The 60,800-nt window shown below is 45.2% G+C and overlaps 1 protein-coding gene and 1 long non-coding RNA gene across 6 annotated transcripts in view; one reads left to right on the forward strand and one right to left on the reverse strand.

Annotated features, from left to right (window-relative positions):
- Positions 1-686: 686 nt before the first annotated feature.
- LOC126981405 (GATOR complex protein WDR59-like) lies at positions 687-29,801 on the forward strand. 5 transcript variants are annotated; one of them, XM_050832441.1, is made up of 25 exons: positions 687-792; positions 1,892-1,941; positions 2,418-2,556; positions 2,766-2,970; positions 3,921-4,111; positions 5,191-5,283; positions 5,494-5,751; positions 5,984-6,053; positions 6,602-6,709; positions 7,135-7,320; positions 7,533-7,654; positions 17,046-17,210; positions 17,951-18,046; positions 18,493-18,616; positions 19,118-19,350; positions 19,737-19,861; positions 20,843-20,924; positions 21,856-21,962; positions 22,818-22,941; positions 24,893-24,922; positions 27,796-27,872; positions 28,034-28,135; positions 28,414-28,510; positions 28,718-28,871; positions 29,526-29,801. In XM_050832441.1, the coding sequence occupies exons 1-25, from the start codon at positions 739-741 to the stop codon at positions 29,660-29,662; spliced, it is 3,129 nt and encodes a 1,042-aa protein (XP_050688398.1). In that variant the 5' UTR covers positions 687-738; the 3' UTR covers positions 29,663-29,801. The 5 variants fall into 5 exon arrangements, with proteins under 5 accessions (XP_050688398.1, XP_050688408.1, XP_050688381.1 ...); XM_050832451.1 differs by lacking the exon at positions 24,893-24,922; XM_050832424.1 differs by lacking the exons at positions 17,046-17,210; positions 17,951-18,046; positions 18,493-18,616; ... (9 more) ...; positions 28,718-28,871; positions 29,526-29,801 and adding an exon at positions 9,036-14,239.
- A 29,767-nt stretch (positions 29,802-59,568) lies between these two features.
- LOC127007738 (uncharacterized) overlaps positions 59,569-60,800 on the reverse strand; it is a 3,342-nt gene continuing 2,110 nt past the window's right edge. Inside the window, exon 2 of the long non-coding RNA XR_007760478.1 lies at positions 59,569-60,612. This is a non-coding gene — a long non-coding RNA (uncharacterized LOC127007738). The remainder of the gene's footprint in view (positions 60,613-60,800) is intronic.

The raw sequence follows: 60,800 nt of genomic DNA on the forward strand, positions 1-60,800 counted from the left end.
CATGTACTAATAATATCTCCTGCAGCATCATATAGTTTAGTCATAAGCACGTATAAATGTAACATATATATCTCCTGCGGCTGTGTTATATAGTCCAGACATAAAGTGCTTAATTGAGTCTAAGCAAAAATCTAGAAGAAAGTAGTAAAGCAAATATAAAAACCAAATGTAATAATTAATATTTGCATTAGTAAGCTATATCCATGTCATATATGTACTTGAGTCTAATATGTCTAAGAAAGTAGGAAAGCAAATAAAGGCCATGTAGGCTAATAATATCTCCTGCAGCATTAACAAGGTACTTAATTGAGTCTATATCTAAGAAATAGGAAAGCAAGTAAAAGCCATATAATAATATCTCCTGCAGTAGTAGTCCAGTCATATAAATGTTTGAGTCCCCCTTATTTCAAATCCCGTGAGAGATCAAGTAGGACAGTAGGAAAGCAAGTAAAAACCATGTAATAAAATCTCCCCAGCATTATAGTAGTCCAGTCATAAGTGCTTGAGTCCCCCTTATTTGAAATCCCGTGAGAGACCGAGTAAACAGCGGCGCCATGAAGAAGCGTTGACACAGAGACGTCATCAAACACCCTAACCGTCCCAGGCGTGCGGGCCAGAATCCTCCGCGCCAGCCATTTGCCGATGCTCACTTGTCTGACTTGATGCTTGCCAGGAATCGAACCCTGTCCAAGGAACGCCGCCGCCCGCCGCCCTGTCATCTATACTTTCAGCAGCGCCATGGCGGCTCGGTGGAGTAGCGAGAGTGTGGTGGCGGAACACAGGGAATTACAGGTACTGGCAGGCAGGGGCGGCGTGCAGGGGGCGGCGGCAAGGGGCGGGAGGGGTGCTGCCAGGGCGGAAAGGGCTGACAGTAGGGTTAGGGTAAAGGATACTCCATTTGTTAGGTCCAAGTGTCTCCTTTCCAACGGTGCCTCGGACTCTTCCTCTTCTCTTTTTTATTGCTGCCTTGTATTAGTGTGCCGCTGTTCTCGTCTCCTTAGCCGTGTTCTCCTTTTCCTTTGATTTCGTGGGGTTGTTCTTGTATTAGTAAGAGTTTCACGTGATTCTTCCTAGTTCATTAATTCATCCTTTTCAACAGTTCCAAATTCATGACTTCATTCTACGGCTGGTGAAAATATGGCCATTGTCGTGTAGGTTTTCCTGAGCAGCTCGGCTAATAGGTTGTAATACGTTGTAGACCTCCAGGCAGACTAAAGTAGACCAGGAGGGAGTGTGTGGAGGAAGACCTAGCCGCTCTGGGCGTGAAGCACTTGATGGAGACAGTGTTAGGATGGTCACCAAACGTCTTAACTCATAACGAAAATGCTTAAACGAACGAAAGATGAGAATGATGTATTCTATGGAAATTCTACACATTTTTACAAATTTGTTGAGTTTCAGGAATGAATGATGGAATATCTCTGAAGTTTACCTTTAGTGATAGTTGGAGTCATCAATTGCCATCCAGATAGGCAAGAATATTGAGCACATAGCACTTAAATCTCTTATCAGTAGAAAAGGTTACTGGAGTGAGTGAAATGGGTGCATTTCTGTAATAATTCACCAAATTGGTTTGGCTAGGTTACTTCCCTTAGGGATCATTGGGCAGTCAGGGTTGGTTAATTAGGAAGTATTATTTGGTAATTGTTAATTCCCTGCTAAAATTAAATTTCCTCAAGAAAAGAAGCATCTCCACTGGGGGAGGGGGGGGGGGAGGGAATAGAAGATGGATTTGGTCCTCTTATCTAGTTTTACGTAGAGTATAAAGTGCAAGTTTATTCCTAATGTACTCGTTTCAAGTGTTAGCACCACATTTCTTTGACTTTTGCAGCTGTTGCTTGAGATAAACCTCATCTTAAGTTAATGATGTGTATGATTTTGCGTGTTGCAGGCCAATGCCATGGCCCTGGACCGCCGGGGGGAGTTCACACTGCTGGCCGGGTGAGTGTGGGGATCAAGTTGTCATGAGATAGTTGTGTACATTTTTTTTTACAATTTGTTCAACTACAGCACTTTGTCCCTTTGTGTTTCCAGGACTGTGCTGATGGCTTCCCTTGCATTCTAAGTTTTCTGTAGTTTATGAGTGCACATATATATTTGGAAAGACATTTTCTCTTTGTAATTTTCTCTTACTGTAACACATAGTAAATCTTTAGGTGACATAGTTGTAGAAGTTGTGGTCTCTCTAGTTATTTTAGATGCCTCCAACAGTTATGTTTGACACTTTGTTGTGGCATCATAAAGTCAAAACATACCTATTGCATTACATTCTTCAAATATTTAAGATGTAAGATTGGTAATTGTCCAGGTTTTGTTAGCAAATATTTTTCCTTCTGATGATTTTTAGGTGCAGGGCATTAATGCTCCTGGAGATCCATCATATGTCTAGATTTTTCAATGGCTTGCTTTATCTACAGACGCCGTGCCCTGGCACTGATCCGACTGGACTCCCCCTCAGAAGTGGTCAAGAGGGTCAGCCGCACACAGCAGAAGTATGATGTCACCGCGGCGGAGTGGAACCCAACTCAGAGCCAGGGACACACCTTCGTTTTGGCAGTGAGTTGCTGGAAGTTGGTGCATTATGCAGGGCTAGGAGGAAGCACTGATCATAGTATTAAGATGATAGTATTAAGAATACCTAGAAGTAGTGCTTTGGCCCTATGGTAACCTACAAAAAATATGTAAAAATTGAAGTGCATCTTATATGCTTCTGTGTCTCATATGTCATCAAATACGGTACATCCTCATACTGATTTCATTCATAGTTTGGAGAGCGTGCTGAAATCTGCCAGTGGAATGAGGGCTCCCTGAATGGCATTAGTTCCTTGCGCGCCCACACCCGCACCATCACTGACCTCAACTGGCACCGCCTGGACCCCAACCTCCTGGCCACCTGCTCCATAGACACCTTTGTTCACATCTGGGACACCCGGGAGCCCCGCAAGCCTGTGGCCTCACTCTCCTCCATTGGTGGGTGGGACATGATTCTTATGATTGATGCATATTTGTCTTTTATGGTATGGTAGGACCCTGAATAGTACAATGATTTGATAGATATAAGAACACACTATTCAAATTCACACTTTGTAACCACAGTTCTTAATGACTGATACTGGTTTGTCCTTTAGTGTATGGTAGAACTGTGCAGTGTAGTTATTTGAACGATACATGAACTATCACTATTTGAATTCATGTTATGTAATGCTATGTAATCACAGTTCGTAATGATTGATACCGATTTGTCCTTTAGTGTATGGTAGGACCCTGAATAGTGCAGTTATTTGATAGCTACATGAACTCACACAATTTGAATTAACACTATGTAATGCTATGCAACTTGTGAGCTGTACTGTTTGATATATGCTCGTTTGATGCAATCTCTCCTCATATTTTACTCATTTGATCAGAGGGCTTCACAACAAGGAGATGCTTCTTCCTCCTCCGTTTTGCTACATCAGCCCAGCCGGTGCCACCCGACTGTCTTGTCAGTGCAAAGCACATCTACCACCTCACCCAACTTCTCTTTCACACTGAGTGCCCGAGTTTCAGCTTCATCTTTCACAACTAATATTTCTTTAGATAATTCTGGCTTAAATTCATCTAGTTTTTCCATAATGTTGGTTGCTAAAGATGCCTTGTGTAAGCATGGCAAACACAACCAGTTTATTTTGGGTATATTATCCTGTTTGACCCCTGTCAGATGAGCACACTTCACATGACACCACTTACGGCACAAACAGCATACAATCCACGCCTGAAAAGTCTTCACAGACGAAACACACGTCTCTCAAAGTCCTGCTCCTGCTGCTTGCCATTGTCGAATCAGCAGTTGCAGGAGTGCACAGACAACACCTCCATCCACTCCTACTGTCACTCACTCACTCTCAACAATAGTTTGCTGAGTCTGTCCTGTTCAACAGCTGGGGCATCGCAGGTCAAGTGGAACAAATTGAATCACAATTTGTTAGCCTCGGGCCACGACTGTGATGTGCGAGTGTGGGACAACCGCAAGCCAACCCAGCCCACGCAGTTCATTTCAGCCCACTTGTCCAAGATCCAGGGTCTTGACTGGTCGCCCAACCATGAGAGCCACCTTGTAACCTCATCCAATGTGAGTATCAGTATCGTAGTGCTAAAACAGTGCATTTTGTCCCCTGTTGCCCCACACGCTGCTCATCGTTACGAATATTACAAGCTCAGAGCTGTAACTTCATATCTCTTCTCTTACTAAATCAGCTTCCTCAAGGCTGGACGTTCTGTACCGTCTCCGCCAGTTCTTCTCCCCTGCACAGTTGCTATCCATTTACAGGGGCCTTGTCTGCCCTCGTATGGAGTATACATCCCTTGGATGGGGGGGCTCCACTCACACAGCTCTCTTGGACAAAGTGGAGTCTAAGGCTTTTCATCTCATCAGCTCCCCTGATAGTCTTCTACCTCTTAAATTTCGCTGCCATGTTGCCTCTCTTTCTATCTTATATCGATATTTTCATGCTGACTGCTCTTCTGAACTTGCTAACTGCATGCCTCCCCCCCTCCTGCGGCCTTGCCACACATGACTTTCTACTGAAGCTCATCCCTTTACTGTCCAAATCCCTTACGCAAGATAAGAGTTAACCAGTATCTTCACTCTTTCATCCCACATGCTGGTAAACTTTGGAACAATCTTCCTTTATCTGTATTTCCTCCTGCCTACGACTTGAACTCTTTCAAGAAGAGGGTATCAGGACACCTCTCCTCCCTAAATTAACCTATCTTTCGGCCACTCCTCTAACTCTTTTTAGGAGCAGTGAGTAGCAGGCTTTTTTTTTAACGTTTCCTTTTTTTTATGCCATTGAGCTGACTCCTCTGCTGAAAAAAAAAAAAAAAAGAAAAGCAGTGTGTCCTTCGTAGGGTGTGCTTGCTAATTTGTATTCAGTGTTCACATCAGGTTTTCCATTTTTTTCCCCTGTAATGAGGATGGATTGGAATAGTGCATACAAAATGTCAAACACCCTAAACCATTTTAGTTGAAGACTAATCCATGAAAGAAGGGGATCTTGTTTGATATGTTCGTGTTATTTGTAAACCTTGCATGAAGAATGAAGAACTCTACACACCATGCCAATGGGGACAGATTGGGGAGGTGGACCACATTAGCCCATGCATTATGGAAGTGCTTTTTGTTAACTGATCATTCTCCTTCCCCTGCAGGACTGCACAGTGAAGTTCTTTGACATACTGAACCCACGCAAGGCTGAGAACTTCATCAACACCCTGTCTCCTGTGTGGCGGGCCAGGTACACGGTGAGTACCTGCACTACACATTAACGCTTAAAAGTCCACTTTGCATACGTGTGGAAGAGTTGTTTTATTCTGGACAATTGTTGAAGGTCAAGTTTAGGGGTCAAGTATTGCATGAAGTTTCAAGAGGAAGCAAGACAGTGTAGACATGGATGAATAATTGGTTCACTGTGATGTGTGTATATAATGCCATGTAACTTTTCCTTGGTGCAGCCCTTCGGTGAGGGAGTGGTGACAGTGGTGGCGCCTCAGCTGCGTCGTGGAGAGAACCCTCTGCTGCTGTGGGCAGTGCGGGATGTCACAGCTCCTGTACATACTTTTGTGGGCCATTCAGACATGGTGCTGGAGTTTGAGTGGCGGCTGAGTGGCGGGGCGGGAGCAGTGGCGTCAGGGCCTGGGGAGCACCAGCTGGTGACCTGGGCGAGGGACCACAGCCTGCGCATCTGGAGGGTGGACCAGCACTTGCAGCGGGTGAGTGGGGGTACCATTTTCAGACGACCAAACAGTTCTAGTGTGGTGATTTGATAATTTCTATCACCTCATAAATATATTTCTTAACCAAGTGAAGTAAATTAAGCTTTCAAGAAATATTATCGTTGGTCTTATGGTCTTACCCTCCATTGCTGTCACATTATATTCTCCATCTTCTTGCACATGAAATTAGTTAACAAAGACTAACCTTGGTGTTCTGTGCTTGCTACAGCTGTGTGGAGAAGAGGCAGGACTGGGTGAAAGCACTGATAGTGAATTCAATTCAGAATCAGCAACACTTGGTGAGTATTACTGTGCATAAGGAACTCCACATCTTACTGTTATTGCTGCCTCTCATCTTGGTATCAATAAATATCGCTTGTTCTTTGATAATCTATTGTCTCAGTCTCTTACTTTTCAACAATAATACTTTAGGAAACTTTCACTTGGCCACCTCTTATACAAATTTTGTAGCTGTATAAGAATATAATTGCAAAATGTTTCCAAATAAATAGTGGAATTGAGTAGTAACAAGCAGCCTTGTTTAGGTCAATAATTTTAGTGGTGTCTGGTCTTGGAAGGTAGATGACAGAATACTTCAAAGTAAGATAGTTGTAGAGGCATCCTGTTATAAAGACATGAATTGCTTGTGTAGTATGTACAAGTAAAACAAATGGTGAGAGCAGTATGAATTCATATTCAAAGAAATGGCTGCTGAGTCTATAAGATAGAGTCTAGATAAAATTATATGGAACAGTTGTGTAATACAGAAAACAATAGGAACAAGACTGGGCTTGTGATGATGATGCAGATATTGATGCAAGGATGTGTAATGCCTTTGTCCTTCCAGTTGAGGGTGAAGCTGGAAGAGAGTCTGGCCTGATGAGAGAGGAGCAAGACACACACAGCCTCTCCGGAGGCAATGAAGATGATGCTGAATCCAACTCCCCCAGATATGGTGCTTATTTACTTAGGCTGGAGGGAGGGCCAGGCATGATTGTTCTAAGTTATAAGTGCTTACCCCCAAGACTATATCAGAGAATAAAGATAAACTTGTAATTGGGAGAGGTTAGTTTCTGGGATGTGCAAGAGACTGATTGACAGAAGTTGCTGTTCAGTCAGTGACAGTGACAGGCTATTGAAAGCAGCCTATGATCCTAGTGCAAGCTTGGAATAGATAGACTGTAGCCCGTAACAAGGGGAAAAAGGTCGCTTATATTAGAGTGTGTACAGTGTGTCTTGCTGTCTTTCATCTCCATTAGTTTTTCTGGCGTCACTAATGTTTCGTATGGCCTATCACTGCCTTCTGCACATTTTGTTAAGACTTCCTTACAATTCGTTAATCCTCGGCACTTCTCACAACCTGTTTGCCTTTGTCGACAGAAGGTGGTGCTCAACCCCCTGAGGCTTCAGAGAATGCAGTGCACAGGGCATCCCTGGAAAGCAGCTCTACCACCGAGGCGAGTGAGGTGACCGTCGCCCCTGCCTCAGTAGAAAAAACTGCTGGGGAAAATGTGTCGTCTGTCAGTTCTGTTGCTGGCACACCATCCTTGCCTGGTCTTGCCATTGGTAAGTGAATGCACAAAGGAGTGTGAAGAAATCCTAAAATGTTATGTACAGTACTCATATGAATTTTCAAACATTTTACTTTAATTTACTAAAGGTTGATAATTCTAGGAACTTATTTAGCTGCCATATCAGTTGAGTTTATTGAACATGATGTATGCACTATATTGTGGCTAGGGCTTGGGAATCCCTAACACATATGAGGACATTTGCAGCCAAGCCATTGCCAAGTCAAGCCTCCACTTTGCCTTCTGGCCAACCCATGAGTCTTCAGCAAGAGTTTTCTTTGCTCAACACATCACTAGACAGCAGTCAAGTCAACTCAGTGGAGGTGGTGGTAAGTAGTTGCTCAGAATGTTTGTTGGGGATTGGGTGAGGCAGTTGAGTTGTTGCCAATGCTTGGTTGTTTTGCGAAATACCGAGTGTGGTCTTTCATCTATTCCTCAATCCTATCAGACTATTGTCCTGGAGCTCTCCCTCCCACCTCTTCTATTTGACTCATTTTATCATTTACCTTCACAAATCCACCATTTTCCATTACTCCTGTGGCCTTACTGCTCACTTTTCTACTCACTCCCACTCTCGTGCTGTCCAAATCTCTTGTGCATAATTTAACCATTTTCATTCTGTTATCCCCATCACTGGTAAACTCTAGAAGATTTTTTTTTGTCTGTATTTCCTCTGTCCTATAACTTGAATGCCTTTAAAATGGAATATCAAGACACCTCTACAACCATATTTGAATATTCAATTTTGATCTGTCCACATATTGGAAGCATTGCCAGTGTGGACCTCTTTCTGTTTGTTTAGGGACTCCTGGATTAGGAACCTTTTGGTTTAATGATTGTTTTCAAAATCATTTTTCATGTGTAATTATCTTCACCAAATCTTTGAACCAGTGCATGGCTCCGTCACCCCTTCATATAAAGTAGCCTGTTCCTTTATTCTTCAGAAGTAATTTTCACAATTCCTTGGTGGAAAACAGCATCCTATTATTATTGTTTTTGAGTGAAATAGACATTTTACAGGCAATAAATGGTAAACATAGGTAAACAAACGAAGATGTTCCATTATCATGCCATCCCATGAATTCTGCAATCACTTTTTCTTTCTTGTTAAGGATTTCAATTATAAGAATTAGTTGCTTGTGAATTATGCTGTAAAACTGAAATATAATATATGGATAAATAACTTTCTGCAGTGAGGTAAATCCCATAAAAGTTTTGCTTGGGAGTTGATTAGCTGCTTCAGAATAATATTTTAGAATACTCTTGCTGTAGGGGTGTATGTTGTAGGTAAGGTTTTGAGGGAGTCTGTGGAATGGTGGGAGTCAAAGAGTGAAGAAAGGGCTGCATTACAAGCATCACAGATATTTCTGTTCATTGTTAATCTTACATGCTGTAAACCTGTGTTAGAGTGCATCACCATCTCTTGAAGTGTGTAACATGTTATTGTTTTATCAAAATTGTGTGCCCATTTCTAGTCATGTCAACAGCCTCTGTTTCACATGTGCACATGTTATCTGTGTAAATACTTCCAAAGACAATTGAAGTGTTGTTGAGTGCTGCAGCACTTGGTGTCTTTACAGTAGACTCTGGTTGGTGCACTCACTCTGAGATGTTGTTGTGGCCCTTGAATAGGTTCACTGTTCCTCTTTTGACTCCCTCACCGTAGTGTGTGAATGTTGAGACTAACCAGAGTCTACTGTAATGTTGCAGACCACAGGGAGAGAGGGCCAGCCAGGTGTAGGGGACCAACAGAAGATAATCACTATAAAGGAGGAAGTCACCGACGAGGAAGAAATCACTTTGGAGGTGGAGGGCATCGGCATCTACCCAGAGGAAATAAATATTAAGGAAGAAGTTTTGAGTGATGAGGAAGTAGTAGTCAGCTCCTTGGAGGATGCATTTCGTGTTGGCAAGATAATCCCTGAAAAGGGGGGAGATACAGTGAAGGTTCCTGTGCAGAGAGGAGGCGCCCCAAGGAAAGAATGTGTGCCGCCAACCAAAGACACTTCACACAGAGCCACTAAAAAAGGAGCCATGGTGATGAAAGTTGGCACTATTTATGAAGGCAACTCAAGGGAAAAAGTGATCACTATTGATGAAGACACCAAACACAAGGGAACTGTTTTTCAGGCACCCTCCCAGGAGAAAAAAATCACAGTGCCAAAGGGAGACACCATGAAAGAAGCAAACAGGCAACTGAAAGGAGCAAGTGGGGGAGACAGTGTGGAAAAAGGTGCTATTGTTCAGGTGGGTGACACTGTCCAGAAAGTCAGCACTGTGAAGAAAGCCACTGTCAGAGAAGGAAAAACTGCAAAAGAAGCCACAACCCAGGAAAAGGTTACCGCAGAAAAGAAAAGTGGTTTGGAAGGAGCCACCATGCAGAAGGAAGTTCTTTCTGCACCTGAAAAAGCCAGGGTGAAAGAAGACTCTGTACAGGAGAAAGAGAGGCCTGGTGTTGAGGAAGGGGACACAGAGATGCATATTGTGGAGGATGGGGACAATGTACATGAGGAAGATTCTGAGCCAAAGAGGCATGCTGCTGGGGAAAAGGACTCTGAGAAGGAGAGACAGACAATGGAGGAAAAGGAGACTGAGAAGGAGAGAGACACTGCGGAGGAAAGAGAGACTGGACAGGAGATACATATCGTGGACAAGAGAGATACTGCAGAGGAAAGAAAATCCAAGCCAAAGATACATGCTGAGAAGGAAAAAGAGGCTGAACAGAAGAGAGATGCAGTGGGGGAGAAAGATTCTGAGCAAGGGAGACACATAGCAGAGGAGAGAGGGACCAAACAGAGGAGAGACAGTGTGGAGGGAGCAGCTCAACAGGAGAGAGACACTAAGGAGGATAGAACTTCAGAACAGGAGAGGCAGCCTTCTCAAGATGATGATGTGCCACAAGGGGAATGGCATGTCCAGCATGGAGACATAGTGCAAGAGAAGAATGAGATCACCAGTGATTCTGGAGAGGGATCTTGCAGTGGTAAGAAGAGGAAAGCTCTTGTGGATGGCTCAGTAGGGCAAATGCATCCCCCAGCTGTAAAGAGGAAAAGTTCTGTTGCTGCTGCTTCTGCTGTGGGTAATGGAAATGGGGATGAAGGTGGTGGGAGGAAAGCTCCCAGGAGTATGCCAAAGATGCAACCACTTGCAAGCCCTGGGTTGCAGGAGAATAAAGAAATTAGAGTTCAGGATCCAAGCAGAAGTGTGTTTGACGAGCCTGACAGCACTTGCATCATTAAGATCCAGTGTGTGGGTGAGGACAGGGAAGGTGAGAAAATTACTGTAGTGGAGGCCTCAGACAGCAGCCCTGGCACCACACTATCCTTCCCCCAGAGAAAAGTCTTCAGGAGTCCCCAAGATAAGGACACATCCATGTCCAGCTTGGATCCAGAAGAGGATGACTTTATGAGGGGGGAAGCAGTGATTCATGTAGAGTGTGATCCTGAGCCGGAGATGCTGGATATTGAGCCCAAGGAGAGGGATGATGGTGTGGCTGTGTGTCAGGTGGTGACATCAGGCTCCTTTGTCATCAAGGGTGCTGCCTCCAGTTTAATGCAGGTGGAAGCCAGCGTGGTGCATTTGCCAGAGTCACTGACAAGCAATAACCAGAACCCTGAGGAGGTGTGGGGCACCCTGGCTCCCCAGTTGCTGGAAGGAGGCGTCATCGTGCATGGGGAAAACTTGGTGTTGGGAGTCCTGTCGCTGGTCACCATGGTGGAAGCTGTGGAGGTGGATGGGGAGGCACAAACACAGATCACCATCTCTCCTCTAGCTGAACCAGTGGAAGCCTATCACAAGCGTGGTGTCAACTTTATCCTTGTTACAAAAAATTCTGAGGCAATCCGTGGCTCTGGAGGCAGTCCAGAAGCCCATTCTAAGGAGAAAAATCAGGTGCGAAATGCGCCTAACAGTGATTCACCTGGCCAGTTCCAATGTGACAAGTGTGACAAGACCTACAGCGTTCGGTCGTCCCTAAACAGCCACCGGGTGACTCACAATGCAGAGAAATTATACAAATGTGATGAGTGTGACCGTGCCTTCCATTACAGTACTCCACTCATGATTCACAAACGTACTCACAGTGATGAGCGGCCGTACTGCTGCCAGACCTGCCATGCTTCCTTCAAGTCCATGACCAATTTGCGTTGTCACCAGCGTCAGCACTCAGGAGAGCGACCTATTTCATGCCCAGAGTGCAAACGGAGCTTCAGGGACTACACTTCCCTCAAGAGACACAGACAGAGGATGCACCAAACAGAAACATCTGATTCCTCTAATACTGCACCATCTGTTACTTCGCCACACAAGAGTGGGAAGGATGAGGAATCTGAGGATGGCCAGAACACTGACAGCAAGTCCCCAGATGCCCAAGACTCAAAGGACAGGTCATCCAGTGGACCTGGGAGTGTAGGACGTCTTTCAGACTACATACACAAATGTGGCCTGTGTCACATGACCTGCCACACTCGACCTCAGATGTTGACACACCTGCAGGTTCATGCAGCAGCTGAGCGGTTTCGATGCCGCTATTGTCCCAGCGCTTATACCTTCCGTTTTCTGTTGGCGCGTCATGTACGTGAAATGCACCCTGGTAGCCCGCAGTGGTTCTGCCAGCACTGTGACCGTATCTTTGATACGTGCCGCAAGATGAACAGCCACAGCTGTCGCAGTGTGAGAGGGAACTACTCGTGTCCCCACCAATGTGGTTTCACCACAGAGGTGCGACATAGAGTGTTTCGGCATGTGGCACGGTATCACCCTGAGGATGCTTCTCCCTACCACTGTGACTTCTGCTCAAACAGCTACCGAGACCCTGGCCGCCTGCGCTACCACCAGAAACGACAGCACCCTGAGAAGATGCCTGAGCTGGCTCCACCCCCGAAGGACACGTGGCGGGCATCGTCTGAAGCAGGGCCGGAGGACAAGGGTGCCGTGGACATGTCACAGGTGGAAGTGAGCGTGGTTGGTGAGGCCATTGAGTATTACCTCCCTGAAGATCTAAGGAATGACATGGCATTTAAGGAACGAGTAAAGTTCAAATGTTTCTACTGCGAGGCCAAGTTCCCAGTTAAGAATGCCATGACACGTCACGTGCTTCGAGCGCACCCTGGCCAGCGTGCATACAAGTGCCTCCGCTGCAATGTCTTCTTCAGGTCCAATACGGAATCCAAGAATCACAATCGCAAATACCACAAGTACCAGGACACGGGCGGCCGCGACCCCCACCGCAATGAGAAGGCCATGAGGAAGCGCGCAGAGCTGGTGGAGCAACAACTCCGTCAAGCTGCACCCGGCCTGCGCAGTGCGTTTAAGTTCCGTTGTCTGTATTGTCCCATGGCTTACCGCTGCAAGAGGCCGCTTGTTGCCCACTACCGCCGCTGGCACCCAGATCAGGAATGGGACCACTTGCCAGACCGTCCCCCGAGTACTCCACCTTCCTCCTCTTCTAAAAGACGCAGATTACTGTTCTTTGATTGCAAGTTTAATTCTGAGTGTGGACGCACTTTTGATGAGATTGATCTGCTGTTTGAGCACCTGCTTCATGCACATGAGGTTAGTGGTGAGGCTGCTCTCCCTTATGTGAAGGAACGGGTGGTGGTGGAAGGAGTGAGGCGTGGGCGGCTCCCCAAGAATGCTGTGTTGGTGCCTAGTGAGTCGCCGACTAGTGGAGGTTCACAGAAGAGGAGGATGTGGTGGAGAGGCAGAGCAAGGGTTAAGTCAGAGCCAGAAGACACAGAGGAAGAAGATGAATTTGATGAGGCAGAGTTTGAACTATCAGAAGGAGAAGATGAGGATGAAGAGATGGAAGGGGAAATTATCAAGATTAAGAAAGAGCATTCCTCAAGTCGAAGTCAAACACCTGAAGAGGGTCAAGAGAGTATGCCCATTGCTAAGAAGAGCATAAACTTGGAGAGCATTGACTCGGTGGGTGACGTGAAGAAGATGTTGTACCGCTGCAGGAGATGTGGAGTGTCCTGCAGCAGCAAGGTACAATACCGACAGCACACTGCTGGCCACATGCTGTCTGAGAAGGAGGAAGAGGATCAAGAGTCAAAAGACTTCAGTTCCCCAGAAAAGGTGCCAGTGCTTGGGGCATCTAAGAAAAAGGCAACAGAGCTGGATAAGAGTGAGGCTGAAAACCTGGATGAAGGGATCCTAGTCACCTCCCTGAAGGAAGAGGTGAATGATGAAGAGGAGGATGTCAAAGTGCTCACCCTCACTCCCAGTGCCTCAGGCATGCCTATGGTCAAGGTGGAGGCTTCTGCTATCCAGGGGAATAAAGGGAAGAATTCTAAGAAGAGAAAGGAAACAGAATTAGTATCCCAGCTCTCAACCCCCCCATCATCACCCCCACCATCTTCCTCTTCCTCACCTTCATCCTCACAGACTTCTGCACTTCAGTCTCCCTCACGTGGTGCCTCAAAAACCCAAGGAAAGGTGCAGGTTGTACAGAAAAAGGGCCGGCATCCTGGTGTGAAGCGCAAGGCTGTGGCAGGGCAGCAGAAGTCTTCATCAGGACAGCCAGAGACACCAAAACTGAAAGGGGTGGCAGAGAGGCGGGGAGGGACAAAGCAACAGGGACCAATTAGGAAGAGTAGGATGGTGGCGTCCAAGAAGCTGCAGTGTCCAGATTGTACCATGTCCTTCAAGACCCGGTCAGAAATGAGCTTCCACAGACGTCTTGATCATTGATGCTGAGTTTTTTTTTTCCCCTGAAGACTCACCTTGGACATGTCCATCAACAAGGACATTCTTCTTTGCTGCCTATGTTTTTTTCTTGAGTATGAAAGACTTGTTAAATAAGAAAAGGTATTACATACATAATGTAGTATCAACATTTTATTAAAAGTTTATAATTATAAGTGAGGATTTGCATACTCTGGCCACTCCATTATTGTTAAAGGTTATTCTTGAATATATATATATATATATATATATATATATATATATATATATATATATATATATATATATATATATATATATATCTATATATATATAAATTGTGCAAAGATTAAATTTGTAGATTGAAAGTTACAAGTTTGAAATTCATCCTTTTCACTGTTATGCACTGTCATATCTGTTGAAAAGACTTGAGAAATGAAGTGGTGAGATAGACAGTAAGGTGTACAGTTAGCAGAGAAAGGCTTGACAAGACCAAAGAGAGGCCTGTGTGGGCATGTGTGAAGGGAGGCCACTTAGTGAGGAGGTGCGAGAGGAGTGTGATGGAGTTGAGGACTTGCTTTTTTAATGAAAACAAAATTATGCAAAGCATTCATATTGATAGAATATTGCAGCAAATTAAAGAAGTGCAAATAAGTGTATCTAGACAAAAAAGTTCTGGATGCTGTATAGAAGACTGGGTACAGCTTTCTCATGAAGTGTTGACAGCCACTCCCTACTTTAGATAATGAAACACAGAGCTAAAGAAGGTTGACTGAAGTGATATCCATCTGTTCTTTAGGAACTACAGAGTTAATTGTTACATGCTCCCTAGTTTTGCTCACAATAATCATGATCATGCAGTCATTATGCTGCAAGGCCTCTTCGTGCTCAAACCTGTTACATTTATGATTTACTGTTGTTGAGCTTTGGTCTTGCCCGCCATGGAAATGACAATAGGCAGAGTAATATAATAAGTCATATTTTATTCTTTTACCAGTAAAGATAAGTAACCCTTACTGTGTTTTTTATTTTAAAATCTAGTTAATAAAGTATAGCCCTGTAAGACAACAACTCAACAAATATTAATAGGATCTGTAAGTTCTTTACAAGTTTTGAATGGTACAGGGCCATATAGGAAAGCTTGGAATGTGTGGTGAGGAGGAAGTTTGCAGTGGTTGGATGTCTGCTTCCTAGACTTTGAAAGCACATGATTGTTTATTTTCAGCCAATGTGCTGGCTGTGCCACCTTTGGGCTGCACATGGCCACTGGCTGGTGTGCTTTATTCTTGGCTTGGTATCAGAGTGTTGTATACAAGGTATATAATTACAAATTAATTAGAGAATATGTGGACCTCATCAGGTGCTTTACCATGCTACCTAAAGGAAATAAAGCCAAGCTCAGAGCTGAAGGAACAGGGTGTCAGTGTCATAGTTGGAGAGATAAAAGGTAAAGAAAATGGAGAAGGTTTTTCATACAGAAGGATGCCTTCAACATGCTGCTCCAACAAAGCCATGCAAGAGGATACCAAAAGTAAATTCTCCAACTTAGTTCCACAGATGCCTTGATACTTTCCTCTTGAAAGGGTAAGTCAGAGGAAGGAGGAAGTGTAGTATAAGCAAAGCTCTTCCAGAATTTTACTACCGAATGGGATGAAAGAGGGAAGATACTGCATAACTCTTGCATTTGTAAGTCAGGGCACCATAGAGATGAGCATTAAGTCAAAATTTTAGGCTGCATCCAGTTAGCAAATGCAGAAGACAGCATGAAATAGCAAAAGGAGCAATGATGTGGTAAAATCTGAGAGGTTTAACACAATTAGTAAGAGGAGGGGAGTTATATCATGGGGGAAACTTTCACTTCACAAAGCAAAGGAGGAATTCATCTGATTGAGAATAAGGGCCGTATTACTTAACATTTCGTTGCCCAAGTTTACACATTTGTCAAGGCTTTCGAAGGAGTTTTGGGCATTTCCAGGGGTAGTTTTATGACCCTGGTGGTAGTCTGATCCTTTTTCTGAACTGTCAACCTAAAGAAACACTCATTGGAACCTGATTGATCCCCTCATTGACCTTTAGAAATAGTTTCATGTGAGAAGCGAAAATGTCATAATACCGAGCTATGTGTACAAGAGCTGTATGAGTGAAACCCCACATTATGTATTCTCCCTTCAGGGGGAAAGAAATGGAAGAAAAATGTTTACCTCAAGGAAGCTGATTATGTAAAGGTTGTGATATGAAACTTCCAATTATGAGTGAAAGAGGGACTGCAAATATTGAATGTAGAAAAGGGGAACAGCTGAATGTTATGAAAATAAACACTGATTTAAGTTTTCTGAAAGGGTGAGCCTAAGTGACAGGTAAAGATTGGAGGTTTGAGGCATTTAAAGTCATAAGATTCATTTGGTCTATTCCCAAATAATAGAAAGGTCAAAAGCTGAGGGATGAAAGAGCTGAGGGTAATGTATAAAGTTTGGGGCTATAGATATCTAGGCCTCTGGAGGGAAGAGAAAAGGGGAAAAGGAAACTTGTGGCCATAAATGCTTCAAAAACTAAATTCCCCTGTTCATTATAACAACCTTGTAGACAACTATCTTTTTTCTTTGACTACAGATAAGTAAAGGGAAATGGAGAGAAAATACGAGTTCTGAGCCCTCAGCAAAATGAAGTGCGATGTGCTAGAGGTCACAGGTGTGCACTCTAGCACAGAATCCATTCATTGTATCATAGAAGACTTTGAACCTTTTGAATCACGTTGGGTAACAGTCTGAAAGCCATCAAAACTTCTATGTAGAGTTACCATGAATATGAGAAGTGTTATTTGTGATTTTCAGCAGTTGTACAAAACCTCAAAACACCTGTTCTTCCTTCCTTCCTTCTCCTCCTTCACCCGATGATAATATGGGAGAAAAACACCTTCACTCTCGTTCTTTTTCTGCTACAGTTAATGTTATTGTAAGAAATGTTAGAGTTGCACATCAGTGAAAAAAGAAAATGTGACGTGTACTGTGCATGAAGCAGATCGTTCAAGTGTTGCCTGTGATTCCTTATTTGCAGACAGAGATTGAGAAGCGTCTGTGCCAAGTGACTGCCAAGCATCGCAATCACACGGTCAGCCTCACCATAAGCTTCCCCGTCACGTATCCTCGGCAACACACGCCCGCCTTCAAGTTCTCATATGGCACCACCATTGACTACGCCTGCAAAGCTGATCTGCTCAAGGTTTGTACGTCCATTCTTGACAGGGGGTAAATAATAATGAAATAGGAATCTTCTTCGCCTTCATTTATATATATTCCATCTTCTTCCATTCCTGGGGTCGGATTTGTCATGATCCTTCTCCATCTTGCGCGATCCAGTCCTTGTCATTCCTCTATTTTTAACATTTTGTTATGCTGTTCCTCTCCATGTTCTCCTTGGTAAATAGGGGGCTTCGTGATGCAGTGTTTAGCACACTCGGCTCACAACCAAGAGAGCCTGGGTTCGATTCCCGGGCGGAGTGGAAAAATAGGGGCGGCTTTTCCGATACCCTACTACCCTGTCCACCCCCCTGATCGGGAGTTGTGTCCCGTCTCCTGGGATCTGTTCCCTTCTCCTATAATTCCTTCCCCCTCCTGTCTCTCTCCGGCATATGACCACAGATGTTGCGCCGACTAAACGAAATTTTCCAACTTTCCTTGGTAAATAATAATAATAATAATAATAATAATAGTAAGGACATTTTTGACAAGTTTGGTGAAGGTGGGGATATCCAGCATACCAGTACCATATGGGAAACACTCCACTATCCACCACAGAGGCAGAAAAAGACTTGGGAGTACATGTTACCAGGCGACTGGTGAAAGCCAAATCCGTGCCAATTGCAGTGGATGGGTTAACTGGAAAAAAAAAAAATAATAATAATAATAATTGTAATAAATAAATAAAAAAAAAAAAATTAATCTTTTACTATTCTCCCCCAGGTCCTGAAGAACACGGCGTCCCAGTACCAGCGGAAGCGCAAGCCATGCCTGGAGCCGTGCATTCGTGTGTTTGTGATGCAGCTCAAGGCCCTGTTGGTACGTGAGGGCCACATGGCTCCTTCGGGCTCCCTCACACCTTCTTCCGGGTAGTTCAACAAAATATGCAAAAACACATTTACGCATATTTGTACAATAGGCCCGCTGTTGAATGCAAGACAAGTACCAAAGATGCTAAATGGAGGTGCTGTTTCAATGGGATCTATCAGCCTGGGATTGGTGGAACTTTTATTTATTCATTACTTAGTTGATATATTTTTTTACCTATTTGTTTATTTATTTATTTATTTATTTATTTACTTTTTTGTGTGTGTGTTTTAAGGAAATGCTTAAGAAATATATACACTGAATGGAGTATCCGCTGTATCACATACTTATCCATTAAGGCAGAAATCTAACCCATGGAGAAGTAATGCTCATTTAAAAATCAACTTGTAGTGTGCAAAAGCAGTTCATTCTTAGGCTACTACACCTGTTCCCTCCAGGATGACGAGAGAATGAACTCCGTGGAGGTCCAGCTCGGCACAGGGTACGGCAAGGTGTACGGCAGCTACCAGGACCACAGCGTTCCCTTCCCCAGGACCTCCGGCGCCAGGTTCTCCAGCGCTGGTGAGTGCAGGCATCAGGGGTGAGAGGGGATAATGCTGTGCTATACTATACAGTTTCTGGAAAATAACAGAAAGAAAACTAAAACAAGAATTAACGTAAAAATAGCAATAGAAATGAGTGTAAGCGCAAACACAAGAGAAAGGAAACTAAAGCAAGAGTTGATGTGAAAAAACAGTCTAGAAATTAGTATAAGTGCAAACACATAAATCTAAGATGGAAAAGAAAGTGAAAAGGACTACATCATGGGGCCGCTGCATAGGCTATTCCCTAAAACTACTTTGGATTGGAATCGAATGCAATCATTATCTTCATGCTGTTCTTTATAGACCTTTAGACCTTAATGCTGTTGTTTAGCGACCTTAACACACTTAGATCTTAATATTGTTCTTTAGAGGCCTTAATACTGTTCTTGAGACCTTATTACTGTTCCATATAGACCTTAACACGTTTATAGCCCTCAGTACTATTCTTCAGACTCACCAGTGGTTGTTTTGTTGGCAGACACGCTGGTGTGCTTCGCTCGTCCAACATTCCTGAAGAAGGGTTCGCTGCGCACTGAGTCCTCCACGCCGCGCTCCCTCTCGGCCCTGGCTGCCTACATCACCAACGTCCTGCCGCAGATGTCCAGCACGGTGCCCACCTCACCCAAGTACAATTACAGCTACCCTCCCATCTCCCCGAGCCCCTCCGCAGAGCACAGCATCTCCATTTCCAACTACTATTACCAAGACAAGGTGAGAAGTGGGCTGTAGTGATGTGTGATATAGTTTTTGCAATTCTGTAGGAGAAAGTCTCAAAACAACAGCAAAACGGGTTATCCAGCATGAGTTTCCCCCTGATCGTGCCGGATAAACAAGGTTCTACTGTATCAAGATACCTCTGCAAATGACTCTGGTCTCTCTGTTTTGAACTATTCTACTCAATGCTATTTGCAGGAACGGTGGCATTGTAGGCTTTTTTGTTTTCTCTTTTTTTTTGTATGCCATTGAGCTGGCTCCTCCTTTTCTGTAAAATATAAAAATCAAATAGATAAGGCAGTGCCAATTAAGAGCAGGGGAAGACAGACTTGTAGGGTGTGTATGGTAAGGCTCATGTGTTGTTACACTTTGCCTTCCAACAGAAGGTGCAGAGCAAGCAAGGCAAGAGTGAGGACGAGAGCGGCCGTTCCTTCAGGGCTGGCAACGTCCTCATCTATGACGTCAACTCCCTGATGCCCTTCTCCAAGGATCTTGGTGCTACTTATGTGTGAGTCCGGGGCAGACCTGAGCCCCTCTTTCATAGTGCCGTATTACAAGTCGAATCCGAGAAGTTTCAGGTCCCTACAAAGTTATTCATCCCGAACTCTGTAGGGACCTGAAACTTCTCGGATTGGACTTGTAATGTGGCCCCTTTTCCCAGTCCTTAAGAACAGTGTTGTGGATGGAAACACACACAAAAGATGTTCATGTGATTTGTAAGTTTCTGTATGTAACAGTGGCACAAAAAACATGCTAACAAAAACAAGGTGATCTTTCAAAGGAGGGAGGTTGAAGCTACAGAGTTTGCAAAAGCATGAAGAGGTTGTTGGGTCATACTATGGGCTGTATTACTAAACATTTCGTCGCCAAAGTTCACATATTCGATAAGGCTTTCATAGGAGTTTTGGTCATTTCCAGAAGTAATTTTATGACCCTGGTGGTAGTCTGACCCTTCTGTACCATGAACCTAAAGAAACACTCATTAGGACCTAATTGATCCCCTCTTTGATCTTTAGAAATTAGTTGATGTGAGAAGCAAAAGTGTCTTATAATTCCGATCATATTTTAACGTTGGATGATACACTTGAGGGCCAAAATATTGACCCACCATACTCTAAATCTAGTGTAACCTGGTAAGCCCCTTCTGTGCAGCAAATCACATGGGAATAGCTGGAGAGTGGAGGATGAGGAAGGCAGAGGGTGGCTGGGGAATGAACTGTTGAGGGTGAAGAGAGGACATGACGCAGAGAGTGGCTTGAGTCATGAGTTGAGACTTTAGTTAGATGGACTGACGTGTTGGTTTGCTAACTGTACAAGAATGTGAAAAGAGTATACTATATGTTGTTATGTCCCGAGATGTCTATGGTGATAATGTAGCAGAGGAAAGAGTGACAGCATGTAGCTAAGAAATGTTGCTATGTTCTGTCTGTCTGCAGTGTAGTGTAGGGATAAGGACAGCATGTTGCTAAGATATGTTGCTATGTTCCAGACTGGACGAGGGTAATGTGGTCAGCACCTGCACGCACAACAGGGACGCGGCGGCAGCGGTGGGACGCAAGGATCTGGTGCAGGTGGGACAAACGTGTTGATATTCAAGTTGACGGATTCTTAACCTGGTAGCAGCGGGGATCATGTTTCTTAATGGTCCCTCCAAGCGAGAAAAATGAGAAAAAATCACCCCTCACACAAACCATTTCATAATATATATCAAAGCATTTGTGATCAGATTATGCATCATCTATTTTTTGGGGTAAATATCATGGCACAAATTTGGCCTGTCGCTGCTACACGGTGAAGCCACAAATTTGGCCCGTCGCTGCTACACGGTGAAGCCACAAATTTGGCCCGTCGCTGCTACACGGTGAAGCCACAAATTTGGCCCGTCGCTGCTACACGATGAAGCCACAAATTTGGCCCGTCGCTGCTACACGGTGAAGCCACAAATTTGACCCTTCGCTGCTACACGGTGAAGCTACAAATTTGGCCCTTCGCTGCTACCTGGTTAAGGGTTTTCAATGAATGGGACAAATGTGTTTATTGAATTTCAAGTTTATTTTTTTCTGCAACCTTCATCTGTGATTTAGGAGCGACATAGCTTTTTATTTATTCATAGCAGAGATGAGCCTGTATACTCTCATTTAAAATTACAGTGGTGTGACTTGATATGTTGTACTATATATATTTTTCTCTTTTTCTTTTTTTTTCTTGATTTTGTTCATTTATTATTATTTTTTTTTGTGTGTGTACTTGTATGGTGTGTGACTTTGTAAGGTATGCTATATATATAGTTTTCTCTATCTCTAGTTTATTATATTTTCTCTCTCCTTTTTCTTTCTTCTTTTCTTTTTTCCATCTTTTTCTTTCTTTCATCTATTTATTTATTTTTGTTTGTGTGTTGGCAGAGCCTCTTTCTTTCTTTTCTTTTTTTTCATCTCTTTTCTTTCTTTCTTATTTTTTCTTTCTTTTATCTATTCATTTATATATTTCTGTGTGTGTTGGAAGGTCTGGTCACTGGCAGCCCACACAGCGTCCCTTGGCCCCGGCCCAGCCCACAACATGGACTTTCCCTGGGCCCAGCATCCCTTTGGCCAGAAGCTGATCAACTCCTTGTAGGTTGATTGCTTTCATTTTTGCCCTTTAGTGTAGCATTGTCCTATTCTCCCTATTTCCCTTTCATCATTTTTTTTCTGTTATTATTTCCCCGGAGATTGAACTTTTATCTTAAGCTTAGAGATGCCTAGGCAGTCACCTTGCTGATAGAATTATAGGTCAGTATTTTCAAACCCTTTCATCTCTCACATTAACAATTTCCAAAGGCGAAAAAGTAGATCAGTCGGGTTATAGCGAGTGTTTCTTTAGGTTCACGGTACAAAAGGAGGGTCAGACTACCACCAGGGTCATGAAACTACTCCTGAAAATGCTTGAAACTCCTATGAAAGTCTTGTCAGATGTGTGCGTGTGGGCGCCAGAATGTTTAAGAATATGGCCCTTGATATCATGTGCATTGGTTTGATTTCTTTCACTTCAATGTTGTCATATCCCCACTTTTCCCTCCTATCGGCATTTTTCCCTTTTTCCCCGAGACTGAACCAGCGTCATGTTCTTAGTGGGGTCCAGACAGCCATCATGCCCACACACACACATTTGACAAGGCTCTCGTAGGAGTTTCAAGCATTTTCAGGGGTAGTTTCATGACCCTGGTGGTAGTTTGACCCTTCTTCTGTACTGTGATAGGTGGCGCCACTATAAACACTTGCCTGTGCCATGATGGGCTTGGGCCAACCACCAGGCCCTTGAAGAAAGCCTGCCGGTGCTGTAGGCTAGCATGTAAAAAAAAAAAAAAAATAAAAAAATAAAAAAAACGTGTCATGTGCTTTGCTTGACTTTCCCTCTTCTGGTGGTGCCCTATTTTGTTGACTTTATGTATTTCCTTCCATTATTTTTTCCTCCTTGTTTCGCTCCAGACTGAACCACTACCTTGCTCTCAGCGACGTCCAGACAGCCACCATGTTAGCCTGTGTGTTCGGCAGCAAGACGGAGCCTCAGAACACTGCTTACCCACACAAGAGCAGGCCTGAGACCAACAGTGTGAGTTGTGGAGTCTTTATTCTTTTGTATCTTCTTGTTCTGTGGCTCCTTGGTGTTCATAGTTGCACACAATGTTGCTACGTTCTCACACCTATGTTTTGTTCATGCCTTCAGGAGCTCCTTGTAAGCCACACAGGGATTTGCTGGCAGCCTGTGATGGGGTGTGAGGGAGGAATATATGGTGTGGGAAATGGAAAGTTAAGGGCACAGAGTCAAGGTGTCTGTTGAGGTGAAATCGTCAGACGTGTGTGTGTGTGTGTGTGTGTGTGTGTGTGTGTGTGTGTGTGTGTGTGTGTGTGTTCGTACGTAAAAGCAAATTCAGTTGAAAGCTTGTGGATGGTTTTAAGGAACTGCCTTTTGTAGCTTGACCGGCATCATCTGGTATTGGTGATTATCATATATTTTTACTTTCATGCTGCCTAGAATCTATGTCCACTAGCTCACTGTGCCGACCTGCCTTCCTTCCACTACTGCTGATTTCTCTCACTCGTGTGTTCTGTGTTACTGTACTTATATAGATGTACATGTACTTCTTTCAAAGTCAATAACATTTCAGCAATTCTAAGCAACTCGGTAACAAACAAATTATTGTCATGTGCTGCTAGAAGTGAGTGTGCCTCGCTGCGGCTGTCACACAGGTTTGGGAACCTCTTGGCCATAGACTGTATTTGGGGCTTGGGACACAGAGCATTACAGGCATTATCTCAGAAGATGTGTTTGGAGCAGCGTTGCTAAATTACTGTACTCATTGCATTGCATTTTCGTAGTTTCTGACCAATAACTATAGCAAAAACAAACAAACAAACATCAATAAATAGAAGTTTTAATGCTAACTTCAATTTTCTATCGTTATTTGTGTAGGTACGAGAGTTTGAGGTTTAAAAGTAATAAATACGATGTGGTGAATACGATAATCTGGCAATGCTGGTCTGGAGGGAGTCAGGTTCTAAAAGATATGGACAGATAGAATTTTAAAATAAAAGTTGATTCTATGCCCACATTCAAATATTTATCACACTAAGTACTTGTTCCAGCATTGCAGCATTAATTACCTTTCTTTCCCTCTATACTGAAGTTTCTGCCTCACATTTTTCTGTCTATTCTCTTTATTGTAATTAATTTTAAAGAACTCAGAGCCATTCCCCCAAGAGCCTAAGAGTCTTGTTTGGTGACTCAGATTCTATGTGGGTCTGTAGTCTATACCACAGGCAGTCCAGGGCACATAAAAGAGTCATCAGCAACATCAGCCCAATTTGATTACGAAAGTCTCATGATCAGAATTACTGCCAGTATCTGCTGAGGGGTTAAAGGGGGACTTATTACCCTGAAACCTAATGGGAGTTCACCTCTGCCATTAGGGCTGAATTGCTAGGAGTCTTAGGGCCGCTTTCACAGTCATTTTGTTAGTTTTGATCGTTACCAATGGCGGCGATCGATGCTATAGTTTTCCACTTGAAACTGGCCGGTGGGGTAGTGGCGGCTGCAGAGGAAGCGAGGTGTTGAGAGTGTGTGGTAAGGTGCGGGGCTAGGCTAACCCCGCAGCCACCACTACCCCATCGGCCAGTTTTACGTGGAAATTCTATAGAGGCGATCGCTGCCATTGGTAACGATCAAAACAAACAAAACGACTGTGAAAGCGGCCCCTAGTCTCTCTGGATGTCTTGTTGTTCGTATTGTTACATGTTTTAAGTTTAAGTATTCTTTTTCAATGTTTGAGTACGATTTCTCTTAGTTTCAATAAGCATAACTCAGTAGTCAGAGGATTCTAAATGCACCTCTGAAAGGAATATGTTGTATCACAGCTCATTTTACCCTCAGCCTCACTCTTACATGATTCAAACAATATTCTTCACCTCAGGTTTCTAGTAGAGAGAGAAACACATGGTAGTGGGTCATGTCATGTGTCTTGTATTTGGTCACTGGAATTTACCTCTCTGAATCTTTCTTTTAGCACCTCTTGCTGGACCGTTTTTGGCGTAAGGTATGTTGCTGCATGCTTCCCTAATGACCTGATGCCCCGTGACTAACTGTAGCTAACGTTCTCCCTGTTATACTAGTCTGGGTGGACCCTTGACCTGTGTGCCAGTAAAGGTGTGCCACTTACCACTCTGGAATACAGTATGTGTCCTCTTCTGTCTCTCCATCTGTGTTGTGGAGATGCCTCTTGAGTGAGGATCGTCTCTCGAGCTCCTTAATCTATGTATTGTTGATCTGTGTTGTGTGTTTTCATCCCTGTGGAGGTCGAGTTGGGGGTGTTCCTTGAGGGTCTTTGTTTGTCTGATTACGAGGCTGTCCCATATGTTTAGTGTAGAAGTGGTGACCAAACCAATTAAGCCAGTACTATGTTTTTTGCAGCATCTGGTGGCTGAATTCTTGCTGCATAGTGTGGCGAAGCAAGTCAAGGAAAAAGTGACCTTAAATTGTATGCTTCGGACACCTATTATTATGTGGTTTTTCTTTCGGACTCGACTGGCGATGGGTGTGAAGAGTCTGATGGTCGCTTTAAAACACAATTTGCTCAAAACTATAAAAACAGCAGGTTGCCCCTTTTGCACTATATGCCCCTAATATTCTGTGGGCATCTTCGATCCCAGTCATGTGTCTATTTTTGCTTCGTGTGACTAATTATGTGCCGTCACAGTACACCGAGAGAGAGGCTGGGGTGGCTCAGCAGTGACTCATAGTGGACAATGGGAGCCACTGGTGTGTTCATGTGTGTGTGTGAGAAAAAGAAAAACTGATGAAGAGCTTAGGATACGGAAGAATTGATAAAGTTATACCAAGATGTTTCGAAAATGAGTCCTTAGATAATATGTTTGTGTTTGTGTGTGTGTGTGTGTGTGTGTGTGTGTGTGTGTGTGTGTGTGTGTGTTTGTGTGTGAGAAAAAGAAAAACTGTTGAAGAGCTTAGGATACGGAAGAATTGATTAAGTTATACCAAGATGTTTTGAAAATGAGTCCCTAGATAATGTTTGTGTGTTTGTGTGTATGTGAAAAAGAAACACTGATGAAGAGCTTAGGATAAGGAAGAATTGATTAAGTTATACCAAGATGTTTTGAAAATGAGTCCCTAGATAATGTTTGTGTGTTTGTGTGTGTGTGTATGTGAAAAAGAAAAACTGATGAAGAGCTTAGGATACGGAAGAATTAATTAAGTTATACCAAGATGTTTCGAAAATGAGTCCCTAGATAATGTTTGTGTGTTTGTGTGTAAGAAAAAGAAAAACTGTTGAAGAGCTTAGGATACGGAAGAATTAATTAAGTTATACCGAGATGTTTTGAAAATGAGTCCCTAGATAATGTTTGTGTGTTTGTGTGTGTGTATGTGAAAATGAAAAACTGATGAAGAGCTTAGGATACGGAAGAATTGATAAAGTTATACCGAGATGTCCTGAAAAATGAGTAAATAATATGTTTGTGTGTTTGTGTGTGAGAAAAAGAAAAACTGATGAAGAGCTTAGGATACGGAAGAATTGATAAAGTTATACCGAGATGTCTTGAAAAATGAGTATATGTTTGTGTATGTGTAAGTGTGTGTGAGTGTGCATGTGTGTTTGTGGATACATGTGCATGAATGTACTGTACTCTTTTGTAAACGTGTGTGGCCCAAGTAATTACCTATCCTCCGAGCTCCAGCCAACCTTCACTCTAGCACCTGGGTAATACTTGGTGGTCTTTGGGGGTCACTGAAGCGTGAGTGTGTGGAGGCGATACATTTGGCCCGGTAGTGCCGTAATGCTTGGATTTATTAACCCTTTAGTTGTGTCCTTAGATTTTGGGCGGGTTTATGAAAGTTTCTCCGCTAATAACTAAAGTCGCTCCACATTTTTGAGGTCAGGGAGTGCAGTTCAGAGGCTTGAAGGTGCATAGTCGATTCCTGTATTCTTTTTTTAGTTGCACTTATTAATTAATTGAACAGGAAAGCAGTTTTATGTAGTTATCCTTTGCTATCTCTTAAAAGAACCTCAGTGAATGCATAGGTAGAGTTTTTAGCTTAGTTCCTACAGAAATATTACTACTTCCCATGTATTACTTGTTGCATAGAGCTGAGCAATCTTGAACCGGGACTGTCAGGTCACAACAACTGGTGGTGAACCTTCTGCTGTGACGGATGACTCTCTCGCCTGACCTGACGTGTCCTTGACTCAGCCTTGGGGCTCTGTTCTGTCTGCCACTGGAAGTTGTCTCCTTGACTCCTTCAAACCATTTCATATTTGTAGATGTAAGACAATCAGATGACTTACATTTTCACCACTGCCCTCTGATTTTGCATCTTGTCTTGATATGTATACATACTATTCCATGTATGTCTAGTATGTGGTTTGATCATAGATTGTGGGTTGGTATGGTTATGTGCGAGTACACAGACAGGCATTGTGGTACCAAGATATCCTTAGTTGGTTTAAGTGGCCAGACAGCATGCCATGTAATTTGTAACTTTGCAACTTGAAACTGTTTATGTTGGCAGAATCAGAATGTTTCCATCCTTGATAAGTGTTCCATTACTCTCTGGAAGCCAATACAGTGTGCATCATGCTTCGTGATCACAAAAGTTACCATTGCAGTATTGCTGCTGCTTTCCAAAGGTCTCATATAATATAAGTGACTTCCTGCTGTCTAGGAATACCAGTGTATCAAATGAAAAAGAATGGTAGTGAAGACTGGAGGACCACCAGTCTCTTATCACAGGGCTGCCTCCCTTGAGTCCAGCTCATCTCCTGGTGGAGTAGGAATGTCAGTGCAGGGAGAGAATTCCTTTTCTGCCAAATTGCCTTTGTATGGTCAAGTGTAGTGAGCTGTTGCCAGCTTAGTTCAAAGACCAAGAGTGAGTCTCAGAGCATGTGATACATTTCAGATGGGAGGCTCTCCATACAACACCATCCACGGCCTGAGCATAGAGGGCTGGGACACCTGCATGGTCAGGCACAACAGGTGAGGCTTGATGCTGGGAATCAGGTGTCAGTTGGAGACAGAAGATGTGTCTGTTGTTAATATGCTAAGATGATTTTTTATATTCCATGTCTAACAGAGATTAAAGGCTAGAGCAGGAAGAGAAAAAAGTTCTAGTACTTACTGAGGCCCTCATGTTGCAGGTCCAACTCTGAGGGGTCCTTATCGGAGGCAGCACGGCCATCCCAGGAGGTGGAGCACTCCACCTGGGAGGCCGTGGATCCCCTCAGCAAGAACTCCATGAAGTGAGTGGTGCATGGGAGGGACGGTGGGGAGAGAGACTGTGAATGACTCAGCGATATAAATGATTGCCCAAGCATGTCTGAAAGAAGCTCTTAAATTAGTACACATTCTTCTTTAATGTAAGCTGACGTTTGTTATTGAGTAGAGTTACAGAGAGCTTGGCTTGTACATATCACCATCAACATCCATTGTCTCCTCTGATCTATGTGTTGTATGACAGTTTCCTTTAACATTATTTAGTATGGTATGTATCATATCCTAAACATAATGCCTGCCTCAGGTTTCTGGACTGTGATCACAGCCAGCAGTTCGATGAGATGAAGCGGGCCTACGCCAACCTGCTGTACCGCTGGGGCCTCCTGGAGCAGCATGCCATGGTAGGTTGGCCAGCAGATCTTAGAGCGTCATGGTTAGGTTTGGAGGGGACTGTGCAAGTGATGACAGCATCCTTCTGTTAGGAGCTAACTTTGCAGAGTTCTATGAACTGTTTGAAGAAAGCATTAGTTGAACTTGACTAGAGAGTTAGGGAGAAGATTGCTTTGAACGCGTGTTGGTCCCTTCCTTTAATCCTGCTGTGTTTTCAGGTCCTCAAGTACATCCAGATGCAGCCGTCCGTCCACAAGGGCGTTGACTTCCAGATTGAATGTGTCCACTGCGGCCAGGCCACTAAGGGGCCACAGTGCCTCTACTGCCGCCGCTTCTCCTTCAATTGCTCCATCTGCCACGTGGCTGTCAAGGGTGAGGCGGCATGAACACAGTGTTGAGGGAACCTTGCCCTTGTCTCTGGTGCTTCACGCCCTGCAGGCTGGTGAAGCAGCGGGCAGGCCTGGAAAACTGCTGATGGGAGAAGATTGTATACATACCACCTCTATATAAAGCCCATTCATGCAAAACACTACGATGCACTGCAGTCACACTTGTAATCAGACAACTCATTAGACAAGGGAGGGATGGTGAGGGCAATGTAACTTAGGTGGAAAGGTCAGTTCTTGAGGAGAGATGAATGCTGATTCCTGAGATTGATTTGTCACTCACACTTGACATTTTAACTGCTCCCAAGTGGCTGGAGGACACATGACATCTTGCATTCAATCCTTGCCTCCATGTTTGTGACCTCAAGCAAATGGAGCACCAGAAGTCGTCCAGTCAAGGAAACAAGAAAAACATCATTATAAATAGTATATCTTCCCACACTCTTATAATAGGCTTGGGCTGACCACCTGAACCCCTAAAGAGGGCACAAAAATGCTTTGGGCCTGCAGAACAAGTAAACTGGGCAGTGTTATGAATGAAGATAACCATTTTCATATAACATCAGAAGCAAATACCAATTAAAACACAAACTGGCATGATAAGAGCAGAAAGTAATAAGAAACTTCTCCCCCACTGCAGGTGCCAGTAACTTCTGTGTGGTATGTGGCCATGGGGGTCACGCCTACCACATCCTGGACTGGTTCAGGGTCCACCCAAAGTGTCCGACAGGCTGTGGCTGTGACTGTCTTCAAGAGATGGAGCACCTCTTCCGGTGATGCTGCAAAGGTCTTGTCACTAATATTAGCTTTGTAAGTTTCATGTATTGCATCAGACCTAACACGCTGCCTCACTTCTGGCTGTGCTGTAGCTGGTTCAGAGGGCATTTAGAGAGAGAGAGAGAGAGAGAGAGAGAGAGAGAGAGAGAGAGAGAGAGAGAGAGAGAGAGAGAGAGAGAGAGAGAGAGAGAGAGAGAGAGAGAGAGAGAGAGAGAGAGAGAGAGAGAGAGAGAGAGAGAGAGAGAGAGAGAGAGAGAGAGAGAGAGAGAGTCCTTCTTTACCCGTCTTACGAGCTATATTTGAGAGAGAGAGAGAGAGAGAGAGAGAGAGAGAGAGAGAGAGAGAGAGAGAGAGAGAGAGAGAGAGAGAGAGAGAGAGATATAGAGAGAGAGAGAGATATAGAGAGAGAGATAGAGAGAGAGATAGAGATAGAGAGAGAGAATATGACATTCAATCTGTTTACTTTGTAACTCCAGTGTCAGTCCATTCATAGTCATAGTATTTCATAACCTTTGTACATAGTGATGACGTAAAAGACACCTGTATGGCCCGCCGACCTGTGGTGCTCCTGTCTGTGATAATACGGAATAAACGCTGCGAGGCTGGAGAGGTGATATGCTTGAGAACCTTATGATTAGAGTTAATGGAGAGGTGATATGCTTTAAGACCTTATGATTAGAGTTAATGGAGAGGTGATATGCTTGAGAACCTTATGATTAGAGTTAATGGAGAGGTGATATGCTTTAAGACCTTGTGATTAGAGTTAATGGAGAGGTGATATGCTTGAGAACCTTATGATTAGAGTTAATGGAGAGGTGATATGCTTTAAGACCTTATGATTAGAGTTAATGGAGAGGTGATATGCTTGAGAACCTTATGATTAGAGTTAATGGAGAGGTGATATGCTTTAAGACCTTATGATTAGAGTTAATGGAGAGGTGATATGCTTTAAGACCTTATGATTAGAGTTAATGGAGAGGTGATATGCTTTAAGACCTTATGATTAGAGTTAATGGAGAGGTGATATGCTTTAAGACCTTATGATTAGAGTTAATGGAGAGGTGATATGCTTGAGAACCTTATGATTAGAGTTAATGGAGAGGTGATATGCTTTAAGACCTTATGATTAGAGTTAAGGCTGATTAGGTTTATGGTTTTAGGTTTAAGGTTTAGGTTTAAGGTTAAGTTAAGGTTTAGGTTTTAGGTTTAGGGTGTAGGTTTTAGGCTTAGGTTAAGGTTTATGGTTAAGGTTTAAGGTTTATGGTTATGGTTTAGGTTTAAGGTTTATGGTTATGGTTTAGGTTTTAGATTTAGGTCAAGGTTTAGGTTTAGGTTTAAGGTTTATGGTTTAAGTTTAAGGTTTATGGTTTAAGTTTAAAGTTTAGGGTTTTAGGTTGGTGATAATTAGGTGAAGGAGAGTAAAGTGAAAAATAGTAACATTCTTATAGCCATCCAAGATTATAAAAAAAATGTTATAACATGCACCAACATTTGACAGAAGATGACGGGTGAAACTGGACAGGTAAGGGGTGAAAAAAATAAAAAGATGGTGACAATATGGTTAATGAAAAGCAAATACTGTATCATGGAGAAAAAAAAAATCATAATAACAGTCTTTCAATGATAGGTATGAAGCAAAACTTGTTGATGGACTGGGGTTCATGATAAAGACACACACACACACACACGATGCAGAGAATGAGAACAAAGAAATTAACCCTTTAAGCAGAAGAGAGAAACAGAGACAGACACGTGGTTATAAGGCGATACAGGTCAAAGGCAGATGTGGGAAGCCGTGTTTAGTTCACATTATAACAAGGAAAGGACAATTAAGTAGAGTGACGCCATGGGAATGCAAAGTGTGTGATTACCTAAGCAGAAGAGAGGAGCAGAGGAGGCGGACACGAAGAGATACAGCGATATGTTTCACAGCAGGAAATAGAGCTTTGAGAACTGATTGATATAGAGCTTTGAGAACCGAGTGAGAGCTTTGTGAACCGAAAGATATAGAGCTTTGAGAACAGAGTGATAGAGAACTTTGTGAACCGAGTGATATAGAGCTTTGTGAACAGTGATAGAGCTTTGTGAACAGAGTGATAGAGAGCTTTGTGAACCGAGTGATAGAGAGCTTTGTGAACAGAGTGATAGAGGGCTTTGAGAACCGAGTGATAGAGAGCTTTGTGAACCGAGTGATAGAGAGCTTTGAGAACCCAGTGATAGAGAGCTTTGAGAACCGAGTGATAGAGAGCTTTGTGAACAGAGTGATAGAGAGCTTTGAGAACCGAGTGATAGAGAGCTTTGTGAACAGAGTGATAGAGAGCTTTGTGAACAGAGTGATAGAGAGCTTTGAGAACAGTGATAGAGAGCTTTGAGAAGTGAGTGATATAGAGCTTTGAACCAAGTGATATAGAGCTTTGTGAACCGAGTGATAGAGAGCTTTGAGAAACGAGTGATATAGAGCTTTGTGAACAGAGTGATAGAGGGCTTTGAGAACCGAGTGATATAGAGCTTTGAGAACCGAGTGATAGAGAGCTTTGAGAACAGTGACATTGAACTTTGAGAACAGAGTGATAGAGAGCTTTGAGAACCGAGTGACAGATGTGGTGGATGTAATGGAAAATCGTGTCTCATGAGGGTTAGTACACATAATAACACGGAGAGGACAAGTGGAATAACGCCATGGGAAAGCTAAGCGTGTGATTAAGCAGAAGAGAGGAACAGAGACGGGAGCCATGAGGAGATAAGCTAAACGGGTTACAACAGGGAGTGGGGAGCCATGGACGGGACGGGGCAGGAGACGTGATTCGTGATGGTAAGTACACATTATTTTGGCATTTTTTCTCATTTTTTAACGTTTTTGGTTGTTATATAGCAGATCACTGTATTTCAGAGAGGTTTACTATTCCTTTATGGGTGAGATTGTGGATGTTTATGTTTTTCACGCGGAGATAATAAGCGAAAATTGACGATGTGATTGGATTATCTAAAGGAGTGCAGCTGAACATTAGCAGAAATAAGGAAACAGTTTGGTATTGACGAGGTGATTGGATTATCTAAAGGAGTGCATAACATTAGCAGAAATAAGGAAACAGTTTGGTGTTGACGATGTGATGTGGAGTATCTTAAGGAGTGCATAACATTACCAGAAATAAGGAAACAGTTTGGTATTGACGATGTGATGGGATTATCTAAAGGAGTGCATAACATTAGCAGAAATAAGGAAACAGTTTGGTGTTGAAAATTTACATATAAGCAGACTATTATGATTTCAGAAAAGTGGAGCGACAGAGAAGCACAAGGAACTTATTCTGTGCATGAAGAGAAGAAAACAATTGTTGGGAGAGCTGGATTAGAAAGTGAAAAAGGGATTGTTTTTCCCTGCTGTTGAAAATCCATGCCGGACACCCATCATCTGATCTGGAAAGGGGCCTGTGGGGAGACTTTCTCGGGGGGACCACTGGGGTAGGAATCGCATAGGGTAGGCTCCCCTGCTATTTACCCCTGTTGATTGATTGATTAATTGACTGGTCACTCATTTACCAGTGATAGGTTGTCCTCACCAGCGATAGAGTATTGTCCGTTGGGTTAAGGAAGGGTTCTGTTTAGTAGTTTTTATCAAGTTAGGTTAGGTTAGGTTAGGACTAGACAGAGAGCTATCTATCTATCTATCTATCTATCTCTATTTTTTTAAAGGCTTAACTGAAGGATGATTTGTTTTTGAAATAATATTATACTGAATGAAATACCACCAAGACTTCGCATTTCTATTGTAAATATTAAGTTGAAGGAAGGAACGAAGGACGAGAGAGAGAGAGAGAGAGAGAGAGAGAGAGAGAGAGAGAGAGAGAGAGAGAGAGAGAGTCTAACAAGCAGGGGTGGGTATTGACAGCATGTGTGGGGGGTCGGGACCACACCGCCTCTGTGATGAGTGATAGCCCGCGCGCCGCCCCTCGCCCGCCGCCAAGTGCCCTCCACGCTGCTCCTTTGGCCCCGCGACCCTCCACCCCCACGGGCCGCCTTTTGTTTCATAACGATTCAGGAAATGTGGTCCCGTGGCTGGAGCAATCGAGGCGGGGTCAGGACGCTGGATGGCCGCCTCTGTGTGTGTTCTGAGGAGGCCGATGACTAGATAACACCGCGCCCCGACTCTCGCCTCTCCGCCCTGGCCCCCCTCCCGCCCTAGTTTATCGCCACTCGGGTCTCGGCTTTTCTTCTCGACATTTTCACGTTTTTCTTTAGTACGGTGCCTCATCCAGTGCTCTCCCTCGCGATGGTTGGGTGATAGAGTTTATTATTAACGCTGCTCCTTGGTGGGTCGGGCGGCACTACACTACACTACACATGCGTCCACTACAAAACCATTCTCTCGACTCTCCACCCTCGGCACGCGTCTCCACAGCCTCTGCACTTAACGATTTGATTTGAACTGATTCACCGCGTGTCTTGACTCTACATGACTCACCATTCGAGAAAACATAAACTTGTAGTCTTTCACAAACCCTTTACATCGGGAGTCATAGCAAGCATAACCTGTTTTATATACTATACGAGGGATTCAAACAACCGCTTGGGAGTCCCTCTGTTGGGTCCCAAAAGCTCAGACCAGACAACGATGGTGAGGTATTGCAAGGAGAACCAAACGGCCTGTAGGAGTGGTCTAATAAATTGGTCACTCCAGCTGCGAAAGGGATTTGGGTGTGTATGGATTCAGAATCTTATATGTAACTTGTCTTCATCGCCTCGTTTTCTTTTTATCTCACACACACACACACACACACACACACGCATGCACGCACACACGTCTACACACTCCGTCTTACATATTTATTTTCTCTTAATTTTTACTCAGATCTCCGACGCAGAACCGCTGTAGCCTATTGCCGTCAGGACCTTCGTCAACATTAATATTTCAGGTTTCATTTCCAGAAGTGTTAGGAGCAGGAGCGCAGATTTATCCTCGTGTGTATCTGGCACTGGTTAGGTATACGACCTTGATTTTGCTGTTACGTTTTGTCTCCATTATTACGGAAAGGAATATAACCTGATGCTGCTTCACCTTGATTTTGCGGTTTCGTTTTGTCTCTATTATGACGGAAAGGAATGTAACCTGATGCTGCTTCACTCGTATCATTTAAGAGAGGAAAAATGACTGAATTGAACGAAGGACTTAGCAACTTGTCATACAGTGAAAGACTTAAGAAATAAAAAAAAATCTATGGAAAGGCGTAGACTGTTAGGTGATTGAGTGGAAGCTTTATAAATAGCTTAAGGAGATTATATGCGAGAATTAGACACAATTTTCAGTGGTAGAAATATCTTGGGACGGGTAACAGTGGTTGTAATTTCGACGGGAAGAGGTAGACGGGCTCGCTAATAGGGCAGTGGACGAGCGGAACCAATTAAGCAGAAATGTAAAGGTAGTTAATGCAAATATGAATAAAAGTTTTGAATGGGGGTAAGAGAGATTTATGGACCGGGGTGAGGGGTTGGGGGGGGACGCGTGAATAACCTATACACTGTGGAACGCCGTGTGTGAGCAGCCTGTATGGCCTCTGGTAGCCTCCTTAAATCCCAGTGTAAAGGCTGTTCACCTCCCATGCCGACACACACACACACACACACACACACACACACACACACTCACTCCGTCTAACATATTTATTTTCTCTTAATAGTTATTTTTATCTTATTTTTTCATCCTCCTGCAAAAAACGTATCATTATTAATTTAGATCTTATAAATAAACAAATGGGTTCAGAATCGTGTATGTAACTTGTCTTCATCGCCTCGTTTTCTTTTTATCGCACACACACACACACACACACACACACACACACACAGAGAATAGCGGCGGCGTCTCTCTTCACGGGGGTCCGGTGCTGTATAGGCCGCCGTGACGTCCATTTAAGAGGGCGTCTAAATAACCGAGAAAGGCGAGCCAAGGAGTCACTGCGAGGCCCACCACCCTGAAGGCCCCGTTGAAATGAAATATTGCCACCGTGGCGAATGCTGAACCAGATGGGAGGGACGCGGAGGCCTGGACGGGCGGCGGGACCTCAGCCAACCCGGATTTTAATTGAGGGCGACAGTGAGACGAGAGGAAAGGGACCAACAAACGAGAAGATAGATGGATGAGGGTCGAGAGAAAAGAGACCAAGCAAACGAGAAGATAGATGGATGGATGTAGAGAGATGAGATGAGACGAGCGCGAGATAGAGAGAGATAGAGAGACGGACTTAGCCAACCCGGATTTTAATTGAGGGCGACAGTGAGACGAGAGGAAAGGGACCAACAAACGAGAAGATAGATGGATGAGGGTCGAGAGAAAAGAGACCAAGCAAACGAGAAGATAGATGGATGGATGTAGAGAGATGAGATGAGACGAGCGCAAGATAGAGAGAGATAGAGAGACGGACTTAGCCAACCCAGATTTTAATTGAGGGCGACAGTGAGACGAGAGGAAAGGGACCAACAAACAAGATAGTCCTACAACGGTGTCAAGTTAGTGGTATAGAAGAGTGGAAGGGTATAGGAATGTGGTCGTATTGGGTGTGGTATTCCTATAACGGTGTCGTTAGTGGTATAGAAGAGTGGAAGGGTATAGGAATGGGGTCGTATTGGGTGTGGTATTCCCATAACGGTGTCAAGTTAGTGGTATAGAAGAGTGGAAAGGTATAGGAATGGGGTCGTATTGGGTGTGGTATTCCCATAACGGTGTCAAGTTAATGGTATAGAAGAGTGGAAGGGTATAGGAATGGGGTCGTATTGGGTGTGGTATTCCCATAACGATGTCAAGTTAGTGTTATAGAAGAGTGGAAGGGTATAGGAATGGGGTTGTATTGGGTGTGGTATTCCTATAACGGTGTCAAGTTAGTGGTATAGAAGAGTGGAAGGGTATAGGAATGGGGTCGTATTGGGTGTGGTATTCCCATAACGGTGTCAAGTTAGTGGTATAGAAGAGTGGAAGGGTATAGGAATGGGGTTGTATTGGGTGTGGTATTCCTATAACGGTGTCAAGTTAGTGGTATAGAAGAGTGGAAGGGTATAGGAATGGGGTCGTATTGGGTGTGGTATTCCCATAACGGTGTCAAGTTAGTGGTATAGAAGAGTGGAAGGGTATAGGAATGGGGTGGTGTGTGTGTGGTATTTCTATAAGCCAATTTGTATAATGGTATAGAGGGGTGTAGGGTCATAGGAATGGGATGGAGGTGTGTATGGTAAGCTAGTGTCGAGGAAGAGTGAAGGTATGTGTGGTATTTCTATGCGTAACATTGTCGCAGGGAGAGCATGAGTGTGGAGGAGGTGGCGACAGACGGGCAGACGGAGGGAGGCTGAGGCTGAGGAGGGCAACGTTGCCAGATTGTCGTACTCGTTGCCAGATTGTCGTACTCAGCCGCTTATATTTCCCGACTTCCTACCCACAAACTGTCTTCTGGGATCCAATAACGAAACTATTTATAGATATCGTTAAAAGAGTTAGATCCTGATGTTTCTTGGCGATAGTTAGGCGTCAGAAACCGGTAAATACTATGCTCTGAGTACGATAATCTGGTAACGGTGGCTCAGTAGGGGGTGACGTCGTGCCTCCCAGTAGCTCCTGTAAAAGGCTGTATTATCGCCCCACCAGCGGAACGGATCCCTGTGTGGCCGCCTTTGTGTCGTTGTCCACCACCAGGGCGGCGCCACCACAGTAGGAGATGACACTTACGACGGCACTGTCAAACGCTTCCACCCCCCTCACATCACTATTTCCAAACGCCAAAAACGAGATCAGTCGGGTTCTAATGAGTGTTTTTTTAGGTTCATGGTACAGAAGTAGGGTTAAACTACCACCGGGGTCATTAAATTGCCCCTGGAAATGCCCAAAAGTCCTATGAAAGTTTTTTTTTATTTATTTTTTATTTTTTATTTTTTCATTTTTACGTGTACGCCTATAGCACCAGTAGGCTCTTTTGAGAGGCCTAATGGAAGGCGACCCCAGCCCGTCATGGCGCAGGCAAGTGTTTATAGTGGCGCCATCTTCTCTTGGCTCATGCTGCCCCCCGGAACTCCTTCTTGATTCACTTGGACGGTTTCCTCTAGGGTCTGGGTTGATGCGAGGTGGTAGCGTGGGGATTCGGACCCGCGTCGTCCATCACGCGGTGAATGTGGGCCCAGCACGCTACCACTCAGCCACCGCCTACCCTAGTCAAATATGTGTGCTTGGGCGCCGAAATGTTTAAGAATATGACTCTTATTTCCATGTTCCGTGCTCTTTCCCTTATCAATGAATGTCTGGTATTTGAGTTCATGGTACAGAAGAAGGGTTAAACTACCACCAGGGTCATTAAACTACTCCTGGAAATGCCCAAAGTCCTATGAAAGCCTAGTCGAATATGTGTGCTTGGGCGCCGAAATGCAACAAACCCTTATCCCCGTGTTTCGTGCTCTTTCCCTTACTAATAAATGTCTGGTATTGCGAACTCAGAAACGAATGGTAGGTTCTATAGAGTTATTTCACCTTTCTTTAGTTTCTTATATTCTACTTTTAATTACTTTTTTTTTTTTGGATTTGTTAATTTTTTATATAACTTTTTACGGCGGAGTTTGTAATATGTCGACTTCTGTGAAAATCCAACACCTCTAACTAACTCCGTCCCAAGAATGGAATAAAAAAAACCGAACTAGCAACCACATAGCCTAATAAATACTAATACAACCTTTAAAAAAAAAACCCCGATGACAGTCTTTGCTGCCGAGTGCTTTAAGATAGCCCATTACCAACTCACTAAGCTTAGGAAAATAAAAGAAGAGATTATTGAGTTTGAGTGTAAGGGTGAGTGTGAGTGTGAGTTTGAGTGTGAGTGTGAGTTTGAGTTTGAGTGTGAGTTTGAGTTTGGCTGAGATATCTATGTATGTGTGTTAGGTCGTATTTCCATTGCTTAGGTGACATTGTGTGTGTGTGTGTGTGTGTATGTGTGTGTGTGTGTGTGTGTGTGTTGCTTTTGTGTTGCCTGGACGTCTGTGTGACTGGGCAAATGTGCAGTTGGTAGCACACACACACACACACACACACACACACACACACACACACACACACACACACACACACACACACACACACAGACACACACACACACACACACACACACACACAGTAGTTCCGAGGCTTCCGTTCACGTCTTTGCGTTCGTGTGAGCGTGAAAAAAAGTTTCCCGTTACAGAATGTTGATTGGGTCCTCCTTTCCTTCTCCCTCCCTCAGTACTCGCCGCTCCACCTGACCCCCGACAACCTCTCCTTCCCTCCGGCGGTTTTTTTTATATTTCGTTTTTATAGTAATCTGTTTTTTCTTTCCTTTTATCCTTTTATTGTTAGTGTTGGTGCTTTCTCCTTCCGTTCGTCTGTTTTTTTTTGTATTTTAATCTGTTTTTCCTTTCCTTTTTTCTCTGTGTGTTGGTGCTTCCGCTCTCTCTCTCTCTCTCTCTCTCTCTCTCTCTCTCTCTCTCTCTCTCCTTTTCTCCTCATTTCATTCACTTCTTTCTTTTTTTCTCATTCTTCTTTGTTTTTTTTTTCTTTTTCTTTTCTTCGTTCTCTCTCTCTCTCTCTCTCTCTCTCTCTCTCTCTCTCTCTCTCATTCCTTCGTTTTCCTCCTCTTTTATTGCTTCTTTCCTCCTTTCCTCTGTCATTTCCTCCTCTGCTTCCTGCTTCTGCTTTTTCTTTTTCTTCTCCTTCTTCCCCTTGTCTCTCCTTTTATTTTCTATTGTTACTCCTCCTCCTTCTTCTTCTTCTTCTTCTTCTTCTTCTTCTTCTTTTTCTTTTTCTTTTTCTTTTGCTTCTTTTTTTTTCTTCTTCTTCTTCCCTCTTTTTTTTTCTATCGTTATACTTCCCCTTTTCTTCCTCCTCCTCCCTCTTCCACTTTTTTCATCCATGTCTTCCTTCTCCTCCTCTTTTTTCCTTCTTCATATTTTACAATCACAACCCCTTCCTCCTCCTACTCCTCCTCCTCCTCCTCCTCCTCCTCCTCCACCTTCGTCTCCCATCTCCATCGCTACCTCCTCCTTACCCTTGTTATATGAGAGAGAGAGAGAGAGAGAGAGAGAGATTAAGTGACAAAGAGGAAGAATAAGAGACACTGATAAGCTCTTTCCCAAGGTAATTTCAAGAGACTTAGGGCCTGCTCTCTCTCTCTCTCTCTCTCTCTCTCTCTCTCTCTCTCTCTCTCTCTCTCTCTCTCTCTCTCTCTCTCTCTCAATTATATAACGAGGGTGATGATGATGATGATGATGATGATGATGAGGAGGAGGAGGAGGAGGAGAAGGAGGAGGAGGAAACATAGAAACATGGAAAGGCAGGCAACATGAAACCTCTTAGCTCATTACGATGCCGCCCACTCTACAAAAAAACACCTCGGTATATGCGTTCACTTTACTCCTGTTGCAAGGAAGTAATGGTCTATGCGATTATTGAAGGAGTTTATGGTTTCCGAACTTACTACTTCTACAGGGAGGTTGTTCCAGCGTCGGATGGCTCTGCCTGAAAATAACCCCCTGTCAATATCTATTACATAAGAACATAAGAACGTAAGGAGTCTGCAACATCGCCTCGCTGGAATAGATAGACCGTTATTACTAGTTCTTAAGTTAATTTGTAGCTCATAAAACTTGGAGTGGTCGACGTGACAGAACTTGTTGAGGATTACTTGAAGACTTGTATCATGTCTCCTCATAAGCGTTTCTTTTCCAGCGTGAAGAGTTTGTGGCGCTTGAGGAGAAGGAGGAAGAAGAGCAATATCAGTAACAATGATAACACTAATAATAACAATAAGAGTAACAGTAACAAACAAGTTAACAATAATAATAATAGCAACAATAACAACAATAACGATAACAATAGAAATAACAATGATAACAAAGAACGGAGAAAGGGACGGACGCCTTGACAAAGAAAACCGGACCAAGGGGGATTGAGGGGGCACTTAGCTTCTCCTCCGACACGTAAGACTTTTCTCCGAGACGCTCCTTCTTCCCCTCCTCCTCTTCCTCCTCCTCCTCTCTCTCTTCTTCAGTGAGGATAACAGCCAATTATCGTCTCTGGTTGCGGGAGGGAGGGGGGGGAATGGGGGAAGGTTGGGAAGATGGAGAGAGGGAGGAGGAGGGAGGAATGGAGGATGGGAGGGAGGGAGGTAGAGAAGGAGGTAGGGAATGAGGGAGGTAGGGAGGGACAAGGGAAGCTGCCCACATCCTACACACACACACACACACACACACACACACACACTCATAGTTAGATGGATAGATACACACAAATATACAGACAGATAGACAGATAGATAGTTTAACTTCAACATGACAACATAGCGTATACATAACAAACAAACAAACAAACAAACAAACAAAAACAGGAAAACAATTTAATGAACGAGCGAATGAGACACCCTTCTTCTTCTTTATCCTCTTTCCCTCCTTTCCTCTTTATTGCGTCGTTTTGCTTTGTCTAGTCTTCGTTAAAACCTGTCATGCTCCTCTTTTATTCATCCTTTTCTCTCTCTCCTGTATTCCGTTGCGTTGTGTATGTCTCGGCTTCGTTAAAATCTACCTTTCTCTTTCTCCTTTATACCCTCTTCCTCGTTTTCCGTTATATGGCAGACAGACAGACAGACAGACAGACAAACAGTCACACGACCTTGGGATTGGTACTTCTCATCGCATTGAAATTTCTCGGACTACTACTACTATTATTATTATTATTATTATTATTATTACTCATTATTATTATTGATTTTACAAGTAAGAGAAGGTATAAGCCCTAGTACTGTTGTTGTTGTTGTTGTTGTTGTTGTTATTGTTGTGGTGGTGGTGGAGGTGGGGCAGCAGGTTTGAGGCAGCAGGCAGGGTGGTAGGGGTGGTTGAGGCAGGCAAGGTTGGGGGTAATGACAGCAGGAGGGAGGGGAGTGGAGGATGGAGCGGCAGGGTGATGGTGGTGTTCGGGGTGGTGATGAAGGGAGGGCAGGGTGTGGTTGGTGGTGAGAGCGGCGGGGGGTAGGTTGAGACGGCGGCAGGGTAGTGGTTGAGGCAGGGTCGCGGTGGTTGGGGAGAGGGGGTGCCAGGTTGAGGCGGGGGCAAGGGAGACAGGGCGTGGTGGTGGTGGAGGGGGGTGAGGCATGATTGGGTGACAAACGCGGGGTGTTGCGATGAGGGTGCAGCAGGGTGGGTCAGCGGCAGGGTGATGATGGGGGCAGGGCGTGTAGGCAGGGATGGAGTAGAAGCGGCAGAGTTATGATGGCGGCGGCGGCGGTGGCGGAGGTGGAGGGGCAGCAGGTTGAGGAGACAGCCGCCGCGGCCGCCGCCTCGCCCTCACAAAGAGCATCGTGTTGTGGCGCTGCCCCCGCGGTCACCTCCTCAGCACCGCCCGGCCGCAGCGGGGCGCCGACCTCATCCCGGTTCAAGGCGCCGCAGCCCTCCTGAAGGCGGCAAGGCGGCAAGGCCCGGCGCTGGGCACAAAGGCCGGGCCGAGGTGGGCGGCGCCGCGGGGAGCCGCGGGTCTGAGTTAGCGGGGGCGGCCGCGGCTTTGTGACTTCATTGGCGGTTCGTCGAGGTGTATGACGTCGTCCGAGACTTACGGCCGCGCCTGCCCACACCTCTGAGCATTACACGCAGTCAAAAGGCTAATAAATTTGTTTTCAGACTGGGACACAATACGGGCCGCCTCCAGGGCGCGCTGTTTGCAAGCTGTGAGCACCGCGCGCTTTCTTTGGACGGGAAATGAAGTATGTATACAGCTCGTCCGATTCTTTCTCCCCCGACTTGATACTTTGTTTACATTAAGATTAGGTTCCCGAGCCAATGTTTAACTTTAATCAGAGCCCGGCGCGCCGCGCGGCCCCGAGGCGGCGGTGACAAACGGCGGCCGGGCCCCGCCCCGGTGTGGCCGCGTTATCGCGAAAGCATCTGTACCTAATGTGTGAATGTAGCCGAGTCTTGCTGGCTAAGGCGACGTATCGGATCAGACAAAAGCGCGGGAAAGTGGCTGCTGGCGAGAGATTAATGGCGGCGTCGTCAATACCATCTAATGGCGGGCGACAGCTGTGTTCGAATCCCTAGCGCCGCCTCTGAGGGAAGCCGTGGCCAGGCGGCGCCGGCCCAGCTTTGACTAGCACGGCGCCGCGGCAGCGAGGGGCAGGCGTACGGGGCGTGCGGGGCGCCCTCAGCCAGGCCGGGGCGGCGTGGCGGGCGCGGGGGCCGGCGCGGCGAGGGCGAGGCGGCGGCGCGGGGGTCTGGACGCCGCCGACATCTTCATCGCGGGCAGCGGGGCTCGGCGGGCGGCGCGGCACGGCACCTCCAGATCGACCTCAACATTTTCATAAACGTTCGCCGTGATTTATCCCTTATCTCCCGGCGGGGGGGAGGGGGCGGGGGGGAGGGAGGTGACGAATGGCCCGAGTCTTGACCAAAACCTGCTCAAAGGGGTGAGTTAATCCAGTATTTTAGTGTTGCGTGGCGATAAACAGTGTGTCGAAGCGGCGCTCGTGGCCCGCCGAGACTGGGGGGAGGGGGAACAGAGAGAGAGAGAGAGAGAGAGAGAGAGTCTGCATGAGGGCGGCGGCGGTGACGGGGCGAGGATGTAATTAATATGATTCCTCGTAAATCTTGGGCTTAGCGTCCTTCAGAAGCGTTTTATGGGCGCGACGAACCTCCTCCTCCCCTCCTGCTGACACGGCCGTGGCGAGAAGGAGGAGGAGGAGGATATGGAGGAGAAGGAGGAGGAGGAGGTGGAGGTGGAGGAGGAGGAGGAGGAGGAGGAGGAGGAGGAGGCCGCAGCGGGGCTCTCAACTATGCCTCAACTCCGTCGCCGCTTGATTCACGAAGTCGCTCCGTTTGTTGGCGACTTATTTTATGTTTTCCGCGAGCCGTAACTTTGAATATAACTCCGTCCAGTCTCACTTAAGAGCCTCAAACGCCGCCGCGGAGAGAGGGAGAGAGAGACGTGGACGGCGGCGTCGAATCCAGGACAGAAAACGCCGCTAACTTGAGGTCTGACAAGCGTTGAGCCGCGTCAGCAAACACACCTCAGAAATTCTTTGCTGAGGCGTCGTTTTTTTCACTGGGGCGGCGACGAGAGGCTTTGAGCGGGGGTGAAGTGTGTCGTGTGTGTGTGTGTGTGTGTGTGTGGAGGACCGAGGCGAAGGAACGGAGGAAGGAAGGGAGGGAGGAGGTGTCGTACGCTCTTGTGGTGGTGGTCACTGTAAAGAGATTCCACCCACTAGCCTAGTAAAGGTATATCAAAGGGTTTCTTGGTGACGTGGCTTTGGGTAGAGAAGTGTGGTGTCTGTGTGTGTGTGTGTGTGTGTGTGTGTGTATGCCGGTGTAGAGGAGGAACCAAGACGAAGGAAGAAAGGGAGGGAGGTATCGTACGTTTGTGATGGAGAAGATGATAAAGATGATAAAGAATTCTGGTGTTTGGAGGCTTGATGGATGACACCGTTCTTGTATGTGGTGAGGATATCGAGGTCACCCAAAATTTCACATACCTTCGTAACCCTCGGTATACTACTACTACTACTACTACTACTACTACTACTACTACTACTACTACAGTCAGACTAATTAGAAAGTTACTCGTCCGATCCTTTTGTTTCCCGTGTCACCCTCCGCCTTTCTCGGTCTCTCCCCCTCCTTTGTGGACCTCGCTGGTAATACGCAGTGCAGTTTTCTGGTCCCCTAATGAGCTGGTTATATTGATTTCTTTTGTTCTTTTGTTTGTTTTTGCTATGAGTTCTTTGTCTTGTCTTCTTTCTGGGCAATCTTTCTTCCCTCTTTTTTTTTTTTTTAGTTATTTTTTGTTTTCCTTTTTCCTTCTCTCTCTACCCATTCTCGTTCCTTCCCTTCCCTTCTTTATCCCCTCTCCACCTTTCCTCCTCCCTCATTCCTTCCGCCCTCCCTTCTCTTCCTTCCCTTCATTCCTCCCTCTCTCATTTCCCCTTTTCCATCCATCCACCCCCTCTCTCATTCCCTCCCTGCCCCATCCCTTTCTTTCCTCATTCTCTCATTCCTTCCCTCTCTTCTCCCTTCCCTTTCCTTCCCTCCCCTCCTTCCTCCTTCCCTTTCCTTTCCTTCCTCTCTCTCTCTCTCTCTCTCTCTCTCTCTCTCTCTCTCTCTCTCTCTCTCTCTCTCTCTCTCTCTCTCTCTCTCTCTCTCTCTCTCTCTCTCCTTCCTTCCTTCCTTCCCTTCCTTCCCTTCCCTTCCCTTCCCTCTCCTTCCCTTTCCTTCCCTTCCCTTCCCGTTCCCTCCTTCCCTCTCGTTCCTTTCCTTTCCCTTCCCTTCCCTCATTCCCTTCTTTCCTCCCCCCATCTGACCCCCTCTCTCCCCCTCCCCCCTTCCCCCCCTCCCATCCTAGCCATCTCACGGGACCCATCACCTGCCTGTTCTCTCTACCTGTCCTGTCTGCCAGTTATTGCACGCTGGACACAAATGACTCAAAACAATACCCTGACCCGCCTTGACCCCAGCTGACTCCTCCTACAGCGATCGCGTGTGACCTGACCTAGTATCGGGCGGGAGGAGGAGGTGAAAGATGTGGAAGGGGATGGAAGATTGTGTAGAGTGGGAGAGTGGAGACGAAGAAGAGGGAATGTGAAAATGTGGAGGTGGAGGTTGATGTAGATAGATGATGATGAGGAAAAGAGGGGAGAGGAAAATTAAAAAGAAGGGAAAAGAGGGATTGGAAACAGAGAGTGGAGGAAAAAGTGGAGGAAATGTGGAGAGATAGGGTGTCAGTGAGGGAGAAAAAACAAGGAGGAAGAGAGAAGAGAAAAGGAGAAGAGGAGGAAGAGGAAATGAAGAGAGAGAGAGAGAGAGAGAGAGAGAGAGAGAGAGAGAGAGAGAAAAAAACAAGGGGAGGTGAGGGGAAAGGTAGAATGAGAGAAAGCATAGGAATTCAAAAACACTTACAATTATTACTAACTTTACTACCATACTTATCATACTTGTTACACTTATCACACTTATGAAACACAAACCAAAAAACAAATTATATAGTCAAGATTACATAAGATTTTAATTAGATTTCTGGGTCAGCGGCTTGCCTATGTGCGAGTTTCAATGACCCTGTTTGACCCTGTGTGACCCCGTGTGACCCCAAGTGGCCCCCTGTGACCCTTCCCGACCCCCTGACCCGGCGTAAGTGTCCATTGGGAGGCGAGGTCAGTGGTCTCGGCGGGGGGTGATTGATTGGCCCGTGTTGACGACTTCATAGAGAGAGAGAGAGAGAGAGAGAGAGAGAGAGAGAGAGAGAGAGAGAGAGAGAGAGAGAGAGAGAGAGAGAGAGAGAGAGTGTACGAACGAAAAAAAAAGGAAAGAAATTGAAAAAAGAAAGAAAAATGAGAAAAAGAAAGAAAAATGAATGAAAATAGGAGAGAGAGAGAGAGAGAGAGAGAGAGAGATTAATTTTACATACATCACAGCACGTGTCAGACAGAGTATCATCCCATCCATCTTCCTTCCCTCGCTTCCTTCCTTCCTCCTCCTCCTCCTCCTCCTCCTGGGCCTGAGAGAGACATCAACTGGGGTGACCTGACGTGACCCGAGACCAGGTTAATGACTCCAATAAATTACTGTGTGACCCTCCTCCTCCTCCTCCTCCTCCTCTTCTTTTTCTTCTTCCTTTTCTTTTTTCTTTTTCCTCCTCCTGCTCCTCCTCCTCCTCCTCCTCTTCCATTTGTTCCTTCTATGTATTCCTCCTCCTCCTCCTCCTCCTCCTCCTCCTCCTCCTCCTCTTCTTCCTTTTCTTATTTCTTCTTCCTCCTCCTGCTGCTCCGCCTCCTCCTCCTCCTTTTCCATTTGTTCCCTCTATATTTTCCTCCTCCTCCTCCTCCTTCTCCTCTTCCTCCGTTTTCTTTGCTATATATCTCCTCTTGTTGTTGTTGTTGTTGTTGTTTTCTTCTTCTTTTTCTTCTTTTCTCCTCCTCCTCCTCCTCCTCCTCCTCCTCCTCCTCCTCCCATTTATCTTCAGTTTCAGAGATTTATCTATTCACTTACCTAATGATTGAATACGTAATATATTACGTAATTTGTTTATTTGTTTGTTTTTTATGTTTGATTTTATTGTTTATATAGTACGTTTGTTTGTTTGTTTACATTTTAGGTGATTTATCTTTGTCTAGTTACTATGTCGTTTTTTTCCTCTTCATTTTCCTTTTTCTTTCATTTTTTTCATTATTTGTTTTCTTTCTTTTCTCCGCACATGTTTCTTTCAATTCATTTTTTCTTTTATCTTTTTCCATTTTTTTGAACGTAATTTCTTTTTTTTGTGTATCCTTCCTTCCTTCCTTCCTCCCTTCCTTCTTTCCTTCCTTCCTTCCTTCCTTCATCCATTCATTCTTTCATGCTTCGATCAATTCACTCAGCATATTATTTCTTTCTTCTTCTTTCCTTCCTTCCTTCCTTCCTTCCTTCCTTCCTTCTTTCCTTCCTTCTTACCTTCCTTCCTTCCTTCCTTCATCCATTCATTCTTTCATGCTTCGATCAATTCACTCAGCATATTATTTCTTTCTTCTTCTTTCCTTCCCTTCTTCCTTCCTTCCTTCCTTTCTTCCTTCCTTCCTTCCTTCTTTCCTTCCTTCCTTCCTTCCCTCCTCCTTTCTTTCATTCAGACAGAGAGAGAGAGAGAGAGAGAGGGCGGGACACTGAGGTAATCTATCACAGGTATTCACATCCCACCTCAACTCTCTCTCCCTTCCCTTCCCTCCTTCCCTTCCCTTCCCTTCCCTTCCTCCCTCCTCTTCCTTCCCTTTCCCCCTTTTCCTCTCCTGCCCCTTCCTCCACTCTTTCCCCTTCCCTTCTCCTTCCTTCATTTCGCCTTCGACATCCTCCCCCTTCTCCTTCCTCAACACCCCTTCTTCTCCCCTTCCTTTCCTCTTCTTACCCCATCCTTCCTTTCCTCCCTTCGTCTCCCTCCTCTTCCCCCCCCTCCAACCTCTTCCTTCCCCTTCCTCCCCTCCCTTCTTCGTCACCCTCTGTAGCGCGCGCATTGGGACGTGGCCGCGGCGGGTATACTGTCCTGAAGCTCATCCATCAACGTGTCTTTCAATTTGCCGCCGCGCCCCGCCCACTCCCCGCGTCCCGACCCATCACTCACGACCTTGGCTTCGGCTTACAGTGGTGGGCGGTGAGGGGGCGGTGTGTGTGTGTGTGGGGGGGAATGGAGGGGGAAGGCGTGTGTGTAGAGGGAAGGTTGTAGTGTGGGAGGTTAGGGGTTAGTTAGTGTTGGGGGTAAGAGTGTAGTGAGAGTGGGGTTGGGGTTGTTAGTGTGTGTGTGTGTGTGTGTGTGTGAGAGAGAGAGAGAGAGAGAGAGAGAGAGAAATGGTAATACGGGTTGTGTTAATTAACATAGGTGTAGAAATTAGTATAAAGTAATAGTTAGATAGTCATTAAGTTAGGAGGTTAGTTAATGGGGTAGATAGATAAATAAGAGTGATAGATAGATAGATAGACAGATAGATAATAAAATAGTTGGTTGGTTATTTTCTTACAGTCAAGCTATGCGTTATTACTTTATTCTCTCTCTCTCTCTCTCTCTCTCTCTCTCTCTCTCTCTCTCTCTCTCTCTCACCCATACAACCTGAGATCTAAGCGTCCTGGTGTGTAATTGTGTTTGTCGCTTGTGTGTGGTGTGTGGACTTCCTCTACACACACACACACACACACACACACACACACGCACACACACGCACACGCACACAACCACACCGTTTAAAATTTCCTTCCATGTGATTCATACACACACACACACACACACACACACACACACACACACACACACACACACACACACACACATCGACAAACCTTGATTATTACTCGTCTATATGCAGAGAGAGAGAGAGAGAGAGATTATTATTTCTCATTCTTCTCACCTTGCAATACTCTCTCTCTCTCTCTCTCTCTCTCTCTCTCTCTCTTCGGTTCTTTAATTCTTAGTTTTTTCTTTTATTTTCATGTTTTTTTGTGTTCTATTTTTTTCTTTTCCTGTTTTCTTTTGTTTTTTTGAGGGGTTTTCTTTTTGGTTATTCTTTTCTTTACTTATTTCCCAGATCATCTTCTTTTCTCTCTTCTCTTCTCTCCTTTCTTCTCTTCTCCTTCTCCCTCTGTTTCATTCCTTTTCCCGACTGGCCTCTTCTCTTTCCTCTTTCCCTTCCCTCTTCTTCATTCATTTCTATTCTCCTCTTATATCTTTTCCTCAACTCCTCATCTCTTCTTCATCTCCTCTCCTCTCCTCTCCTCCCACGCACAGCATCCTCTCCTCTTCCTTATCCCTCTCCTCCTTCTCCTCCTCTAAAATCAACTCCTTTCCTCCTCCTCCTCATCTCTCCTCCTCCTGAAATCCTCCCTTAGCGCCTCCTTCTCTTCCTCTTCCTCCTCTTCCTCCTCCTCCTCCTCCTCATCTCCCCCGCAGCATCCCTCCCCTCCCCGTAATCCCATTGGTCACGCGATGATGAAGCCGTCAGGAGGGCTCGGACGGACGATGCTGCGACCAGGGCCCCGACACACACACACACACACACACACACACACACACACACACACACACGCACTCAAAAAATTGATGGAAAGCAAATTCGTGTTATATATTGTGAAAAATCAAGCATATAGAAAGAGAAAGAGAGAAAGAAAAGAAAAAAAGTCTTCTCTTATGTGTGTGTTTGTGTGAGTTTGTTTGTGTGTGTTAGGAAGGAGTGAGAGAAAGATAAAGATTGTAATTGTTTGTACGACTTAATTATTTTTTTTTTTGAAGGTCGGAAAATTTGATGTGTATGTTTATCTATTTCTCTGTCTCCATATCTATCTCTCTATCTCTGCTTCTCTCTGCTTTCCTCAGTGTGTCCCTCCGCATCTAACTTGTTCTCTTCCTCTTCTTCAATCTTTTAGTCTCTGTGTTTGCTTCGTCTAACTCTACTTTTTTTTTGTTTTGTTTTCTCTTTTTTTTTCGAAGGAGTGCAAACAAAAATTTTCGAGGGAGTGCAAGTGTCAATCTTTATTTCTTTCATTTTTTCTTTCTTTTTTCTCTTTCTTCCTTTCTTTTTTTTTCTTTCTTTCTTTTTTCTTTCCCTTTTTTTTCTTTCCTTCTTCCTTTCTTTCTCCGTTTCTTTTTTTCTTTTTCTTTCTTTCCTTCTTTCTTTCTTTGTTTCTTTCCTTCTTTCTTCGTTTCTTTCTTTCTTTTTTCTTCCCTTCTTCCTCTTTTTATTATCTTTTTCTTTCTTTCTTTCCTTCTATCTATCTCTTTCTTTCTTTCTTTCTTTCTCTCTCTTTCTTTCTTCCATTCGTACTTCCGAGGGAGCCCAAACAGCAACACTCGGGCATAACACACAACATAGGGCGGCGGCGGCGGCTTCTACAGAGGGCACGTGAGGAGGGCAGCGAGGCGGGGATTGCGGCCCTCACACACACACACACACACACACACACACACACACACACACACACACAGCAGAACATTAATCTTGATCCACAACTGGCCATAGTGACGCCGCCCCGCCCCGCCTCGCCCCGCCCCGTCCCTTCCCTTCCCGCCCCGCCTTCATGTCCTTGTTCAACCCAGAGTATATGCAGTACGGTACGGTGCGATAATACGGTATACATAGGAATACATAGGAAGACCAGGTACAAAGATAGATGTTGGGTTATAGGTCTTTTGGGCTATATTGTCAAATCTATTCTGTACCTATTTTAAAACCTTCGATCACGTCCCCCCCCCCCCCCGAGTCCTTTGCCTATTGAGAGAACAAATCTAACCGTCTTAGTGTTAATTCATATGATAAGGTCTTCAGGTGATAAGATTTCTGTGATAAGATAAGAGGGAGAGGGAGAGAGAAAGGGTGGTAAAGAGAGATAGAAGGGAAGGAAAGGAGCTATAGGAAGAAAGGAAGGAAGGAAGGAAGGAAGGAGGGAGAACAGAAGGAAAGGCAATGGGCGAGGAAGTGAGGAAATAAGGAGTGAATGAATGAATTAAGAAAGGAAAGAAAAAAAGGATTGCATGAAAGAAAAGGAGGAAGAAAGGAAGGAAGGAAGGAGGGAAAACTGAAGGAAAGGCAATGGGCAAGGAAGTAAGGAAATAAGGAGTGAATGAATGAATTAAGAAATGAAATAAAAAGAAAGAAGAAAGGATTGCATGAAAGAAAAGGAGGAAGAAAGGAAGGAAGGAAGGAGGGAGAACAGAAGGAAAGGCAATGGGCAAGGAAGTGAGGAAATAAGGAGTGAATGAATGAATTAAGAAAGGAAAGAAAAAAGGAAAGAAGAAAGGATTGCATGAAAGAAAAGGAAGAAGAAAGGAAGGAAGGAAGGGAGAAAGAAAATCAATAAAAGAAAAGACGAAAACATGAAAGAAAGAAAGAAAATAACTGAACAAATGAACGAGAGAAAAGGAAGGAAGGAAAAAACTCGCGAACAGAAGAACGAGAGAAGAAGAAGGAAGGGAAGAAGGGAGGAATGGACAGCATCCCCTCCCCCCTTTGCCCCTCCCCCCCTTCTCCTCCTCCTTCCCCCACACATTCACTCACGCCCACCTTTGTCCATCTCATTAGCAACACCTTCGAAGAGAGGAAGGGAAGGGGAGGGAAGGGAGGAAAGGAAAGGGAGGGAAGGGAAGGGAAGGGAAGGGAAGGGAAGGGGGAGGGAAGAACTGATTGGAAATAAACAGGAAAGAAACACATAAGCAAGATTGTGTGAAGTAAAGATAGATAGACAGATAGATAGATAGATAGATAGATAGATAGATAGATAGATAAAAGAGGAAGGGAGAGACAGATGATGAAAAAAAGAAAAAAAGATGAGAGGGAGAAAGAGAGGAATATGGAGAGAGAGAGAGAGAGAAGAAACAGATGAAGGGAAGGGAAATCAAGAGAAGAAGGTTGGGAGAGAGAGAGAAGGAGAGAAGAAGAGGGAATGAGAGGAAGGGAGCTGAAGGGAGGGAGAGGGATGGATGGGGAGAGGAGAGGGAAGGATGGGAAAGGAGAGAGGGAGGGAAGGAAAGGATGGGAAGGTGTAAGGGAAGGAAAGGAAAGGGAGAGGGATGGAAGGGGAGAGTTAGAAAAGGAGAGGGAGGGAAGGAGGGGAAAGGGAGAGAGGGAGGGAAGGAAAAGATGGGAAGGTGGAAGGAAAGGAAAGGGAGAGGGAGAGGAAGGGAAGGCGAGGGGGAGGGATGGGAAAGGAGAAGGAGGAGGGGGGAGAGGGAGGAGAGGGGAGGGAGGGGAGGGGGGAGGGGGAGTATGGTGCCCAAATAACAATATTTTGTCGGTGGGGTCCAAATAGACATGTCCCAGTGTGTCCCCCCCTCCCCCCTCCCTCCCCCCCTCCCCCTACCACCACCACCACCACCACCACTATCACCACCACTCCGCTTCTATCACCACCACCACCAGACTGGCTTCATCACCATCACCACCAAGCTTCATCACCACCACCACCACCACTTCTGTCACCACCACCAACACTCTCCTGTCATCACCATCACCACAACGGCCTCATCATCATCATCACCAAACTTCATCACCACTCCTCTCACCACCATCATCACCACCGTCACTACTATCATCACGACCGCCTCTACTCCTATCACCATCATCACCACTACAATCACCCTCATCACCAGAGTGGCATTGTTATCACCACCGAAGTCCCTCACCACCACCACCACCACCACCTAACCTGCCACAAGCCTTATTATACCCAGCCGCCCATGAACCTGAAGAAGAGGAGGAGGAGGAGGAGGAGGAGGAGAGTGAGAAGGAGGAGGAGGAGGAGGAGGAGAAGGCAATTGAGAAGGAAAACAAGGCGGAGAAGGAGAAGCAAAAGGCGGAGAAGGAGGAGGAGGAGGAGGAGAAGGAGGAGGAGGAGGAGGGAGGTCAGGATTCGTTCCATTTGACCTTAGTTTGTGAGTATTGTCCTACAGAGCCATTACCGGCCCTGGGTCATTTACAGGGGAGGTCACGGTGGGTCACAGGGGTGGGTGGGGGAAGAAACATGAAAACATGGACGAACAGGAAGCAGAAAGTCTATTGGCTCATTGCTTTCAGTGATTTAATCAATCCGTCAGCCACGGAACTGACCTGCAGAAAGGATTACAGCACTTCTGTACGTACTCGTGGGAACGTTCTGTTCACTCCCGACGCAGCAAAGTGACGGTCAATGCGATTTTTCAGGGAGTTGATTGTTTCCGCACTAACCACCCCTGCAGGAAGGCTGTTCCAGTGGCGGACGACTCTGTCCGAAAAATAACTCCTGCCGATATCCGTAATGCATCGCTTGGCTTGAATTGTTTTACCGTTGTTTCTTGTTTGCGGGTTAGTGTGTAGCGTGAAGAGTTTAGAGTGATCAACTTTACTGAACTTATTCAGGTACTTGAAGACTTGTATCAGGTCTCCCCGCAGTCGTCTCTTTTCCAGCGTGAAGAGGTTGAGTCGCCTGAGTCGTTCTTCATACGGCAGGGCTCTCAAGGGTGGACCGTCTTCGTAGCGCGTCGTGAACGAGAGAAGGAAGGAAAGGAGGGAATGGGAGGAAGAAAATGAATTGAATGGAAAGTGAAGATAGGGGAAGGAAAAGGAAGGGAAAAAGAAGAGATGTAGGTTAGGGAGAGACGTGTTATGAAGGGAGAGTAAAATAAAAGGGGATAGGGGAGGGGAGAGAAATGGGGAAGAGGGGGAGAAAAAGTATAGGAAGGGAAGGGAAAATTATGGGAGTAACAGGAGAGAGAGAGAGAGGAATGATGGGAAAGGGAAGGGGGAATGAAGGGAACTATATATTTCATCCCCCAACTTAGAGGGAGGAAGGAGAGAAGGATAGGGAGGGAAAAGAAGGGTATGAGGGAGGGGGGAGGGAGGAGGAAGGGAGGGGGGAGGGGGGTTCGGTGTCCTAATGGGAAGGTGTCAAGGTGATCCTTTTAAGGGAACACACCTGGTGGGCGGCATCCTCTTCCTCCTCCCCCTCCCTCCCTTAGTTTCCTCTCCTTACCTCCCTCCTTCCCTTCATTTCCACCCATCTACTCTTCCTCCTTCCTTCTCTTACCATCCTCTCTCTTTCCTCTCTTTTTTTCCTTCCTTCCTCCCTCGTTTCTTTCTTTACCTCCTCCTTCCTTCCCTCTCCTCCTCCCTCCTTCCTTCCTTCTTCCCTCCCTCCCACCCACTCACTCTTCCTCCTTCACTTTTCTTCCCTCTCTCCTTTTTTCCTTCCTTCCATCCTTCCTTCACTCTCCTCTCTCCTCCTTCCCTCCTTCCTTCCTTTCTTTCCTTCTTCCTTGACTTAGATAGAGAGACAGAATAATAGGGAGATAGATAGACAGACAAACAGAGAAATAGATGGATAGATAGATAGACAAATAGGAAGGTAGATAGATAGATAGATAGACAGACAGACAGACGGACAAACACAATAAAACAGATGGATTGACAAGACTCACCTTTCCTAATTGAGTGGTGGACAGGTGGTTTGATGGATTACCTGACAGATGAAGGTGTCTATCGGCCAGAGAGAGAGAGAGAGAGAGAGGGAGAGAGAGAGAGAGGGGTGTCATCAGAATTTCCTTTTCCCTCCCTTTCCTTTCTCTCCTTTCCTTTACTTTCATTTTTTTTTCTTTTTTTCCTCTCTTTCCTCCACTCCCTTCCCTTCCTTTCTCTCCATCTCTATCTCTTCCTCTCTCAATTATCTTCCTTCCCTTCCTTTTCCCTCCAATGATCCCTCCTTTTTTTTTTTCCCTCCCTGTTTTCCCTTCCTCCCTCCTCCTCCTCCTCTTTCTCTCCTTACCTTATTTTCCTCTCCCTCTTTCCTCTCTTCATTTCTTTCTCCTTCCTTCTCTCTTTCTTTCCCTCCATCTCTCTCACCCTCTTCCTCCACTCTCAGTCTCTTCATCCTCTTCCATCTTTATCAAACCTTGCTTTCCTCTTTCCTCCCTTTCTCTTTCCTTCCCTCTTTCGTCCTTTTTTTTTTAACTTCCTTCCTATACGCTCCATCACCCCCATCCTTCTCCTTCCCTTCCTTCCTTGCCTAACCTTTCTTTCCTCCTATTTTTCCTTTCTTTCATTTACTTCCTCATTCTTCTCTTCTTCCTCTCCTATCTGTCTCTTTTTCTATTCTTTTTTTTCCTTTCATCTTCCTTCATTCCTTCCCTCCCTTCCTGCATCTCTCTTTCTTCTTCTTTTTAACTTTCAACTCTCCTCCTCCTCCCCCTCCTCGTCCTCCTCCTCCTCATCCTCCGACAGGTCTTCTGGTGTCTGTTCTTCCTATGTATTCCTCCTCCTCCTCCTCCGACAGGTCTTCTGGTGTCTGTTCTTCCTATGTATTCCTATGTATTCCTCCTCCTCCTCCTCCGACAGGTCTTCTGGTGTCTGTTCTTCCTATGTATTCCTATGTATTCCTCCTCCTCCGACAGGTCTTCTGGTATCTGTTCTTCCTATGTATTCCTATGTATTCCTCCTCCTCCTCCTCCTCCTCTGCCTCCTATCTATCCCCCCCCCCACCACCACCACCACTACCACCACTGCCACCGCCGCCGCCGCACCAGCCACGTTATTTCCCCCTGTAATGAGGCGGCGCTCGTTAGGCGGGGCGCGGTTTCGGCGGTGTTGGGGGGGGGGGGGCGTCCGGGGGGGCCACCAAAACAATGGGGCGAAGGAGATCCCAATATTGTGAGTCGGCGACGGTCGGCGAACCTCGGCGACGCAGCGGGGGGTGATGGTGATGGTGGTGGTGGTGGTAAGTGGAGTGGTGGATGGGAAGTGGAGGTGGTGGAGTGGAGTGGAAGGGAGTAGAGGGTGGTGGTGGTGGGGAGTGGTGTGGAAGGAGGTAAGGGTAGGGGGGTGTAAGGGATGGAAGGGGTAAGGTGTGTGTGTGTGTGTGTGTGTGTGTGTGTGTGTGTGTGTGTGTGTGTGTGTGTGTGTGTGTGTGTGTGTGTGTGTGTGTCCCTTTCGTCCTTTCTATATGTACACCTTTTCCTTGTCCTTCTTTATGTGTGTGTGTGTGTGTGTGTGTGTGTGTGTGTGTGTGTGTGTGTGAAAGGGACGGGGCCGCAACAATGTCCGGTGCGCACAAAGGGGGATACGAACGCACGAACGAACGGAAGAAACGGGCGCCAATGAGCCGACTGACAGACTTACAAACACACGAACATACGCGGAAAGTTTATGTTATTCCCTTCTTCCCTTTGCGGCCCACCCAATGTGTGTGTGTGTGTGTGTGTGTGTGTGTGTGTGTGTGTGTGTGTGTGTGTAATGTCTTAATCTTAACTTCGAGGCCTAGTAGATTAACATTTCTTTCTTTCTTTCTTTCTTTCTTTCTTCTTTCTTTCTTTCTTCATTTTTATTTCTTTCATTCTTTTTTTCTTTCTTTTTCTTTTTTCTTTCTTTCCATCATTTTTCTTTTTTTTCTTTTTTTTTTTATTTATTTCTTTATCTTCTTTCATTTTTTCTTTCTTTCCTTTCTTTCTTTCTTTCTTTCTCCTTTGTGGCTTGTTTTCCTTTCCCTCAATCCTCCTCCTCCTCCTCCTCCTCCTCCTCCTCTGAAACACCAAGAAATACAAATAATATTAATAATAATAATAATAATAATAATAATAATAATAATAATAATAATAATAATAATAATAATAATAATAATAATAAGATGATGATGATGATGATGATGATGAAGATGAAAATGAAGAAGAAGAAGAAGAAGAAGAAGAAGAACAAAAACAAGAATGAGAGCAGGAATATGAACAACAACAACAACAACAACAACAACAACAACAACAACAAGAGGAGGAGGAGGAGGAACAGGGAGAAGAGGAAGAAGAAGAAGAGGAGGAAGAAGAAACAGCAGCAACAGCCTCCCTCCCAACCCAACCACCTCAATGCCTCCCTTCCCTTCTCTGCCCCCCCCTCCCTGTACCCCCCTTCCCCCCCCCCCCCTGGGTCTTAGGGTGACAAGGTGACGGCATCATTATCGTGTTTTACTTCGCGGTGTGCTCGGCGGGGGGCGCGGCGTGGGAGTCGAAGTGGGGTGGGGTGGGGGAGAGGGGTGGGAGAGTGTCGAGCCAACCAGCCAGCCAGCCAGTGTGTGTGTGTGTGTGTGTGTGTGTGTGTGTGTCAGGCTCCCCCCCCCTTCCCCCTTCCTCCCCTCCCTCTGAAACCGCTCACCGCAGGGTTTTTCTTCTTCTTCGTCTCTTCTCTCTTCCTCTTTTCCCGTCCGTCTTCTCCCTCTTCCTCTTTTTCCCTTCCCTGTCCTCTTTGATCTTTCTTCCCTTCTCCTCTTCCTTCTCCTCCTCACAGTTTTCCCACTCCTCATCAGAGTTGGGGAAGGGGGGGGGTTGAGAGGGGAGGGGAGGTGGGGGAAGGAAGAGGAGTGGGGTGACTTCTTCGTGAATCCTCAGTTTGACCTTTGCTTCCTCGTCCTCGTCTTCCTCGTCTTCCTCCTCCTCCTCCTCCTCCTCCTCCTGTTGGCTCACTTTCTAGCTCTCCTTCCGATCTCCACATCACTCTACCCTTCCTCCCTCCCACCATGCCTCCCCTCCCCCAATACATACCACAACACCCCTCCTCACCCCCCCACTAAACCCCCACCACCACCAATAGTCACCAGCCATCCCAATCACTGCATCCGTTCCCTCTACCCCCCCACCCCAATCACCACTCCCCTCCCCTCCACACCACCTCACAAACAGACCCTTAGTGGTGATGAGGTGGGGGTGAAGGGGTGTGGGGGGTGAGGTAACAACAGACACCAGGAACAGTGACAACAACAACAGCAGCAGTTTGAGCAGTCCCCCCTTTTACAACCCCGAGGTGACAATACCAATAATCAAAGAGAAAACGGAGTGTCGTAGAAAATGGGTTAGGGAGGGTGTTAAAAAGACTGCGGCCGGGCGGGGAAGAAAGGGGACACGTCGAGAGGCCAGGAAATATTGGACCAGAGACAAAGGGGGCTCGAACACTGGCCAGGGACAAAGAGGAGGGGCCGCGGGTGGTGACTTTTCAACCAGCCAGCCAGCCAGCCAGCCAGTCAGCCAGGCCCTTAGTTAGTCCCTTCAGCCAGGCAGCCTCCTTCCGACCAGGCTAATGAGTGCTGGGTTGACTGGTTGACTGGTTGACTGGTGTGCCCTCCTTCGACTCCTTCTTCCTTCCTTTTCTCCTTCTTGTTTTCTTTTTTTGTATTCTTTATTGATTGTTTTTTTCTGTATCTCTCTTCTTTGCTTCCTTCTTTTTTCCGTCCTTCTTCTCCTCCTCCTCCTCCTCCTCCTCCTCCTCCTCCTCTCCTCTTTGGTGGTTACTGGCTCTCTTTTCTTCACCTCCTCTTTCTCTCTCTCCTCCTCCTCCTCCTCCTTTCTTTCATGATTGCTCTCCCTCTCCCTCTCTTCTTCTCTTCCTTCTCTCTTCTATCTTTCCTTCCTTCTTTTCTTTTCCTTCTCCTCACTCTTCTTCCTTTTCCTTCCTTCTTTCATTTTTCTTAGTTGGTCTTCCTTCCTCCTGCTCCTCCTCCTCCCTTCTTTCCTTACCTTCCTTATTTGCTACTTTTTTTTGCCTTCCTCCCTTTCCTCCTTCCCTTCCTCTCTTCTCTCCCTTCCTTCCTTCCCTACCTCTATTATTTTCTTCTCTCCCTTACCTCCCTCCCTCCCTTCCTCCCTTTCTCTCTCCCTCCCTCCACTGGTTCTGTTTTCTCCTCCACCACTACTTGTTTGCTACTTTTCTCTCTCTCTCTCTCTCTCTCTCTCTCTCTCTCTCGGTGGTCTGTTTCACTAATTTCCTCTGTCGCACCTGATTAGACGTTCTTCCTCCCTCCTTTCCTCCATCCCTCCCTCCCTTCCCTTCCCTCCCTCCTTCCTCCAAATTTCTTCCTTATTTGCTCCATGGGTGGTAGGCATCTGGAAGGCATGTGGGAGGAGGAGGAGGAGTGAAGTGTTTGTTTCTTCATTAAGCTATATCTGTTTTTGTGTGTCTATTTATCTATCTATATCTGTCTGTCTATCAATGTATGTATGTATGTATGTATGTATGTATGTATCTATAGATTTAACTATATATCGATTTATCTGTATCTATGCAATAATCTAAAATCTTTTTTTTTCCTTGTGCCATCTTTACCTCATTTTTTCTCTATTTTATTTAATTTTTATTTGTTTTATTTTATTTTTTACCTAGTTTTATATTTTTCTATTTTATTTTTTATCTTTAACTCTATTTTTTTTAATCTTTTTTTATTTTTATTGAACTTTATTGTTTTTTATTTTATTATCTTTTCGTTTTTTATTTTATATTTACCGTTTTTCTTTCGTTTTCTATTTTATATTTTATTAACTATTTTCATTTTTATTTAACTGTTTTACTTCATTTATTTTAATTATTCATTCATTGTTTATTATTTTTTATCTTTTACCTCTTCTTTATTTAATTAATTTACCTCTTTATTTTATTATTTTTTATTTTTAGTTTTATTAATTTATTTAATTTGTTTATTTTATTAGTTTTATTCATCTATTTAATTATTTTAGTTTATCTTTTTTTATTTTATTTAATTTTATTTTTATTCATTTATTTTTTTATTTTCTTTTTCTTTTTTAACTCGATTTTTTTTTATCCTCTTTTTCCCTGTCTTTACTTATTCCCTTCTCTTCATTAAATTTCCCCTTTACTTTATTTGTTTCATTCCTTTCATTTAATTTCTCTTCCTTTCCCTTCCCATGCCTTACTTGACTTTGCCTTCCCTTTCCTCTCCATCCCTTTCCCTTCCCTTCTCATGCCTTACTTGACTTTGCCTTCCCTTTCCTCTCCATCCCTTCCCCTCCCTCCCCATCCCTTCCCTCTCCTTTCCTTTCCTTTCCTTTCCTCTCCATCCCTTCCCTTCTCCTTCCCTTCCTGTCAAGGTTCCAGAGTTGGGTGCTGTAATCGGAAGGGATAAACAAACAAGATAAAATGGTTAGACACCAGTTTACTTTAAGTAAACTAAGAAAACCCCAAAACAGGCCTCACAATCTGAAGTCTCCGACACGAAAGCTTCAGCACGCCGGACTTAGCAAGGACCTGTTGCAGGACTTCTTCCTCTTCGGGGCGTCTCGTCCTTTAAGTGGTAATGACGAGGCAGCACAGCTTCGTCCTTGAAGTGGTGTAGATGTGGTAGACGAGAGGGGCGCAGGAGAAGGGGCGTCAGGTTCACGGCAGTCACGGGAGTCCAGGGCGTAGATAGAGGAGAGGTAAGGCACCCAGAACAAGCTCACGGTATCTGAGTTAGCCCGAGTGAGAGCAGGGCTGGAGCTATAGCAGAATCAAGTGTTCAGGGCGAGGCGAGGCCGCTTTCCGACGAGGATGGCGCGGGCGGCAACAAAGTCTCCTCCCATAGCGGGTTGAGAAGCCTCTGTGGTTCAGTCGACCGAGGCGTCGAACAGAGTCAGGCGAACGAGCAGCGGGAGTGAAGCAGGTGGTTCGCTGCGGCTCTGTAGTTTCACAGCTTCGAACGGCAAGATGCGGGCGGACGGCAGGAGTGCCCCGGTCGTTCGGCCGCTAAGTTGGTAGTTGCCCTCACACAGGCCCCCCATACTAGAATCTAATCCAGGTAGATTCCACAAACTACAAAGTGGAAAGAAAAAAGAATACAGGCCAATAAACTAAAACGGGGGGAAACTGACGAGGAAACAAAGGAGTGACTTATGCAGGAAGTCTACTCAATAAATCCGGCCCCCCCCACATAATCCTTCCCGGCCATATGGACGACACTGTACCTGTAGGCCGGTAGACCCAAGGCCCATCTCAACACCCGGACGATGTCCTGAATCGTTAAAGTACAGCCAGGCGAGGTGGAGAATGCATCCCGGTCGTCCATAACTGGTTCATCGAGGGGAAGTTCTGTGGAGCTGGCGTCAGGTGATTGCTCCACTACGGGAACGGGGCTGACAAGAAGTCCTTCCGTAGCTGGTGGAGACAACGGTCCAACGAGGTCGATGGCAACTTGGGGAAGTAGTTCTGTAACGACAGGCAAGGGTTGGAGAGAGATAAGACGTACACGACCTCTCCCCGACATCCGTTGGCACTTATCACAGGAACGACAGTAAGCACGGATGTCTGATCCTATACCTGGCCAGAAGAAACCTTGAAACTTCTTTATCTCCATCTTATGAGACAAATGTCTCCCAAGGGACTCATGGGCCGTG

Source organism: Eriocheir sinensis, chromosome 4 (assembly GCF_024679095.1).
Source record: "Eriocheir sinensis breed Jianghai 21 chromosome 4, ASM2467909v1, whole genome shotgun sequence".
NCBI lineage: Eukaryota > Metazoa > Arthropoda > Malacostraca > Decapoda > Varunidae > Eriocheir > Eriocheir sinensis.

Bases quoted from the DNA above. Each gene is read 5' to 3' on its own strand.
- LOC126981405 (XM_050832424.1), top strand. From the start codon at position 739: ATGGCGGCTCGGTGGAGTAGCGAGAGTGTGGTGGCGGAACACAGGGAA. The intron at 793-1,891 runs GTACTGGCAGGC...TGCGTGTTGCAG, and splicing joins CGGAACACAGGGAATTACAG to GCCAATGCCATGGCCCTGGA. The intron at 4,112-5,190 runs GTGAGTATCAGT...CTTCCCCTGCAG, and splicing joins ACCTTGTAACCTCATCCAAT to GACTGCACAGTGAAGTTCTT.